We start from the raw sequence: 66,454 nt of genomic DNA on the forward strand, positions 1-66,454 counted from the left end.
ATACCCAGCAATTAAATTTTCTACTTACCCCATAGTTAACACAGCTCCAGAATCTCCGTCTCGGATTCTCTGCCACTGACGAAGTCGCAAACACTGGCCTCTCCCCACAGTAACAAGTTGTTCTCCGTCGACGACCTTGGCTGCTGTTTCGACTTGAAGCAAAGCTACTGCTCGCCGCCTGGGAGCCCTGCGAAGCCATGGACTTAGCAATCAACTACAACAGAGACGGCGATGGTGAGAAGGAGAAGCTACACGAGACGCATGATGAAATTAGGATTTCATCATCCTTTTAAATTAAATTTTCTTTTTTTTTTTCAAATTCTCAGTAACGGTCACCAAGGGCAAAGTTTGCCAGAGTGGACAAAGGCATCCACGTAGGCATCTCTGTTAGTGTTTCGTGAGTGAAATTAACGGTGGGGTAACATTGAATCAATTTTGGAACGTTGGAGATAAAAATAGGACGAATGAAACGTTAGGGACAATTTTAGGATTTACCCCAAACGTTGGGGACAAAAACAATACTTTACTCATTGTGTTTCTATTCCAACGTCAAGGAGAGAAATTGTTTTTTTAGTATATAAGGTCATCATTATTCTTTTTTCATTCTACAGCATTTAGTCTGTGTAGACATAAAGAACAGGGACACAAAATTTTGTGTTCTTGTATTGTGTTTAATGATAAACTAGAATAAATTATGAAAATTCAATTTATTCCCATTTTTTTTCATCCAAAAAATTTGAGAAGAAACATATAATAATAAAAAATATAACTATGAAAAATTAATAAGAATAATAAAAGAAAAAATAAAAAATAAGTTATGTCTCTTGTTAGTATCTCTGAACACAATGTCTCTATCTATGTCTCATCTGTCAAATACAATTTTGTGTCTCTGTGTCCCTGTCTTAATGTTCCATCCTTGTAAACAAACCCAGTCTTAGTTACTAGTTGACCTGTTTTATAGTAAGATGCTCACATACATTTCAGATTAAATTGCACAATTGAAAACAACATGATAAAATTGGAATAATTTATTGTATATAGGTTGAATAAGGATGGTGTAACAGTGATTAAGATTTCCTTTTGGAGTATTGCTTGGTTTAGTCTATGCATTTTTTATTCAAGCTAAGGTAGTGATTATATTCTGGCACTTTTCACACGCAGAAATATATACCATCAAATGTCTTCCTGACCAAGTCTTTTGGTAAATTACTTAGCATGCATGCATATATTTATTTAAAATATAAGACTTTGACAATAACAGAAGAGTTGTCTAGTCTAGCTAGCAATTCATATTTTTTTTTTGGTGACTACTAGCAATTCATATCTGATTCTAAGTAACATATTTTAAATTTTGTTATAATATCCACTACTTCTTTTGGCTGTTATTTGAGTCTATAAATAGAGAGATCAGAAGGCGTAGCTATATGCAGTAATAATTTAATTTGGCGATGACAATGAAGGCTACTACTATTATTGTTATTACATTCATTGTTTTGGTTTCTGTTATTTTTCTTCCCATCTCAACTTTTGGTCGAATAGGCACTGGTAAGCACACTACTGCCACCGAGTTAAATTTGTGGTTACAATATAATTGACATTAAATTTCTTAAGCTTTAAAAGAGGTATATAAATGGTGTATTTCTAACATGTCTTCTAGAACAAATTCTAAATCTTTTATCGATAAAAACTCATTCCATGTCATAAAACTACTTATGTTAAAGATTAAATTACATAAATAATTATATCTCTAACTATAATATTATACCTCATAATATTGTGCAGGAGGCACACCACCATCTCCGAAGCCTTCATGCGGCCTTTTAGGTGGTTGCGATAAACCCGGCCGTGGTCCCGGTGGTCCTGGCGTGTCCAAAACAAAAACATAATTGCCTATGAGTCTATGACCATATATAAAATCCATAAATATAATAGATATACTTTCTTATTGGCTTGAATGTTTGTGCCTGTATGTGTATGTCTATAAGTTTTTAATTTTTGTGAATTTCTTTTTGGAGTTTAAGGTTTAATATTATTATTTAGGAGTCATTCAGATAAAAACGTCTAAAACGTCTTTTTTTTTAAAAATGTCTTTTAGTAATTAAAATTTAACACATATAATTGATTAAATCGTGTTATTTTTTTTTAAAATTATGCCAGACAACTTAATTTGATCAAAAAAATGATGAATCAAATCTTGAGTTATTAGTTAAATTAATATTATTTTTTATAGAAAATAACTGCAATACATTTATTATAGAAATATTCTTATTATATATATATATATATAATTAATTAATTAATTTTAAAAATCATAAATTTTAGTCTTTTACTTCTCTTCTATCGTAGAGTTAGAATTTAGAGTTTTTAATATATATAATAGAGATATTTTAATTATTTTTTATAATAGAGATATTATAGTTATTTTTTATAAAAAAAATATTAATTTAAACTAATTTAAAATTTAATTTATTAATTTTTTAATTATACTGATTTATCCGGTCTAATTTCAATAAAAAAACACAGTTTAATCAATTATATATGTTAAATTTTAATTATTAAAAAATATCTTTAAAAAAAATATTTTTAACATCTTTATTTGAGTGGCTTGTTATTATTTTTCCCACATTAGGTGCATTGGTGTATGTATATATTGCGATCTCTTTTTGTAGCTGGTATGTTATTATATCAGTGTATTGTATAGGCTACTACTATAAATAAGTGAGTCTCTCTCTCTTTGTAATATACACAATTATATAATACTTGTAATATCGCACCACACTGAACTTTACACTTAAGTCATAAAATATAGGTAGTGTGGTATTACGATTTTTAAAACAAAATGTGTATATATAATAGCAGAAGAATTATAATATGCTAGGAGTCTTGAAGAATAAAGGAAACAAAAATCGCGAAAATAAAAGCGTAACGCTCAAAAAAATGAGTTAACTTGTGTGCTAAGAAAGCTACAGCTGTTAATTATAAAGTAACCCAAAACAGGAACAGATAATCAAAGGTACAAAGTAACGAGCTCCTGACTCAACCTGCAAATTTAAGACTGGCCGGAGAATATACACACATATATACATATATACATATCCAAAACCCAAATGTACATAAACAAAATCTTGTCTCTCCATAAACCTCTAAGAGGATCAAAAGAATGAGTTATGCGGAGAGAAAGCTAAGTACATATATATACATCCCTGTACAACAAAATAACCCAGTAACCACTTCGCTTCAGGTGTTCGGACGCCTAATGAGATGCCTCTCGACCTGTATCTGAAAAACAACAATATAGTATGGAATGAGAACCGGAGGTTCTCAGTATGGTAAAGGTGCCACACACATAAGATATAAGATCCTGAGAATGCCAGAGGCAATCCTAGAACGCCGACACTCAGATTATAGAGCTTAAAGTATTAAACAGAAGCCATAAAATGTGGTTTTCTAAGAGTATTTAAGCTTAACTTAACTTAACTTTAAATCTAAGTCCCATACTACCGTTCCTCCTTACCTCCAACTCCATCAGTATTTCATAGAAAAATAAACAGATAAAGGCAAACACAAGAAGGTTACAAGTACTGCAGGTAACATATACATTTAGCATGGCAATAACACTTAGGCACACCCAATTAATGCATAAACAAGTAATTCAAGTAGTATGCAAATGATGCATGCCTATCCTATGGCTGATGAGGCTCATCTGTCGGTTATCCAGCCAACCCGACAAGTCTGAAAATCTTAGACTGTCCCTCGACGTGCATCCCCAAAAGTCTATGCATAGATTTTTCTCAAATAATCAATATTGCTCAATGGGAGTTAACATTCCCGGAAATTTATACGTGCTCGGTCACCCTTACGTCGTAAGGTCAACAGAGTATCGAGTTTTCAACTTGGTACACGTGGTGGCAAGCCACGATACTTTATCCAGGGAATCTCGTATCTCAGATCATTTAATCATTCAAGCCATGTATCTTACATAGTCATTCACTTAATTATCAAGCCAAGCATCATACATGATCATCCATAATATTTCATAATCAATTCATCACTTTCCAACTTTACTTCACCTCCAAGTTATCCCTTTTTCCTAGCTTCATCTGATTATCCGATGTATTACTATTGTTCATGGCTAAAGGAATGAAAATAGAGGTTTAGAAATTTGAAATAGAGTTTAAAAACTCAAAAAAATCATGTTTGCTGGAACAGGGGCCACGCGTACGTGTGGCTCACGTGTGCGCGTGGGAGTGTGAAAATGCAGCTCGCGCGTGCGTCCCTTGTCATGCGTACGCGTAGGTGAAAACTTCATGTCATGCGTGCGCATGGAAGTCGCGTGCGCGTTGCCAAAAACCCTTTCCACATGTACGCATGGGCGTACGTTTCTTAAAAAAAAAAAACAAAACAGGTGCAGTAGCAGAGTTGGAGAAGCAAAGCTGCAAAAATCTGTTATAAGTACAGTTTATAGATTCAATCTTCCAACAACCATAACTTTTTCGATTTAAAATATTTTTCACCCGTTCTTCGAATGGAATAAACTTCACGAACCCGACTTTTACTTTAAAACAAATTGGAAACAGATTGAGGATCCAGAATCCAAGTTATGTCTCGCCGAAGTTCGGCCAAAAACCAACCTTTGCAAAAGTACCCAAACCTCAATTTTCAATCAAAAACTCCATTCCATTCCTTGTTAAATTTGCCAAACCCAACACCATATACCAATAATAAAACTCAACACAACTTTACACCATTTATCAACTACCATTCAATAACACTAAACAATCTCATTCAATGTTCTTGTAAACATATAATCAACCAATCAACCACATTTCTTACCAACATCAACATAAATAATAATCTCCACCACATATTCAATCACCAATTATCAAACAAGTACTAACCAAATATATTCATCAACAAATTCCTAAACATTCAATATACACTTACATTTCAACTTATTTTATGGTTATCTAGTCTAAGTTTTCACAGAACATTATATATTAAATGCAAGAAACATAAACCATACCTTGCCCGATTTCCACGTAGCGACCAAAATAATTTATTTAAAACCAAGGCAGCCCCTCAAAACTCAATAAACTCTAGGCCCAACTTCCTCCAAGTTCCAATATTCACAATTTCAAGCTCTAATTATTTATTTTCAATCTAATACACATTTATAACACATATATATCCAATTTAATACTCAAAGCTCAAATTCAATGAAGTTAAAATAGAACTACGGTATCCTCACCTTATCCAAGCTTCACATAAGTAAGAGTGAACGTTTTCCTCAAACTAATTGGATCCTAAAACATCAAAAAGCAAAAAAATTCAATACCATACCATACTTTCAAGAATTGTGAGAAAAGAGTGGCTGGGAGTAATTAATGGCTTACCTATGAAACTGTTCTGGTAGAAACGTAAAATTCGACACAGTAAACGCATGGCCGCAAACAGTGCGGCGATCGGAACTCAGACGGAGGAGTTACGGCAGTTGGAATTTCACCGTAGGGTTACGGGATTCCTTTCTCTCCTTTCCCCTGTGGCTTCAACGTTACTGGAATGGGGAAGAAGAGGACATGGGTCCTTTTAAAAAGCTGGTCCGGTTGGGTTCACGGCCCAGTTTAACCGATTCAGCCTGCTCGATCCAATCTTAGACCGTTTTCTTTGAAATTAGTGTCAAAATTCTCGTGCGTTTCGATAAATTTTATCTTAATTTGATGTAATATTCATATTTCTAATTTTCTTTATTAAAAATTAATTTATTGACTAATTATCTACTAATTTAACGGAATTTACAATACTGATAAAAAAACCATAATACAAAATTATTTTATTTAATTTAATATTTATAATTTTATATACGTAAATATCTATAATTACATGTTTATTACATTACAATTGAAATTATCTATTTATTTCAGTTAATCCAATAAAATTATATTGATTTCAAGTAAGATTATATAAGTCTTTTAGTGCAGAAAACTTTTTGTTCCTATCTTAGAATATAGTATCTCTTACTAATTACTATTAACAAGTAATCATGTTACTAACTAATAAAAGTCTTCTTGTTTATTTATTAAGTCTATTTATTAGCCATTAACATCTATATTCATCTATAACTGAAAAAAATTATTCAAATAAAAACGCTTAAAACGTCTTTTTTTAAAGATATTTTTTAGTAATTAAAATTTAATATAAATAACCAATAAAATTATATTATATTTATCAAAATTAGATTTAATAAATTAATTTGACCAAAAAATTAGTGTGAACTAAATCTTAAACCAATCTAAATTAATATCTTTTTATAAAAGACTAAAATACTCTTATTTTATTTTATATATATATATATATATATATATATATATATATATTGAAAATCCTATATTTTAATATTTTTCTTCTCAATGTGTCATCATAGAGTTATGATTTAAGATTTTTCAAATATATATATCGGTGTTTTATTCATTTTCTACAATAGAATTATTGTAGTTATTTTTTATAAAAAAAATATTAATTTAGATTGGTTTAAGATTTGATTTATTGATTTTTCGGTTAAATTAATTTGTCTAATCTAATTTTAACAAAAATAGTACGATTTAATTGATTATATATATAAATTTTTAATAAATAAAAAATATCTTTAAAAAAAAATTTTAAATATCTTTATCTAAATGACTCTCATGTCTAAAATATCTTGCCTCCTCTTCGTACACGGTTTTCAGGCAATATAAGTACACAACAGCTTGATAATAATAATCTGATACTTAGCTTGGACAAGAAATTTCAATGGAATGATGAAAAAAATTTGAAATATATATTACTTGTTGGATCAGGTTATACCACCCTGCAGTTATCTGTGTTTACCATCGGGATATTTTTATGTAACAGAAATGAAAATGAAGGAGAAATGCAATAATTTATTGTATATGGGTTGAATAAGGATGTGTAACAGTGATTAAGAATTCCTTTTGGAGAGTTCTTGCCTTCTTGGTTTAGTCTATGCATTTTTTATTCACGATAGTGATTGTATCACGCGCAGAAATATCATAATATATATAATCAAATGTCTTCCTGACCAATTCTTTTGGTAAATTACTTAGCATGCATATGTTTATTTCAAATAAGACTATGACAATAACAGAAGAGTTGTCTAGTCTAGCTAGCAAGCAATTCATATTTGCCTAAGTAACATATTTTAAATTTTGTTATAAATGTTGATTAAAGAGCCGGTGTTACTTCTTTTCGATGTTGTTTATTTTAGTCTATAAATACAGAGATAAAAAGGCGTAGTTAACTAGTTATATGTAGTAATAATTTAACAGAAATGTTTAATAATAAAAAAAATTAGCTATAACATTTTGAATTTATCTTATTTAATATTTATTAATTATTATAATAATTAATAAATAAATAAAATAAATTTCGACTATTTTTTTATCTTTTTTTAGCAATTAATATATATGGAGGGCACTATTATTATTATTACATATTCTTTTAAGTTAAATCTTAAAGTGATTCTTAAATTTATAATCAAGTCTTAAATTTGTCCCTCAAATTAAAATTGTTCCAAAATTATTCTCTTCAGTGTTGTTTACTTAAAATGAGGAGTGTTAGAGGGCCAGCAGAATTTGTGATGTTTAGCCATCAGTTAACCATCATCAATATTTTTAATGGTGTGAGATGATATCTAATAGTGTATAATTAATCATTTTTTTTTATGGTTAAATGCTGGCCAAATTTTAACAAAAATGCTGTCTTCTAGACTTTTTCACTTAAAATTGTTCTAAAATTATTCTCTTCAGCGTTGCTTCTTCACCACCACCACCACCAACTCTCTCACTCAATTCAATGAACTTCCTCTTCCTACACCCAACCGACGTCTCATTGGTATCACTAACTCTCCTCCTTCCTCAACCCATCAATCTCACTCTCAACATCTCATTTCCTTTTTTTTTTTTTTTAATAACTCACACTTCTCAGCTTCCAATTACAATCAACTAACCACTTAATAAATTAAGGTAATGAAATTCAAGAGTTCACCTAAACTCTACAAATTTCGATAAAACTTAAATTAACTGTAAAATTCATAAATTCATTTATCAATTTCAAGTATACTTAACTAATTAATCAAAAAATTGTTAGGAAGACATAGAGATAATGATAAAAAGGAAGCAACGACACTACAAAAAAAAAAGACAAAAATTAAGAGATGGAACAACGATGAAAAACTACATGAAACAAGAGAAGAAAACGATGATATCAATGAAAATGAAGCCTAAAAAGATGACGACGCAGACGGACTATAGCAATGAGAAAGAACGACGATGAAAAAGAGGCCAAACAAGGAGATAAGAAAAAGGGGATTGAAGAGCCTCGAATGATGCTAGTGGTTGGTTGGAGACGAAAGAAAATGGCTTCTAATGGTGCAACACAATGCTGTTGCTGTAGTAATAGCGGCGCCGGTAGTTGCAGCAATTAAAAGAAGAAGAGACTTTGTAAGAAATAGAAACACAGTAACACTCAAAAAGATGTCATTTCAATTGTATTTGGCGCCAGGAAGAAAATGACGATAAGTTCAGGGTAGTTTTTATCCAATTATGTTATCAATCCGTCATCGAAAAATACCTCAGGAACGACTGTTATTAAGTTCAGAGACAAATTTAAAATAATTTTAAATTCAAGCACAAATTCAAAGCTCAATTACAAGTTTAGGACCACTTTAAAATTTAATTCTATTCTTTCTTTTGGTTTTTGTTATGTTCCTTCTTCTCATCTCAACTTTTTGGTCGAACACCACTGATAAACACACTACTGCTACCGCATTTTAATCTGTTGTGGTTATAATGTAATTGTCATAAAATTATTTATTTTAAAAATTAAAATTTTAAAGAAGATATATAAATTGTTATATTTTTTATATGTCCTTGATATCATTAAAAACATTCTAATTTATAATTTAAAAAAAAACATTTATATTCTTAACAAATATTTTTAGAAAATTTGTTAACAAAATTCTAAAAATTTGATTCCTACTATTGATATAAAGAGCTATTTTGGTAAATGGCTGCATTTATAAGTATATTTTTTAGCAATAAAAACTTTTAGAGATATTCTAATATTTTATTTTACATAAAATGAACAATGGGTATCAAAGTTCTACATGTTATAGGAATTGGATTAATCTAATTTGTCTTATATAATAATTCTATAAAGAATTCTCATAATTAATAATTTTTTCTATTTGTAATATTTTATACATTACTTAAAAAAATCTAAACATACGAATTTAACTGTATACCATTATTTATATTATTAATACATTAAAATTATTTTTTTTATATTTATGTTCATAAAATATTATATTAAGATTTAAGTTCAAAATCTGCTATTCTGATAAAGTCTATTTTTTGGTTTTTTGAGATAAAAAAATAAAAATATAAAAAAAAAAAAGAAACTTGGTATGTACTGTTACTGATATAAATTATTGTCTAAATTAGTTAGAGTTCAATTTTTAAATTAGTAAAAATTTAATTTCCATTAGTTAAACTGTTAAAGGAACTAACATGTGAAGAAGTTAGTTTAAAAATTTTCATGAAAAGCTGGCTTACATAAGCTGATTCCTTCATTCTAAGGGAGTTGAATTCTCTAATTCTTGTATCCTAAGCAATAATAATTCTCTTTTTCTTTTTCTTTCTATATCTCTGTTTTCTCAATTTTCGATTCACATTTTTAACATGTACTACTGTGCAGCTGTGGCGGGAGAACCATTGTTACAAAACGCATCGAATTGATTACTAAATAAACTCATCATGGTTTCTTTCTCAATGTTTTTACCATTATATAGTATGTTGCTAATTATACTAGTGTAAAATTCGTGTTATGTATCGACTAAATATTAATCTAATGTCAAAATTAGTTAGTACATATTGATTAATAGTAATAGTTATTATTTTTATTTTGAAAAATTTTTTGTGCATAAAAACTTATTTTATAGAATAAAATACTATATCATCCTCTACTTTTGATAGCATAGATAATTTTTTTTTTTTTAATTTACTACTATTTCATATTAGTGTATTCCACTTATTATATGTAAAAAGGCTATTATGTATGTGTATAACAATAAAATTTGTAACATTATGTTATTAAGTAATCAAGTAATAAATATAAAAATTATATTGATAAGTACTAAGTAGTGTGCTATTGAGTAATCAAACATCCAATTGATTTTTCCTTAAAAAACTCATTTTTATTATTCAAATTTAAGATTGGCTAATAAATGTATAATTCTATTTTTAAAGTACATCATAATATTATCTATTTTCAACGTTCAAAATTAGTATGATGAGAGATACCGAAAAAAAAGTAAATCAAGTGTCACGGTTTTTTTTCTAATTAATTTCGGTAAGCATTAATCTTTTTGTTTAGATTAAATTTTAATTCTTGTTTACAAATTTTTTACTTTCATCATTACAACAATCCAAAGAATCAATTGATGTTACTTTCAGTAAAATTTTTTACAACTTCATTATTGATGTGATTACAGTAAATCAATCTACGAATCGAATCGAATTTATTCCTTTCTTAAAGTTCTGACTTTAAAAAAAAAATAGTAAAAATATTCGACCGACTTTTTAAATTTTCTTCCATCTAAAAGAAAATGACACAACAATACGAAGAACATCAACAAAATTATAATTCAAACCAATGATTGATTATGCATGATAAACGAATAATAATAAGAATATTTAATTATTTATGATATATAGCATAACATACATATATGTAGTACAAACTATTACAATGTACAAACTATTACAATGGTGTTAGGAATAGGGCCGATAGTGACTTTTGTTTTTGATGTTTTATATTTTATCTTTTTGCCTACAAAAATCTATTTGTTGGCTACTTTCCATTCTTAAATATTCAGTAAGATTTTTTATTAATTTTAATTAACCTATTTGTTATTTGAATTTTGTCCATTCCATTCCTTTTTATACAATATTGCTCCTTATTTTGTTTTAAAAATAATGAATGTTCTCCAGTACATTAATTGACCATATAATCTATATTATAACATTTAGGAATTTAAATCGAAAAAGTTTTTGAAATGACAAAAAAAATGTTTGTTCTTTTGCGTCTCATATATTGCAGGTAACAAAAGATATCTTCTAGAGAATACACTAAATGTCAACATAGAAATAGTTTGTTCACTTTGATATAACTTAGGCACCTTTAATTGATATTACTACTAAATAGAGAAAAAGGATTGACATTTAAATTTATGCAAGCTCTTAAAGATGCCAAGGTTTGCGATAATAGAGTTCTAAGCAACATCAAATGCTGATAATAATTAAAAAAAAATATTTTTTTTTAATTTACTAGAGCAAATTCTAAATCCTAATCTATAATAGTGATTTTTATAAATATTTTTTAAATTTGTCATAATAAAAACTTTTACATAAAAATTTTAAATTCTAATTTCTAAATTTACAAATTCTAATCCAAACACATAATTAAACTCGTTAAAAATTAGAAAGATAATCCAATTATTCTAATAAAAATATTAAAAAAAAGAAAAGAATGAAAAAGAACTTTAATTGGTTACCTTTCATAGAGTAATAGAAGTTGAAGCTGTTACTCACCAAAAATAAATAAATAAATAAATAAATAATCCAGCTCTAAAGTAAAAATTTTATGTGTCCAAATCCTGGGTAAAAAAAAAAACTGATAATAAGAACCATACTATAACATCACTTCGGAATATATATGCAGCACAATTTTTAAGAAGAGAAATTTAATAAGATTTCTATAAACTAATTAGCCAGCAGAATTTTAATAGATAAAATAAATAAAAAAAAAAACAATTGAAGATTCATTGATAAAAGATATTTATTAGAATGAATAAAGTTAGTTACCATGTTTTTATCTATGCTCCTAGCTAAATATAGAAGTTTAAATAAATTAAATGGACCTCTTGTGTAATGACCAAAATTAAAATCCAATTAACTTCCTCGTGACTTAAAAGACCTCTTGTAATGAAAAATGGCAATTTGGATCCCATCACGCAACCGCAGCAGCATCATATCACCACAAACAGTGAATTCATAAAGTCAAGAAGATCAGAACATACACAATATCAGTTACAATAAAGAATTCAAAATCATAGAATTTAAATAAATAGACAAAAGAATTAGATACTACATGTTAGTATGTATTGGTAACTATATTTAAAAATAGAGTAAAATATTGTTTTTGTCCCCAATGTTTGGGATAAGTCCCAAAGTTATCTCTAATGTTTCAATCCGTTTTAAAATTGACTCAATGTTGTTTAGGGAAAGGTTAACAGAATTGACCGCAGGACAAAATTGAGACGATTTTGAAATGTTAGAAACTTAAATAGGACGAAAATGTTGGAGACAAAAACGATACATAGAAATAAATTTTAATTTTATCCTTCAATAATATCATTTTTTTACTATACATAATATTCAATTATTTTTTAATCATATCTAAGTAAATTACACTTAATCATATTACTTTCATTTTAAATAAATTAATTTTTTTTATAATTTTACTCTTAAAGATTTTTAGTTATCATAAAATATTTGTAGAATGACTAGTATATAAATTTGCAGAAAAGAAAAAAATAATATATATACAATAAAATATAAATTATATCTTTTGTCTCTAATGTATCAAAATTTTTTAAAATTATAAAAAAATAAATTTATTTAAAATGAAAGTAATGTAATTAAGTATAATTTATTTAGATGTAATTAAAAAATAATTGAATATTATGCACAGTAAAAAATTGATATTATTGAAAGATAAATTAAGTTAAAATTTATTTTTATGTATTGTTTTTATCCCCAATGTTTTCGTCCTATTTAAGTCCCTAATGTTTCAAAATCATCTCAATCTTGTCCCGTCGTCAATTCTGTTAACAGATCCCTAGCGCCAGGACAATATTGAGTCAATTTTGAAACGTTAGGGATTTAAATAGAACGATTAAAATGTTAGGGACAATTTTAAAACTTACCACAAACATTAAGGACAAAAACGATACTTTACTCTTAAAAATACAAATACAAAGTTTTAGTAAAAAATAAGGGTTTTGGAATTCACTTAAGTTGTACCTATTTTGCTATACAAAATTAATATAATTAATGTGTGTTAGACCTCTCTATTTAGAAATCAACATTGACAAATATATTTAAAGTGAAAACCAAATAATTTATTGGCTACATTTGTTTATTGAATGCATGTAAATTACATAAAAATTATAATAATTAATTACAAAAATACTTCCTAAACTAATATTAGATACTGGATATTGATAAATCTCAAAGTAGAAACATATTTTTTAGTGAGGAAAAAAGATCAAAGACCCCAAACTAGAACAGTCAAAGCAAAATAAAACAACTGACTATTCACCAAGCTCAAGAATCTAGTAGCTATCAATAGACCAATCAGTACAGTATCGTTATTTGCCACATGCACTAAAGAGAGACATAAATAAAACCTAAAAGTTTATTTTGGCATTTTATCAAACACAAAACTGGCAGCCCATAAATCAATACATACTTAGTAAACTTACTAATTTTCAGATTAATGATTGTACAAAATTTAGGCGAGCTACTATATCAAAACATAGACAATAGATACTATATAATTACTCTATAACTGGATAAGTTTTAAACCTAAATCTGGCTTCAGAGTTAATCCAGCTTGAATTCATGGTAACCAAACCAAATTAGAATAACATATTACAAGTTACAGCACTTCTAAAAAAAAAGCAACAATAAAAATTACCTGTCTGTAAACCTCTCTCAGATGAGATACAAGGCTATCTCTAGATGATTCTATAGCTATTAGTTGCTCAATGCAGTCTCTAAGTATGACATTATGTCCCTGGAGTTCATACACTACTGCAGATCCATAGAATTACTTTATTCATTGAAAATTAAATAAATAAAGGATATCCAAATAAGATGAAATCAACAAGACTCCCATTAAACACATTACCTAATACTCTACTTACATTACAACTAATACACAAGCTGTTTGGATGAAAATGTAATATCAAATAAATGCAGGAGTGTATTAAATAAAATAAAATAAATTAAAAAAGATGAAAATAATAATAATAATAAACATTTTCTAGTTGTTTAGACTTCAGATCCCCTATTTCTATGAGGCAGTCACTTGATCAAAACTCATTTGATCCCAAATGATTGTCTAATTTTAGTTACGCACATAAATTGAAAAAATAATAACAAATCTTATGGTTTTATATATAGATTAAAACACTCAAACTAAGCTCGTAAGCTAAAAACACACATCAAAGGAACATTAATCAGGTATCATCCAAATTGCAGATTTCTTTATCATCTCACATCTTAAATTAAAAATAAAAATAAACCAAATAACAGTTCAATTGAGGACACATAGCTTCAGTTGCACGAACAAAAATTAGCATTAATAGCAAAAAACTAAATTCGAAACTTAAGAACTGAAACCGCAAGATCTAAAACAGTGAAAATAATGAGTAACGCAAACGCGAAGATCTAACTTGTAAGAGAATGAAATGAAGGAGTTGTAAAAGAGAGTACAGTAAATCGAAGTTGCGAACGAGTCGACTCGGCGATACCTAAAGGAGCAGATTGGAGCTGCAAGAAGGATCTGAATCAAAGAGCGAGTTCGTGAGCCCTAAATCGAAAATGAGAGAGAAGGATAGAAACAGATAGATATGAGCCTTTCTCTTCTCTGAACAACATAGAAAATGATAGAAGGATCTAAGTCAAAGAGCACAGTTGCTTGATCTGAACTACGGCGGCGAGGGCGGCAGCGACTGCTACGGCGAGCTTCGACGGTGAGGTTAGGCTCTCTCTTCTCTAAGATCACTTTCTTTGATTTCTCTGAATCTCTTATTTCTTTAATTTAGATACAAAATTATTTTAATAAAAATAACACTAGCCATAATTTTATGACCATTAAAAATATTTTATTAAAAAGATAGTGATAATAATAATAATATTTTTTTATTACAATATAATTTTAATAAGAATAATACTGATCATAATTTTATAGCCACTAAAATTTTTTATTAAAAAATATTTTAATAATAATAATATTAGCCATATTCTATGGCCACTAAAAATTTTTTACAGACAAATTTTTTTTTTGTATTTATTAGTGGCAATAAAGACAATTACCATTATAAAATATAGTAATAACGGCAAATATATAATTGTTGTAAAAATATAACTTAAATTAAAGAATTAATGGTCATTATATTATTACCACTAAAAAATTGTCACTAAAACATATTTTTTTTTGTAGTGATTCTTATTTTTTATATATAATGAGAAGTACTAGAAGTCCAACAAATTTTGTAATTTGTAGTCATTAATTAGTCATTATTAGTGTTTTTAATGGTATGAGATTTTTTTTTTTTTTGCTGATTAAGTGTTAGCCAAATTTTAATAAAAAGGAAAGTATGAGGAGCCAATGGAATATTTATACAATGTGTACAATGGAGGTTTAGGAAGTATTAGAGATATAATCATTAGTGTTACCTTTTCTCATTAGCTGAAGTTTTTGGGATGAGTGGTATCATGACATAGTATTAGAGCGCTAGATCCGAAAGGTCAAGAGTTCGATTCTTGGTGAACCCCAAAATTAGTTTAAGCTTTTGGGAAGATGTTTATTATCGCTAGTACTCGTATGGTTATTCTAAATAGTATGGGGATGTTCATTTTGTAACTCAATAATCCATTGTACACATTGTACAAATAGTCCATTGTCTCCCTAGCGAGATCCTTAATAAAAATGTTAATTCCTAAACTTTCTCATATATAAAATATAATATAATATATATTAATATATATTAATAGAGTAATAGATGTAATATGTATCGTCTACGTGTGTGCTGTAATTTCAAATTCAAATTTACCTACACGTACGTGTATGTGCGTAACAAAACTGTAAGGCCGTAAGGCTTTAATAATTGTTTGTCAAATAAAAAGCATTTTTTAGGCTTTGAGACCAAAAGAACAAATATTATTTTGGCCCAAACTAATCATGGTAAATTCAACCCATCACTAATGGTTTTTGGAAATATATGTCTTGTTTGAATAAGGAGTGTACATGGTTCGATCATATTATTTAAGATTGGGTCCGGATTAAATTGAACCCAGCTTCACTTAGCCCTATGTGTCCTTTAAAGGGACTAAAAAAGGTATATATATTTTAAATTAATTCTAATATTCTGTTATATTATTATAAGCTTATTGTTTTATTTTTAAGGTTTAATTACTTTGTAAGTCCTTATAGTTTTGCGAAATTTTCAATTAGATCCCTATACTTTTTTTTTCTTTTAATTGAGTCCTTGCACCAATTTTTTTTTAATTGAGTCCCTACACTTTTTTTTTCCTTTTATTTAGGTCCCTATACCAATTCTTTTTTTTTTTTAGTTGTGTCCCTATAAAATTAAGCCAATTACTACTAAGAGGGACTTAATTGAAAAAAAAAATTAGTGCAAGAACCCAATTAAAAAGGAAAAAAGTATAGGGATCTAATTGAAAATTTTACGAAACTATAGGAACCAACAGAGTAATTAAACCTATTTTTAATCACACTTAGTTAAATTAGAAAATAAAAAAAAAAAACACGAAATTAGAATTTATTGACAAATTCAAGTTCAAATATGGATATTAATTTCTCAGTAACAAGTATATTTTTTTCTTCTTTATAAATAAGTGCATCATTGTTTTTTGACGCAAAATTTATCAAAATTCAAACTTCACCGATTTAGACATGATTTTAGCGTAATCTAAAAGTAGTATAATTTTACTAGATTTAGAGCTAAATAAGAGTATCAAAAATAAATCCGATCATTATTTAAAATAAGATTCGAATCAAGACGAATCCCACCTCATCCAATTTATGTACATCTCTAGTTTGAATAGTCAAGCGGGGAACGAGTTACTGGCTAAATTTGGAAATATATGTCTTGTTTGATCGGAATGTATGGGCAAAAATTGGAATGACCAATTTCATTTTGCATTAGTGCTTTGTTTAATTCATGCAGTTATTTCATGGTATATGGTGATTACATTATTTTAATTCTGTTTTTCATGAGGATAGGAAGAACATGATTTGAATAGTTACCAATCTTCGTCCATCCATTTTTTTCACTTAGAAATTTGAATAGTTCGTTCATATGTATTCTTAGGGTTTTTTTTTTTTTTTTTTTGGTAATGGCATGATCTGCTTACGTTCGATATGTTTTTTATTTTATTAAGCTTGACGCAGAAAATTTATAGAAAAAGTTTAGGGGTCAGCAGTTTTTTAATAATCTGATCAGTACTTAGTCATAAAAAAAAATGAATGGTCTCTCACTATTGGATGTAATTTCATACCATTAAAAATATTATTAATAGCTAAATAATAATTACAAAATACAAAATTTACTGACCCTATCACTCCTAAAAATTATATGTATACATTGGTCATGAACGGTTTCATACGCATAATACAATCTTAGGTTTAGTCAAGTGAAGGTAATAAGGGACAAGAAAATAAACCTTTGAATTCGTCTATGAAATAATTATAAATGGTGAACAAAGCAATCACTAGATTTTATAAAGGGAAAATTTTGACTACTTGTAGTCCCTCTAGATTACCTGAATAATAGTAATAAATTTTGTTAATTGATATATGTTTATATATAGAGTTGATAGATGCTAATGTTAAAGTATAGTCTTCGGCTTTGTCATTTTTCTAGTCAACGGCAAGTGTGACGATCAATTAATATTAATTTTGTACACTAAATTTCTATTAACATTACATTACCCAAACTATATATACTCTTTTCTGCCGCAACATCAACAAATTAAATTTTTTAAAAATTATATTGTCTTAAATTTTAGATTATAAATGTTTAATTTTAAACTATAAATTTAAATCTTAAAGTTGGCTAACTAAAAACTAATTTATTATACTTTCTCATATATAAATATAATAACTAAAAGTTAGATTTTATACTTTCCCTCTCTCTATATTATCAGAAATTCAATTTTATTTATATTTGAATCAAATAAGATTTTAGGTCTTTTTACCAGCAAATATTTTATTCCTATGACATAGAATAATATGGTAGCTCGGTAGCTCCTATTACTCAACGATTCTACATCGATAAATATTTAAATTATCATATTAATTAACCCATCATAATCCACTGACCAAGTCTTCCCATTAATTTATGATTTTTTTTGTAATAATTACTCTAATTAGAATATTAATTAAAATTGCTATTAGTAGAATTTTTTATTTATGGGTAAAGTATATTTTTTATTTCTTAAGTTTGACAAAAATTTTAAGAATATTCATAAGTTTTATTTTGTTTTAATTTGTATCAAATATGTTGCCATCGACAATTAAATTTTTAAAAAATTTAAGACCAATCCAACAATAATGCATGAAAATTATACTTAATTTGTTTGTATTGAAGGTTGTTCTTATAAAATTATTATTAAATTGATCCTAATTTTTTGAAAAATTAGTTGCGAGAGATATATTTAATATAAATCGAAAATTTTTGGGACAAAATTAAAACAAAATAAAACTTAAAGATATTTTTAAAATTTTTGCCAAACTTAAGAGACAAAAAATAATCTTTATCTTTTATTTATTAATAAACATATTAAAATTAAGTTCAAAACGTAACTATTAGTTTTTTTTTATAAAAACATTTTTTGTTAATTAACATTTTAACTAATCAGTAATTTTCGGACATTTGTTAACATGACTCTTATTAATATATTTATTAAGTCTATTTTAGACTTTAACATCTATATGCGTAATTGAAAATTTGAAATCCCTTCCCTCCCCTCCATACACGGTATTGGGGCAATATAAATACACAACAGCTTGGGACATATAGCCATGAAAAAAAGAAAAAAAGAAAAAAAGAAAAAACATATATAACAACATATACACTATAGTATAGTAGTTTCATTATAATCACAGCATGAAGGCCATTTATATTGCATTCTTACTTTTGGCTTCCATGCCCTTCCTACTCTCTTCAACTACTCTAGCAGCTCGAGAAGTTCAACCAATCAAAGGTAAGATAGAGTATTCCTTAAATTAGTATACTAAGTATGACATTATATATGTGGCTATTAATAATTAGTTAGTAAGACATATAATTTACTTGCATAACCCTTACTACTACATACACCTTATTGTAAGACTATAAACTAAACCCATGCATGCAAATAAATTAAAAGGAAAATTGAATTCTAATCTTTAATATTTCCTAATAGTCATAAGATGAAGGCTAATTTTTATATTGAGAAGGGAAGGAAGATTACAGAAGCCAAAAGCAAGGATACAACAACAATGATGATAAACTTGATATATGTTATATTTGCTATTTGAGTGAAATATCAAATGGGTGCTGATCAATTTTTTCTGTGGCTAAATTAATTCTTAAAAAAATATTGATAAAAAATATATTAAATTATTTAAACTTTTAAAAGATAAAAAATAATTATTTTGGCTAATACAATATTGATATAAAATATAGAAGAATATTAGGGACAATAGGTTTTGTAATTTATAGTCATTAATTAGTATTTTTAATGGTACGAGATTATATCTAATGATGTGAAATTACTCACTTTTTTGTTGGTTAAATACTGATCGGCTTTCTCTAAAATATAAATAAGAAAACGATTTGTCAATTTTGTTTCCTTAAAAATAAATTTGTCAAAATAAAGAAATTGTGAATGACAAACTCAATGCAGGTGATCCATATAATCGAGGAGCAAGACCTGGAAAAGAACCTTCACCTCCACCTCCACCTCCTCGTCCCAATACTCCTATTGGATCTAGTCGAGGAGCACCTGCTTTTGGAAATAATCCATATGGAAGAGGAGGAGCATATCATCCACCACCTCCTAATCCTGTTGCCTCTGTTGCTAATCGCAATGTTTACGGAACAACACCTCCTAATCCTACGGCCAATACTCCATATAGAGGATGCATTAATAATCCATACACGCGTCGTTGCTCGCCACCTAATAATTAAGCCTTCATTAATAATTGAGGTCGTCTAAGAACAAACAATAATTCATATTAAATTAACTCTGTTTCCGTTTAATATATATATATATCCAAAGTGAAAATTCAGGTACAGTTATTTTTATATAATATTAAAAGTTGATAATTATTAGATAATAATTTAATCAAATTTTTAAAATTATATATCTCTAAGTTTTTTACTATTAATTTTATATAAAAATAATTGTACGCGAGTTTTGACTATGTCCAAATGCATAATCTGAACTCCTTGTTCTATATTGTATGCACGTATCTACCAGTGTGTATGTTTTTATTTTACTAGCCAGTAGAATAAATAAGCGATCTCAATGTATTGGTTTCAATTTCTATGTACTTTTTTAGTTTGTGTGAAAGAGAGGTGTACGCATGTTAATTAGTTTTGAGCTTGTAATGTGGTGTATGTTTGTGAAATTAAATTATATGGTTTGAGCTTTAATTTTCATCAGGGAAAAAGGAATATTGGCTTTTTTATGTTTAATTAATCTACAATAATATTAGCTCAAGGTTAAGATTTGTTCCAAAATTTTATTTTTAAATTGGTAAATCAGGTAGAGCACTACTTCATGTTGATTATGCACCAATAATTTAATTTGGCGGTGATGAAGGATATCATTATGAATCTTAATTTCTAGAAATTTAATTACTTTTCAATGAACGTAAAAAATAAAAAGATAAGTAAAAAAACATATTTTTAAAACGAAGATAATAGATATAAGTGGTTTAGAGAATGAAAGTTGAATTTAGAATTTTTTTAATTTTATTTGTTTTTTTTTCAAACTGAATGTATCATTTTAGATTCTGTTGAGTCACTTCTTATAGAAAAGTAGGAGATACTTTTATTATATCTCTTATTAAAGAAGGAGTCAAAATAGAACTACGTAAAAAGAGTATTACTGTGAAGTATAGTTGGATAGAATAATTAGGATACAATTTTGTTTTGGAGAAAATTATTTTAAAGGACCGTTAAGAAGATTTAATTATTAAAAAAATGTTTAATATTAAAATTATTAAGAAGGACCAAATTTTTTTATAATATTTAAGAAGAAGAACCAAATCTTTTTATAAGGAGATAAATATATCTTTAATTATTTTTTTATTTATTTTTTATAATATTTATATTGATAAATTTTATTTCTCTTAAAATTTTAGTAATTTTTATTTATTTATTTATTTATTTTTGTGATCTTTACCTAACAAAAAAAGGACAAAAGATTATAAAAGAAATAAATAAATAAATAATAAAAATCACTAAAATTTTAGAAAAAAAATTGTTAATATAAAAATTATAAAAAAAATAAATAAATAGTTAAGAATCGATATTTTAATAATTAAATCTCCCTAACGATCTTTTAAAGTAATTTTTTTAAAATTAATTAACTAATTAATCCCAAGTGAATATTCATACATATCTATATAGCGTTGAGAATCAAACAGCATATATTAAAGATTATAAAAAATAAATAAAAAAATAGTTATCGATATATTTATCTCCTTATAAAAAAGATTTGGTTCTTCTTCTTAAATATTATAAAAAGATTTGGTCCTTCTTAATAATTTTGGTATTAAAGGTCTTTTTTAATAATTAAATATTCCTAATAGTCTTTTAGAATAATTTTTTCTTTATTTTGTCTCCTAAAGTGCAAAACCAGAATCAGAGAAGACAAAGAGAAGTTATACAGTCATATATTCTGATTCAGCTACTCAGTATAATGTAGCCTACATTCGGTCTCCATCACAACAATGACAAAATTTTACTATCTTTGAACAAAATTACAAATACCAATTTTCCTAAGATTCTACGCAATCCTATTTGGGACAAATTCAGTTTCTAACCCAAACCAGATTTGACTAGGAAGTCACCTTAGCTTTCATCAGCAAAATGCTCACCCAACTTGCAATGAAATCTCCTCAGGATCATGACAACAAAACAGGAAAATGTACAAAAAATTTATGGAATAAACATTGGCTTTTTTCCAAGTCTAACTGTTTCTGCATTTTTTCACTCAATGACTTTTTCTTACAATCTTCACTGTGTTGCCTTTTTTCCATTGAAACAAAGAAAGACTAAACTGAAAAAATAAAATATTCAATGAGAACCATAAAAGAGAAGAAGGCAATAGCTCTGTAAACTATGCGAACCCAAACTTTGTGCTTTCATTCCTTACTTCAATCCTTAGCTGTTCACCTTTTAGTAGAGGAGTGAAGCTTCCAAAACTTAAACTTTGGCTTACACATGTTTGAATTTTTCTTCTCCAAAATCAATAGAAACAACAGTGTCACAGAGAAGAGAGATAGAGTAGAAGTAGTGATTTAATCTTATATGTCTTTATATCTTCTATCTTCTCTTTCAACCTTTTTCATCTTACTTCTAGAATCTGAGCCCTTTATTCTTGCTTTAACTCCAAGTCTGATTCTTGAACTTTTTACTTCAGTGCATTCAAGGAGAAGATTTTTTCATCGAATTTCAATGAAACATAAATGTAGAAATATTTTTTGCGATTTACCCTTCAAATATGACTTCTTGCCTTTAGCCTTAACTTCTTTAACTTTTTTTTTCTTTGATTGAATTGGTAACCTACTTTTTATACTTTGTTTTTGCCCTAATTAGAACTTCTCTTTTTTCTTGTTTTACTTCTGAGTTTTCATGTGGGTGATGAAAAAGAGTCAAGAGAAAGTTTGGTTCGATGCTATGATTTGGTTTTGATGGAAATGAATTACTTTTCTTCAATTTGGTTAGTGATAACTAGCAACCATATAAGTGAATGGGCTTGGATCTCTTAAGATGGGCTTAGGCTTATTCTTGGTCCAGATGCTTTCTCTTTTTTCTTTTGGCTAAATGCTTGCTTTTGTTTTTATGGAAATGATTTGTGACGGTAACAAATATTTCATGGTCCATGATTGTGTGTGTATAGGCCTGTTTTCATGCTTCTTAGGCCAGTGTTGATTAGTTTAATTTTTTACATACTAAACAAAGGGGTGTAAATAGTTCGGGTGAAGTCGGGTTTGATGTGACTCAGACTCGACCCGAACTATACACCAGGTCTATTTATTAGACCCGAATCCGATCCTAGACCCGATGAAATCAATACACTTTCGGGCCACAATTATACCGGGTGAAAATCAGGTCATTAACATTACATTACGTTGATACCTTCTTGTAAGCTAGCATATAAAAATATCCAAATTTCCAAGACTCCAACCATTATTTAACATGGTAAAATTCACTTAGAAAAATATAACAAGAACCAACCATTCTTTAAAATTAAAGCATAACCACAATCAATACTAAAGCAAAACCACAATCAATACTAATATTGTCTAATAATACCAAATATTTAAATCAATACAAATAACACAATATTATGCATTAGTCTAAAGTCTTATGTATTCTAAACATAAAACATTAATTTATAGTCTTATAATGACTAATAACACAAAATATTAAGGTTTACAATGCTTAAATTCCACATAAGAATAGTCATGATCCATCACTAATAACACAAAATATTAATTGTGTATGATGACCGGGCCGACTTCGGGTGACCCAAGCTATGGTTCGGACCTGACCCGAAATAATAACCGGGTCTATTTTTGAGACTCTTATCCGGCCCTAAACCCGATGAAATCACACCAAATTAGCTCCTAAAGTGTTCGGGATCGGGCCAGACCTTCGAACTGGACCGGATCTATGCACCCCTACTAAACAAACTAATCACACTTATAATTGACTTTTAATTCAATAATAATATTTAGCATCATCTATAATATGTTGTTAGTTCTTTAAATTCAACAATTTTTTTCTTGACGACAAATATTATAAAATGAATTGAAAAAAGATGGAAAGAGTTTTAGGAACTTTTCTTTGATGTTTACTTTGATGTGAAACTCCCTATTTCTTTTAATCACTAGACTTGCCTAAATATTTATATTTTTCAACTTGATAATAACAAATTCACATAGAAGCAATGCCAAACATCCTAACTTTTCAAAAAAATTTATATATGAGCCAACCAGATTGATCATTAGCAATTATTTATAAGAATGTTAATCTGATCAAAAAGCATTATCAAACAACCTTAAAACCAACATTAATCAGAGTTACTTAATAAAAAAATCAGATACTAATAAGAGTTATGATAAAAAAAAACAAGTGTAATTAATATTCACAATCAAAGCTGAAAATAATAATTTCAAAATAGAAACTGCAGCCTACCTCAAGCATCATAAATATTTCAATTCATTTTCACTCTTACTCCCCTTTTTTGTTATCAAGAAAGGTAAGTGAGTAAACCTGCACAAAAATGATGATAATAGCAATAAAAGTTCAATAATCAACCTATCAGAGCAAAACAGGCATCAGAATTAGTGTTAAAGCATTATCAAGGAGTCAATATTACAGTTATCCAAAGAAAATAAATAATTTCAAAAGTATCCAAAGACTTAGAAATAACAAAAACAGTATTTTAGAAACAAGTTTTTCAGCCACAGCAGCAAAAATAGAAACTAGACATCAGATCTCTTATCCTTGATTTTTTAAAAGATCTTCTCCTTGTTCAGACATCGCTTGATTGTCTTCTAAAAAATCTATGTATTTTAATAGCACTTCAACTCGACTTTGAGACTTTTTTAAGAAATTCTCATTTTGGATAGCTAGTTTCCTAACTTGATTACTCGAGTTGATCATTTGTTTTGTGAGATTCACAAATTCTTGTAAGACGTCTTTAACAATGTCATTCATCATTAAGTACTTGTGAGAGGATAATGTCGCCGTAGTTGATGGTGGAAGAATGCTTTCATCATCGTCTTCTTCCATAACCGTGTTATTTGCTGTGCATTTTTCTTTTGATTGCTTTATTGCACCATCATTTTTGAGATATGAAATTTTGTTCTTTTGTGTCTTGTTTAGATCAAATATCAAGATATTTAAAGATATAAGTAAAAAATATGTCATATGAAAGAGAAATATTTTTGTTACTTTTATGCAATCATATATATATCCTATCATTAAATAGGCAAAAAAAAATTTAGTTTTGTTAAGTATAACATAAAGAACCAGAGTGTCACACAAAATTACTAGTTGATAAAAATCACTTTGAGGCATGAATATGTAAATGATGATGCAGTGGAATTGGGTTTTAGGAAGACCTAGGGCTCAACTCTAAAACTTTATAGTTTGATTCTTGGTGACTCAACTCTAAAGGAAAGAATTTCTTCATAAGATAAATAAAAAGTTAGAATATAGTAATTGATTCATGATACCTGATTCATGATTTATTCACGGCCTCCATATGTGTAAACTAGCTTTTTAAAAGCGGGGCCGTAGTAATGATTTTCACTCTTTCACTAGAAATTAGAAAAGACATTTAAAAAATTATGATTTATTTTAAAAATAATTTATAAATAAGTTATTTTATATTTAATTTTTTTATAAAAATACTTATTTTAAAAGAAAAATAATAAAAGAAACTTTTTATTATAAATCTTTTTTAATTTTTTATAAATACTTTAAATAATTTTTTAAAAAGTTGTAAATTAATTTTAAAAATTATACTAAATATTAATATTATAATTTTTGATGAGTTAAAAAGTTAAAAAAAAAAAATCACTTGTGGACAATTCAAACACTAATGCTATAACTTCTCCATGCATGTGTGTTGTAATTTACTAATTTCAAATTCAAATATACCTATGCGTAGGTATGTATGTGTGTATACTATCTAAGACTTTAATTTGAATCTTTTTTTTTTTTAATGAATTTGGAGTTTTAATTAGTGTTTGTCAAATTAAAGGCCTTTGTCAATGAGTCTTGGCTCTAATGGTATTTTTTTCTCTTTTCTACCTCAAAGTCTAGGGTTCAAACCTTAGAGAATGCAATTGAGGAAAAATATGATAAAAATAAAATATATGAAGAGTGTGTGGGTGTGTTGTGGCGTACTTAGGATTAGGGTTGTCCAATTCATTGGGGTACTTAGGATTAGAGGTTGTCCAATTCACCGACCCAAAAAAAAAATTAAAGGCCTTTTATTTGTTTTAATATGAGCCGAAAAGAAATTATAATCTTGGCCCAAACTAATATATATCGGTAAATCCAACCCGTCACTAATGATTTTATTTATTTATTTGGAGGGGGTGGTGTTGAGGGAAATGATAATTGTCTAATAATTTTGCATGTGCTTTCTAGTTATTTGGTGTTTGAGCTTTGTGAGTGGTTTGTAATTTGTATGATGTTTCGTTGAGTTATATGGATGATTCTAATGAAATATTATCGATATAACTTATTTTTCTTAATTATGCCGTTATGGGAAGTTAGTTAGTTAGTTAGTGATTACAACGAGTCGTTGGAGCAGGTTTTCAAGGAGCATTCGAAGATCGAGCGCGCAGATTCCACCAGTAGGCCCCACGGCGAGAATCAGGGGCAGAATGGGAAAGAGGATGAGAAGGCAGCTGCGTCGCCGTTTGCAGCGCAGGTGATGAGGATGATGGACTTGCTGGACTCCTACCTCGACTCCAAGGCCAAGTTTTACAAGGATACTTCTCTAACTTTTTCATGATGAACAATGGAAGGTATCTTCTCTCTCTCCATTCCTTTCTTTTCTTGCAGGAAACATCAAATAAATCTCAATTTTTATTTTAGTTACATAAGGCACATGATTCAATCAATAAATCTAAATTTTTATTTTTGCCTCATGAATTTTGTAACAAGGGATGTTAGAGAACCAGCAAATTTTGTGATTTATAATCATTAATTAACTATTATTAGTATTTTTAATGGTGTGAAATTACATAGTGTAAAATTATTTATTTTTTTTTTATGGTTAAGTCTGCCAAATTTTAATAAAACTGTTGTCCACTGCTGTCCTAGACTTCCTCTTTTTTTTTTTTTTAATGTGTAGTTTCAGGAAATGATTCTTTTTCATGATTGTTTATATTGCAATATGGTAATGTTTTTAATTTATGAAACCCAAAAGAATGGTTAATTGATTAGACAGATGTAATTTTTGCAAGCTAGTAATATACTTCTCCAACTTTTGCTAGCAAGTATTCCGTAGAACCCAGCCTGCAACACAATCAAATGAAAAAAAAGTAATGGCTTTTATTTTGCTGTCTTGCTTCCTGTAGCTTTTGAAGCTCATGTGTCAAGCTCCTGTTACCTCTGCTTATCATCGGAATGTATGGGCTACAATTGGGAGGACGTTTATCCCGTTTATCCACCGCTATGCACCATTCCTGGATGGTCCAATCTCTGCAGTCCAAAGATGGTGGTTCAGGTAGATCCTCGGGAAACTGGAAGATTCAAAGACAATAATATTATTTGGAAATTTCGTAGAAACACCTTATACAAGTGACTTCATATGAAGGCCCAAGTAGCCATTTTGACATCTATAAATCTTGAAAGAGAAAGTGATTTCATATGAACGCTCAAAGTAGCCATTTTATGTGAGATATAATCACCTCATCAGCTTAGTTTTTGTATCGTGAAAACTTTTCCCTCCAACAGAAAGACTTATGGCCTACTAGAAAATGAGTATAGATCAACACTTGTATATTATTTGGACTTTAGAGAATAGAGATCAATATCTTAAAATAGGATTATTCATCGCCCTTCCTACCTATGTCTATTAATTGATAAGTTGTAATCTTTATCAATTAAATCCCCAAAATATTTTCTGAAGCCAAATTAATCACAAGAAGGGTGAAACAATTATTATTGTTTATTTCACAATAGTTACCAATCCTCCTCCATACTTTATTTTTTCAATCCATTTTATCACTCTTGAAATTTGAATGATTCAAATCCTTAGTTCTTACGTTCCTTTGTTTTATTTTATTTTTCGGCAAGAGATTTGCCTGCTTCTACTGACATCTGGATAGTGTAGACAATTTCAACCATTAACAAAAAATAAAATAAGATAAGATGTTATTATTATATCCAAATTTCTAGTATGACAAAATTAACAATTAATTGTGTTTTTAGTCCAACGTCAAGAAGCCAAATTGTCTACCAATGAGTTATACTTCAAATGGCATAGTCTCTCCATACTCAATTAAGAAGTTGCGGGTTTGACTCTTTTATCTTTGGTAAAAAAAAAAAAAAAAAGCCAAATTGTCTGTTAGTATATAAGGTCATCATTATTCTTTTCCCATTCAACATCATAGTTACGAATTGACCTGTTTTATAGTAAGATGCTCCCATACATTTCAAATGAAATTGCACAATTGAATACAACACGAGAAAAATTGAAATAATTTGTACATGGGTTGACTAAGGATGGTGTAACAGTGATTAAGATTTCGTTTTGGAGTACTGCTTGGTTTAATCTGCATTTTCTTTATTCATGGTAGTGAACTGATCACGCGCATAAATATGTATATAGTCAAATATCCTCCTGACCAAGTCCTTTTGTAAATTACTTAGCATGTGTTTATTTAAAAGATAAGACTTTGACAATACATATTTGGCAGTAAGATATTATAAATTTTGTTATAATGTTAATTAAAAAAGCTGTTGTTTGTGTCTATAAATACAGAGATCGGAAGGCATAGATGTATGCAGTAATAATTTAATTTGGCGATGACCATGAAGAAGGGTACTATTGTTGTTATTACATTCTTTCTTTTGGTTTGTGTTATGTTTCTTCCCACCTCAACTTTTGGTCGATCTGGACCACCCAGTGGTAAGTAAGCACACTACTGCTACCGAGTTCGAATATCAAATTACTTATTTCAAAAGTTTAAATTTTAGAAGATCGATAAGAACAAATTATAGACTGATAAGAGAAACTATACCAACTCTAAGAATAGAAGATTATTATTATGTTGTGCAGGAGGAAGCACACCACCTCCGATTGCTAGATGCGGCCCTTATACAGGTATGTGTGTTCGTCCTGGTCACACACCACTGAAACCCGGTGGTCCCGGAGGTCCCGGTGTGTCCAAAACAAAAACATAATTTGCCAATGACCACAAAATTCCATGAATAAATATATTCTCTTATTGGTGTGGATTACTGTTTACGGTTTACGGTTTATTGTTATCATTTTCCAGAATGTATTTCTTTAAAATCCTAAAGTGTACTTTCGCTGAGATCCTATACATATTTTCTAGCTAGTTTAGGAGGTGAAAAATAGTTAAACGTGTGCCTTTGTAAACTCATCCTAATAAATAAAAACATACAGCTTCATTATTATTATTATTATTATCGTCGTCGTCCATTATTAATTTGATTTTCGGTTTTTTTACCAACAACATATCTGCCAACTTCTGCCAACTTTTATTTATAATTGTGTTTCATGGAAGTGTGTTCGTGGATGTGTCTAATAAAAATATCTTTTTTATAGTTGTGTTTAATAGAAGTGTCTTTATAGATATATTTTCTGGATGTGTTTCTTTATATATGTATTTAAAATATATTAATTATTAGACACATCCACGAACACATTTCCATGAAACACAATTATAAATAAAAGTTGACAGAAGTTGACTAATAATATGTTGGTACCCTATACTTTTCCTTTGATTTTATCATGAGATAATATCAGAACTTCAATGATAACCTAAAAATTTATAGTTTGATTCTTGGTGACTCAACTCTAGAAGAAAGAATTTCATAAGACAAATAAAAAGCTAAGACATAGCAATTGATTTATGATTTATTCACGGCCTCTATCTTAAAAGTCAGTGTAAACCAGCCTTTTACAAGTGGGGTCATAGTAATGATTTTCACTCCTTCACTAAAAATTAGAAAAGGAATTTAAAAAAAAATTGGGACTTATTTTAAAAATAATTTATAAATTATTTTGTATTTAATTTTTTATTCACAAAAATACTTATTTTAAAAGAAAAATAATAAAAGAAACTTTTTATTATAACTTTTTTTAAATGCTTTAAATAATTTTTTGAAAAGTTGTAAATTAATTTTAAAAATTATATTACATATTAATATTATAACTTTTAATGAAGTAAAAGTTAAAAAAAATCACTTATGGAGGATTCAAACACTAATGCTATCACTTTTCCATGCATATGTGTTGTAATTTACTAATTTCAAATTCAAATATACCTATGCGTAGGTATATACAAAACTAAGACTGTAAGCTTTAATTTGAATTTTTTTTGTTGTCATGAATTTGGAGTTTTAATTAGTGTTTGTCAAATTAAAGGCCTTTTATTGGTTTTAATCTTGGCCCAAACTAATCACGGTAAATCCAACCCGTCACTAATGATTTTATTTATTTATTTATTATTTGGAGGGGATGGTGTTGAGGGAATGATAATTGTCTAATAATTTTGCATGTGCTTTCTAGCTATTTGGTGTTTGAGCTTTGTGAGGGGTTTGTAATTTGTATGATGTTTCGTTGAGTTATTTACTTATATGGATGATTCTAATGAAATATTACCGATATAACTTATTTTTTTTAATTATGCCATTATGGGAAGTTAGTTAGTTATTGATCCGTTTACATAAGAGTTTGGAGGAAAGCCATGCAGTTCTTTTATCATATATGGTTATCACATTATTTTAATTCTATTTCTGATCATGATAGGAAGGATAACTAGTTCAACTTAGGTTTGGTTTCGTAAAATTTTATTTTTTAAAAGTAATTTATCAAAATTAATTCTTAAAAGATAATTTTTTTTAAATTATAGTATTTATATTTAATAAATTAATTTAAAAATAACTTTTAATAAGTATAAGTAATAACAATTATTTTTTATAAAATAATTTTAAAAATTTTAAAAATTATAATAGACAAAAATATAAAAAAATTAAATATTTATTAATATATAAATTTATATTAAATTTTTTAATTTTAATAAACACAAACCAATTTTAAAAACTTCAAATACAAGCTTAAGCACAAGTCTTAATTACAATAGTTGCTAAACTAAAAATATTTATCAAACCAAGCTCTAGTTCAATAGTTACCAATCTACGTCCATCCATTTTTTCACTAAGCAATTTGAGTAGTTCATATCTATTTTTACGTTTTTTCTTTTTCCTTGTGGTAATTACATGATTTGCTTACGTTCGATCGATCGATATCTTGTTTTATTAAGCTTGACGCGGAAAAGTGATGCGTATAATATAATCTTAGGGAGAAAATAAACCTTTGAATTCGTCTATGAAATAATTATAAATGTTGATCAAAGCAATCACTAGATTTTAAAAGGGGGAAATTTTGACTACATGTAGTCCCTCTAAATTTTGAGTGCTAGGAATCAATAGATTTTGTGATTTATATTCATCAATTAGTTATTATTAGTGTTTTAATTTTAATAGTGTGAAATTATATCTAATGATATGAGATTATTCACTTTTTTTTTTGTTAAATGTTGGCCAAATTTTAATAAAAGTGATAGCCCTCAAAATTTTTTTCATTACCTGAATAATAATAATAATAATAATAATAATAATAATAATAATAATAATAATAATAATAATAATAATAATAATAATAATAACTAATTTAGTTAATTGATGTGTACGTATATGTTGATTGGGCAAGACATGTTTATATATAGAGAGTTGATAGATGTTGAGTTAAAGTATAGTCTTTGACTTTGTCATTTTTGTCGGTGACAGTACACTAAAGTATCATAATTGCTTAACAGACAAACAAAAAAATAAAGATTGATTAATAATTAAATCAAGATTGATTGGTAATTAGTTGTGGTTAGTTTCAGCTAGTGTGCCTTTGGTATTAATAATATATACTTATGTGAGTGAGCTATGTATATTTATAATAATAGGTAGAACACTTTATTTTTGTACTGTATACTTTATTCTTTCGAAAATTTATTGTTCACTTCAATACTAGTTTTCTGTATTTTCAATTATTCTTATTTTCTTTTCTTGCCATTAGTTCTTTTTTGTTCTGTATATTTTTAGTGTTTATATCAGAATCTTCATAATTTTTTCAGTCAATGGCAGAATAACGAATAGATAATAATATGTTGTCATATTCATAAAGACGAGATAGCGTGGCGCTATCAATTAATATTAATTTTATTGTCTACTAAATTTCTAATAACATTATATTATTATAAATCCAATTTAATTTGTATTTGAATCAAATAAAATTTTAGGTCTTTTTATGTGATGAACCTACTTCTATAAAAAATTTATTAAATTGATAAAAAAAATATATTAATAATGATATTTTTAACACGTCAGACCTCTTTTGAGTTTTGCTTGAACTTTTTGCAAAATCTTTCTCTCTATTTTTATCGGCATTGCACTATTTTTTTTGTGGTCAATAAAAAACAAATTCTAAAACTTAAATAATAAAAATTTTAATATATTGTTATAAAATTATTTTATCATAAATTCAAATTAATAAAAAAATAAATACATATAAAAAATTATATCTTTAATATTTTATCAGCAAATATTATATTCCCATGTCTTAGGATAAGATGGTAGCTTTTGACCATCTACTTAAATCCACATGAATAAATATCTAAAGTATCATATTAATTAATTAATCTGTCATATTACGTTGACCAAGTCTTTCCATTAGTTTATGTGTTTTTGCTAACAAGTACTCTTATTAGAATATTAATTAAAATTACTATTAGTAAATTTAAAAAAAAAACATTTTTATTAAACACTTTAATTAATTAGTAATTTTAGGACATTTGTTAACATGACTCTTGTTAATTTATTAAGTCTATTATTTAGACTTTAACATCTATATGCATAATTGAATCCCTTCCTTCCACTTCATACGCGGTTTACGGGCAATATAAATACCCAACAGCTTGGAATATATAGTCATGCAAAAAGAAAGAAAATATAAGTGACAACATATACACAATAAATCACAGCATGAAGGCTATTTTTATTGCATTCTTACTTTTGCCATTCATGGCCTTCCTACTCTCTTCAACTACTCTAGCAGCTAGAGAAGTTCAACCAATCAAAGGTAAGATAGAGTACTCCTTAAATTAGTTATACTAATAGGTGAAAACTCAGGTGCAGTCGACTTCACGTGAAGTTGATAGTTAAAAACGATTAAATGATTTGACTGATTTGGCTAAATTTTTATCTAACGACTCTCAACTATCAACTTCATGTATGTGAAGTTGACTGCACCTGACTTTTCACCATACTAAGTATAGCATTATGTGGCTACTAATTAGCTAGTAAGACATAATTTACTTGCAGGTGATGAGGGAGGGTATAGAAGAGGAGTAAGACCTGGAGAAGCACCTCCACCTCCTCGTTCCAATCATCTTATTGGTGTTCGTCCTAATCCATATTACCGAGCACCTGCTTTTGGAAATAATCCATATGGAAGAGGAGGAGCACACCATCCACCACCTCCTAATCATGCTGCCTCTATTGCTAATCGCTATGTTTATGGAACAACACCTCCTAATCCTATGGCCAATACTCCATATAGAGGATGCATTAATAATCCATACACGCGTCGTTGTTCGCCACCTAATAATTAAACCTTAATTAATTATTGAGGTCGTCTAAGAACAAACAATAATTCATATTAACTACTGTTTTCTTTTAATTTGTGTGCCTTATATGTATATCAAAGGCAAAAACTCATTTGCAGTTATATTTATGTAAAATTAAAAGTTGATAATTATTAGATAATAATTTAGTTAAATTTTTTAAATTATTTAAAAAAAAATTATTATTAATTTCATATAAAAATAATTGTATAGTCAATTTTAATAATGTCTGAATGCATAGTATCAGGGACGGATCCAGAAATGATATTATGGGAGACCAATAACACATATAATATTAAAAATTATGTAAAAAAATTATATAATATAAGATGTATTATAAAAATATACGGATAGAGAATATATTTTAAAGTAAAAAAATATGTGTATACTTTTTACTAACGAAGTGGTCGATTCTTCGTATCATAAAATTCACCGATAATAGAATTTATGTCAAAATTTTCAACAATTTTTTTTAATATAATTAAAAGACAATTAGCAAGAAATTCATCTTTTATTTTGTTTCTAAGTTATTTTTCACAATATTCATAGTTGAAAAAGATCTCTTAATTGTAGCAGTTGAAACAGAGAGAATTAATACCAAACGAATAAAAAAAAACGGCCACAAGAAGAAAAAGAATTCACTTTATGAGATTTAAAAATTTTTATTTAATTAAAAATATTAATAATAATATATTTTTCAGATTTTTTTTAATATTGTTACTTATTTTTTAGATATTAAAAATTATTAATATTTAAATTAGACTGAACTTTTATTTATATTAGATTAAATATTAAATAACTTTTTAAAAAAATTAAATTATACATAATAACTTATTAATATTAAAAAAAGTTGGGGCCGAGGCCGCCACTCGCCCCTTATGTCCGTCCTGCATAGTATGAACTCCTTGTTTTATATTGTATGCAGGTACCTACGAGTGTGTATATTTTTATTTTACTAGCCAATAGAATAAGCGATCTCAATGTATTCGTTTCAATTTCTATGTACGTTTTTAGTTTGTAGGTGTGTGCGTGTTAGTTTTGAGTTTGTAATGGTGCTTATTGTGAAATTAAATTATATGGTTTGAGCTTTATTTTCATCGGCAGGGAAAGGAGTATTGGCTTTTTATGTTTAATTAATCTACAATAATATTAGCTCAAGATTAAGATTTGTTCGAAAATTTTATTTTTAAATTGGTAAATCAGGTAGAGCACTACTTTATGTAGATTATGCACCAATAATTTAATTTGGCGGTGATGAAGGGTATTATTATGAATCTTAATTAGTACTAGAAATTTAACTACTTTTCAATGAACGTAAAAAATAAAAAGATAAATAAAAAAGCATATTTTTGAAATGGAGGAATTATCAATTTAAAAATCTAGTTAACCTTAACCAACGTGCTTACGGCTGTATTTGGTTATAAGAACAAAATAAAATAAAATATTAATAATAAGACACAAATGATAGAGATATAAAAATTAGTATTTTTATTTTTTTAAAAAATTTAAAAAATATATAATTATAAAAAATTAATAAAAATAATAAAAAATAAAAAATAAATTATATCTTTTATTAATATTTTTTTATTTTTTCTGTTAAACATAAAATACATTAATTTAATATATTTGAACATAATATTTTTAAGAAGAGTGCTAGGGGGCAGCATTTTTGTTAAATTCTGGCCAACACTTAATCATCAAAAGGAAATTGAATGATTCTACACCATTAGATGCAATCTCACACCATTAAAAAAATTATTGATGGCTAATTGATGGCTAAAAACCACAAAATCTGCTGGCCCCTAAATTTTTTCTATTTTTAATTATATTTTATCTGTTAAACACGATTTTATATCTTTATGTCCAGTGTTAATAAATAAATGCAACTAACCTAAAGGTATAAGCTATAAGGGAAATGCTAGTTGTACAATATTAATCAGCATTTAATCAGCCTTTAATTAGATTTAAATAATATTTAATTATTTTTTTAGTGTAACATGTTCCTATTTTGTAGATACATATCTATAATTAGATTTTAATTTTAATTTAAATTTTAAAACCCACCCACTTCATTGGTGGTTACGGTGACTTTGCTTTACTTTCGTAACTTCACGTAACAGATACAGTTTTTTAAATTCCTTATTCTACGGGACACGCATTAGTGAATCGGGATATTCACGCGCATTAGTGAATCCCAAACCAAAAAGGACGCTGCCAGGTGAATTCTCCATCTCGTCTTCATTGGTGAAGACCATCACCACCTTCCAGCTGAAGCACTCTCTCATTTTACATTGGTGAAAGGTATCATTATTTTTCACACATGTGTTTATGTAATTTGTTAAGAAATATCATGTTCAACATTTTTAATTATATTTTAATTTAAACAAAAAAATACTCTGCTGATTTAATTGGAACAAGGTTGATCTTATTTAATTTTATTAATAAAGTTGTTGCAAATAAAGTATATAATCAACAATTAATTTAAAATTGTGTTGTTATTTTTCGATTATAATACATCTGATAGTATGATATTTTATACAAAATATTTTTAAAACACATCTAAAATCAGTCAACTTTAATAATACAATATAAATGTTAATAATACAATTATGAATGGTCGAATATAATTATATACATAAACTAAAATATTTTCAATTGTAGTTTCTTTTTCAATTGTAACACATCTAAAATATTAAGTTATACAAAAAATATTTTTAAAACACATCCAAAATCATAAATCTAAAATTTAAATTTAAACATTAAAAAATAATTGTAACACATCTAAAATTATAAAGTTATACAAAAAATATTTTTGAAACACATCCAAAATCATAAATCTAAAATCTAAATTTAAACATTAAAAAATAATTGTAGCACATCTAAAATTATGATGTTATACAGAAAATATTTTTAAAACACATCCAAAATCATAAATTTAAAATTTAAACTTAAACATTAAAAAGACAGCTTTGTAAATGAGCGCCGAAAAGGAGGAAGGCAGCGTTGAAGATGAGCGCGGAAGAGGATGAACGACAGCGGAGGATGACTTTTCGATGTGCACCTCTGAGCGCGGAAGAGGATGAACGACAGCGGAGGATGACTTTTCGATGTGCACCTCTGAGTTTTCCATGTGCGCCTCTGAATTTTCGACATGGCGCAAACGTGACTTTTCTGCTTCTTTGAGTGTTTTGTACGAGTTTAATTAATAATCTGATAGTTTAAGGTTTATTTTATATTTTTAAAATCAAAATTTTGAATTTTGAATAATTTGATTTTTAGATATGTATTTAAATTATAATATATTAATAATTAAATATATTAAATCTGAAACAAAAATTTAAAATTTAAATTTTAAATTTCAGTTTTTTTAGATTGTATTTTGAATGTGTATTTAATTTTAAAAAGATAATAAATCTATTCATAATTTTTAGTTGTGTTTGTTTTAATTTTTTTTAATTATTGTAATAAAAGGCTGAATGTTGTACGATTTTTAAAGGATACCTAGTTGAACCGAAGCTATAAACCCGCAACAAAATGAAAGATCGCGGTAGAAGTTATCAAAATTTTTACGTTGAATATAATGCTTGTTAAAATCATATAATAAATTAATTCAATTGATTGAGTATGACATGTTGATTTGTCTATTTAAAGATTTTTCTTTTCGTATTGAAGAGGAAATTGATTAATCAATGTCGATGTTAAACTTCATCCGTTTATGAGTCTTCTTTGCAAGTCTTGCTTTGCATTTTATTAGTCAATGGAAAAATATTGACTACATACACAATATATATATGAGTTATATCATACCCAAACAATATGACTAACAAGTGATTAAATTGAACTTGAAATTTAATTTTACATAATACATATTTAAAATTTCTTTATTATAAATTTAAATTGAATTTTAAAATCAAAATTTTATCTTGTAAATACTTTAAATACATGTATTTGATAATTAAATTTATCAAGTATAGTTAATAATACACATTATTCTTGTCATCTCCTCCCTCTTTCTCTCTGTATATATGTATAGTGATGGATCTAAAAAAATTTATTAATAAGGACAAATCATATATAATAAGATAATTTTTAGGATAAAGTGTACTTTTTGTTCTTAATATTTGTATTTTTTAAAAAATATACCTAATATTTAGTTGCATTTAATTTTGTCCCTAACGTTTTCGATTTATGTTAAAATTACCTCTAGATGTCAACTTATATAAAATGTTAGGAATAAATTGGAAATTTTTAGGAATAGTTTTGATACAAATTGAACGTTAAGAATAAAATTGAATAAATAAAAAATATTAGGGAGAACGAAAATTGAATGAAATTAAACATTAGAAATATTTAAAAAAATATAAATATTAGGATAAAAAATATACTTTATCCTAATTTTTATAATTATATTTTATTATTATAAAATAAAATTTAAAATTTTTGGTCATTGTCTATAATCTGCTATAAGACTTTTTATTTTAAATTTTAAAAATATCTTTTTACTAGAAGAGGTTGATAAATTATTTTGAAATTCAAATTCTAATGAGAATGATTTTTTTTGAAATATTTCTTTGTTGCTAAATTAAAAAAGAAATTTATAAAGTTAAATTAATTTATTAATAAATATCAATATTAAAGAAATATAATTTATAATTTCACAAAAAAATTAAAAGTATAATATGAATATAAAATACTCAGCAAACTAATCATAGAAAAATAAAATTTTATTATACAATAATCATTAACCAAAAAATAAAAATATTACACAATAGTATAATTATAAAACAAATGCAGTATAATTTAATAAAATAAAAATTACAAAAAGATAAGAATAAATTTTTAATTAAATCAAAATAAATTAAAAAATTAATAGAGAAAATAGAAAAATCGAAAACTGGAAAAAAGTAAAAATATATATATATATATATATTTTTATATATATAGCAGCTAGAAAGTTGGATTCGGAAATTATTAGAATTAGGGTGGCTTATTTTGACTTTTTATTCTTTTATTATTATTTATTTAATTTTTTATTAAATAGTTAAAATCAAATTTTATATATTTATAAAATAAAATTTAATTAAATATTTTTTAATAATATTATAATTGTGAAAAATGTGGTCAAAATTATTTATATAATAAGATAACTAAAATTTAATACTATATATTACTTGAGAATTTTATAAAACTCAATAAGACTAGGACACTTGCCCCACATGCCACTAAGTAAATCCATCTTTATAAAGTATAAACATAATGGTGCTATCAATACGCATCATGCTGATGCTACTATAATATCTAATCTTTCTTGGCACTATAAAAAATGCATGATGCATGATGTCGCAGTTATATTTCCATGCATGCAAATCAAAACGGAAAATGAGGTAGACAACGTAGTACGTGGCTACTAAATAAGAAACTAAAGTATTAATTTAATAAAAATTATTAATTTATTCGAATAAAACATTGTGAATGACCAATTCAACTAACTAATTACGTACCAAACAATTTGAGTTGATGAGTGGCTAACATTAACATAACGTTACTTGGGACGACTTGACCATGAAATTAAAGTAACTTGGTGATACGATCCACCACAGATTGATCTATAGAGTGTATGCTGGTTTATCAAAATTTTGATCAGTTTACATAGTCTAAATGAATAGGACGCATGTGGCTACTAATATGCAAGATAACATTGCAAGGCATATATATTTGAATACATACCCTTCAATATTGTGATACTATAAATACTGAAGTGTAGTCTCATCTTCACTACTCACCAATAAAATATTTTCTAATTAATAATCATATCATATCATAAGATGAGGCCAATTTTTTTTGCAATAATATTCTTGCTTTTGGTTTACGTAGTGTTCCCTCCCTCTTCAACATTCGCATATTCAGTAGTAGAGAAGCGTAAGAACTCTCATCTTATCTCCTTCCTAATCATTTATAGAGTGTTATTATTTATTAGAGATATGAGCATTTAATTTTAGAAGAAAGAATCTTAATAAAAGTTTAAATTTAAAAAATTAAAAGAAAAGATTTATGTAAAATTCACGTTTCAAATTTAAAATAAGCGCAGCTCCTATATATTTATAAAAAAAAAAGAATATATTAAAACTATAATTATTTAAGTAGAGAGACAATAGATGTATATAAACAGTTATAATTAATAGATACTATGTACATTAGGCCAAAATTATCTCTATATGCTTGGTCTTTGAATTTTATTATTTAAACATAATTTTAAATTTATCTTTCATAATTTTGGTTCGAATAAATTAGTTTCCGATTATTTAGAATAATAGATAAATTCATTTCCAATATTGTTTAAAAAGTAACAAATTAGCCTTCTCACCAATGAGTAATAGTTCAAATGACATAGTCTCTTCGATTCATACTCAATTAAGAGGTTGCGGGTTCGAGTCTCCTATCTTTGGTAAAAAAAAAAAAAACAAATTAGTCTTATCTTTTTATAAAAAATAATATGATTGAGAAATTAAATTATTTAAAATTTTAATAGATATTTAATTTATCTAATGTTTAAAAAAAAATAAAAATTCAATTTATTAATAGTTAAAAACTTAAGAATGCATTTGGTTTGTATTTTTATTTTCTGTTTTTATTTTTAATGATTTTTTATTTTTTTAATTTTGCGAAGAAAAATGTGAAAATAGAAAGTAAAACAAAAAACACAAAAAATAAAAACACAAACCAAAATACCCTAATATATCCGAAACAAAAATTATTAAAAATTAATTATGAACCTTATTAAAAAAATATTAGAGAGTCAACATTCATGTTTAGTTAAAAGAAGAAAAAGTTAATTAATATAAAAAAAAAGTGTCAGCTAATTTTAAATTTGTGTTATTTATATATATAGGAGGTGATGAGAGAGGAGTATACAGAAGAACATATAGATATGGAAGAAGAGGAGAAGCATTACATCCACCTCCTCCTCCTCTTCTTGATTTTCCTGTTGGTCCATCAGGAAGTGATCCATATAAAGGAGTATATCATCCAAAAAGACCATATGATCCACGTGGAAGAAATCCTCCTCCTAATCCTATTGCCAATACTCCGTATAGAAGATGCATTAATAATCCATACACGCGTGGTCCTTATTGCTCACCACCTAATAATTAAGTATTTAAGCCTTAATTAATTAGTTAATACTTGAGGTCGTCTTAGGAGAAATAATAATATAATTCATATTAACTAGTGTTTTGTTTTGTATGTTTTTGTTTTATTGACCACTACGTAGAATAATTAACCGACCTCATCATGTATTGATTTCAATTTCTATTACATACGTTTTTATGTGTACTCTTTTGAGTTTGCAATAGTGCTTCAGAAATAAAAACCATATATTGGGCTTCAGTTATCAGAGGTTGGCTTTTTCTTTTTTGTTTGATTAATTAATTAATCTAAAATATTAGCTCAAGGTCATTAAGATTTGTTCCAAAATTTCATTTTTATATTGGTGAACCAAGAGCACTACTTTCAGCTGCTACTTAGATTTCCTTTTCTCTTTGGAGCATATATAAAATAACTAGAGTAGTAGAAAAATAATTCTTCTATATATGACCCATCATGAATCACTAAAATTAGAAGATAGTTTACTCAATTTTGTTATTTTGTTTTACAAAAGAAAAAGCAAAAATCAATTACATGCTGACCATCAAAATAAATATAGTTTCTTGGTTTGAATGTTTGAGTGTTACAACTATTTATGTTTATGTGTGAATAACCCTTTCTTGGACTACTACCTATGTGTAAACAAAAATCTTTTCGCCCGGTACTTGAGCTTTAATTTGTGAGTGATTTGTATGAAGTTTCGTCGTGTCATATGGAAATATATATTACCAATGAGTATACTCCCATAAAAAGCATAAAACGTTTTTTTGCAAAAATATATATGTGACGTATTAATGAATTGGTTATTTTTGAATTTTTTAACAAATTAGAATAAAATCAATTTTTTTATAACAATAACAATAAATCCAAATTTTTTAAAAAAATTTAATTGTATTTTTAAATTTTTAAAGATTTAAATGTCCGTAAAACAAAAAGTTAGGGATATATTTATTTTTTTATCAAAAAATTTAAAGATATTTGATTTAGATCGTATAATTCGATCGAATCAAATCGGGTCTAATAATTATAATGCAGACAATTGAATTTATTATTGTTGCTATAATAAACCGATTTTATTCTGGTTTATTAAAAAATAAATTATTAACCGATTTAATAAAAAGTTCAATAATAACATGACATGTGTGAACGTCTTTTTTTTTAAAAAAAAAAGATATTTTTAGTGTTTTTATTAAAGTGATCTCTATTACAAATATAACTAATTTTTCTTATGCCATTATACAGTGAGAAGCTAGTTACTTGTTGATCGAAAAGGTGCATACGGTTCGATTTGGCTCGAAGATTCGTTCCAAACTTAAAGTATTTTTATATATTTTGGTCTGATCTTGAAGTAGTTCGCAACTAATTCGAGAAAAAAAAAATCATCTGAAAAAACAATTCAACCAAAATCGAACAAAATCAAAATATATAAAACAAAAAATTAATGCAAATAAAACAAATTAAAAAAATATCTTCAAGAATATGTTAGATCAACTATGCTATTAATTGAAGAAATCTGATTTTAATAATAGATAATATATAAATCTTAATGAATATTTGATAATAATTTTCTATTCTCTCTATCACTCCCTTCTAACTAACGAATTTACATCAATAAATATCTAAAATATCATATTAATTAACCTATTATAATACACTGATCATATATCAAATCTTTCCATTAATTTATGTTTTTTCTATAAGTCCTCTTATTAATTAGAATATTAATTAAAATTACTATTAAAAAAAATTTCTATAATTCTACAAGCATAATTGAAATCCCTTCCCCCACTTCATAGTTCATACACGGTTATTGGCAATATAAATACACAGCAACTTGGGATATAATGATATATAGCCACGCAAAAAAAGAAAAAAGAAAATATAAGTGACAAGGTATACCCACCATAATCACAACATGAAGGCCATTTTTATTGCATTCTTACTTCTGGCTTCCATGGCCTTCTTGCTCTCTTCAGCTACCCTAGCAACTCGAGAGATTCAACCAATCAAAGGTAAATTAGTTAGTATGAGAATTAATTTGAATTGGTCTAATAATTAGCACACTAATCTATTTATTCAGATCTAGCGTTCTAACACCATATCATGATACCACTCATCACAAAAATTTCAGTTGATAGGAAAAGGTAACATTAATGATTATATCTCTAATACTCCATAAACCTCCATTGTATACATTGTACAAGTATTCCATTGGCTCCTCATACTTTCCCATAAATAAGTGTCAATAATTCGAATTCTGACAAGGTGAATGTATGAGTATTATATGCAGGTGATGAGAAAGGATACATAAAAGCAAGTGATCCATATAGATTTAGAAGAAGAATTAGAGGAGGAGGACGACGACCTCCACCTCCTCCTAGTGCTGTTGGAAGTGATTTATATAGAAGAAGAAGATGAGGAGGAGGAGGAGGAGGAGGAGGAGTTCCACCTCCACCTCCACCTCCACGTTCTAGTGCTGTTAATTAATAATTAAATTAATCAAAGGTTGCATAACCTCCTTCTTCTACTTTATTATGTGTTACTACAGCTAGTAGTAATAAAAATGTATCATCACATGTTAGTTTTCACTTTGTAATGGTGTTTGTCAAATAAATTAAAGCATATATATGAGCTTTCATTTTCAGGGGAATAAAACTACTGCTTTTTTATGTTTAATTAATCTACGGTAATATTAACTCAAGGTTACCTAAGATTTATTCTAAAATTTTATTTTTAAATTGATGGTGAACTAAGAGCACTATTACTTTTTGTAGATTTATGCACCAATAATTTAATTCTGCGGTGATCAAGGGTATTATTATTATTATTATTATGAGTCTAACTACTAAAAAAGCAATCATTTTTCAATAAACTTAAAAAATAAAAGAGACAGCTTTAATTTTCAGGGGAATAAAATGACAAAATATATAATATGAATTATTTAGTCATATTTTTAAACTAAAAAACGAAAATAAATAAATGAGTGACTTGATGTTACCTTCATCCCTTTTCATGTCAAAATGAGTATATTCTTTAATATACTTCATAACTCTTTAAATTAACTAATAAAAAAAATTAGAGTACCATTTTTTTTTTATTTTTAATGTTTTATCTTAAATTTAATCATGAACTTTGATTAAATATTTTAAAACAACAAAATATAAAAATATACAATTAAGCAAATAATTTCTTCTTAAATTTTTAAAATGATATATTAATTCTAACATATTGTGTTAATGAGATCTCTAGTTATCAAAATAATAAAAAATATTTATTTTTCAAAGAAAAATGGCCAATAAAAATTGCGGCATAGCTAATATTGAATAAACCGTTTGACATTTTAAAAATAAAGGATAAATTTAGCTAATATATTAATTTAATTTTATTAAAAGTTAATTTATTCGAATATAAATTGTCAATGACCAATTCAACTTACCATACAATTTAGGGTTGATGAGTGGCCAACATAAGTACATAACATGTATTGTTTGTGACGACTTGACCAATGACCATGTAAGTAAGGTGGTAGGTACAATTCTTTGTTATAAATTTAAATTTAAATTCAATTTCAGTTTTAGTGTTTGAAATAAAAATAATTAAATTAGTTTAGATAAAATTTAATTTAATTTTATTATTTCTCAAAATCAATTACAAATAAAATATATTAAATTTAAAATGTTCTAAAATATTTTTTAATTTAATTATTTTTTTAATTTTTTCGCTAAATTTTTCTCAATACTTTTCACCTTTTATTAACACATACACTCTTTTTTTTTCACCACCTTTGTTCCCTTTTTTCTTTCTCTTTTTTCATCACCTTTATTCCTTTTTCTCTTTTATTTTTCAACTTATTTAATATATATATATATATAATACATACTTTTTTCTAGAAGATCTATTATATAAATAAAAAAATATTCACACATATAAATTTTACGTGTTTAATTAGTTGCTATAATTTATTATTAATAATTAATTTTTTTAACATATTATGTCATTAGACCACTCAACAAATTGGTTCTTAATCCTATTAAAATACTAAAATTCAATTTAATTTTATAATTTTATTAATTTATTCAAAATACTAAAATTCAATTCAATTCTAACTGAAATTTAATTTCATACTATTAAAAATTTTTAGATTGCCTAAATTATCTTCATTAATTAAAAAAAAAAAAAAGTTTGGTAGGTACGAGCCGCTATAGATCGATCTTTAAATTGTATGTGGGGCTATCAAAATTCTCACTAGTGTTGTTAGTCAAAAAGAGAATAGGACGCATGTCTCCCACTAATAATAACCCTTCAATCTTGTAATACTATAAATACATGATATCGCTATGCATAACTAAGGAAAATTGAAGTGTAGTCTCTCTCATCTTCACTCACAAAAAATAAGTATTTTCTAATAATCAAATCATATCATAATAAGATGAAGCCAATTTTCTTTGCAATAATATTCTCGCTTTTGTTTTCCGTAACGTTCCTTCCCTCGTCAACACTTGCAGCTCCAGTAGTAGCGAAGCGTAAGAATTCTCATCTTATTTCATTCCTAGTCATTCATATAGTAACATGCCCCTAGCTAAATTGAGAGATAATTAACTAAATTAGTTAAAATTTTAACAGATAACAAATTAGTTTATCTAATATTATCATAAAAAATAAAAATCAATTTATTAAATTTGTTTTTATCAAAACCTATGCCCAAACAAAACATGTTAAAAATCAAATTAGAATATCAAGATTATTATTATTATTATTATTATTATTATTATTATTATTATTATATACAGGAGGTGATGAATACAGAGAAGCAGCAGCTTATATTGGAAAAAATTCAATTGAAAGACCAGCACATCCAGTCATCCAGCTCCTCCTAGTCCTCTTCATATTACTCCTAATCGTCCACGTAAAAAAAGAAAACCTCCTCCTAAACCTGTTGACAGATAGAGGATGCAATGATTACACGCGTATTTGCTCTGATCCCCACCTAATAAAGCCTTAATTAATTTATTAATTAATTAAAGGTCGCATAATAAACTCCTTCCATTTTCTATATATAGAACAGTATGTAACACTTACTTTATGTGTTAGTTTTCAGTTTGTGGTGCTTTGTGTTAGTTTTCAGTTTTTCCATTTTGATGAGTTTTACGTATTTAAATGATTATTTATTATGTTAATGTAAAAAATAATTATTTTTATTAATTTAGTGTTATATATAATTAGATGCGGTGTAAAATATAATTTTATATAGATAATACATCAAAATCAATTTTATATATATGTTTTGAGCTTTTATTTTTAAGGAAAATAAAAGTTTTGTTTTTTTTTTTAATGCTTAATTAATCTACAATAATAAATTAATATTTGTTCCAAAATTTTATTTTTAAATTGGTAAACTAAGAGCACTACTTTATGTAAATTTGTGCAAAGCTAGAAATCTGCAGCAAAATTAAAGAGAACCAATTATTCTTATTATTCACGGTTGAAGTTATCAAAATGTTAACTTGAATGCTTGTGAAAATCATATAATTAATTAATTTAATTGATTGATATTGATTGAGCAATGAGCATGACATGATTTGTCTATTAAAAGATTTTTTTTTATAGAAGAAAATTGGTTAATTGACGTCGATGTTAAAGTTCACTGGTTTATGAGATTTCTTTGCAAGTCTTCGGCTTTGTAACTTTGTTATTTTAGTCAATGGAAAAATATCTACCAGACAATATATATATAGGAGTAATATATATCATACCCCAATGATATGACTAACAATTTATTAAATTGAACTTTAAATTTAATTTAATTTTATATAATATATTTATGAAAAATGTTATTGGTTAATATTTTCTATCAATATTAACTAACACTTTAAATATTTTATTTTTATTATTTAAAATATTAATTTAACAAAAAATAATAAATTTTATTAACCATATAATATTTTTATATATTTAAAGTTTGCTTGTTAAAAACTTAAATCTCTTCTATGACATTTAAATTTTACTCATAGAATTCAAAAAAAAAAAATGAACTTTATCTTATTTTATCTTTACTTTTATATAAATTAAACAAAAATTTCATAAACACCAAATAATTTCTCTAAACTTAAATTAAATTTTAAGTTTATACTTTTATCTTATAAATACTTTAAATACTTGTATTTAATAATTTATCAAGTATAATAAATAATACACATTAATTTTTTCATCTCCTCTCCACTCCCCCCTTCTCTTCTCCACTCCCCCCCCCCTCTCTGTGTATATATATCAATTAATAACTTTTTTTACTATATAATATCAATCATTAAAAAAAATATTTTATTATTTTTCTCAATACATATGTTCTTTAGTTTTGGAAAACTATTTTAAAACGAAAAGAGTATATCAATCACTATCGTTATATTCCCTTTAATGTATTTTCTTTCCTTCCTACTCCCATTTTTTAAATTTATGGCGTCTCCAATAAATTATAAGTTTTGTCTCAATTTGTGTACTGTTTAAATTTAAAGGAGAATAATTTGTCTAAACGAGTTTTCATCCATATAATCAAGTCAACTTGAAAATCACTGCACCATAATTAAACAAAATAATCCTTTAAACTAACACCACCGGTTGTTGATTATTTTATCAGCTCAATTACAAATTGAAACATTTTTATATTTAAATTTAATTAAGTTGGTCTAAACTTAATAAAAAATTATTTTTATCACACCAACGTGTAGCACAGGCGCGTTTCAATAACGCAACTTTTTCGTCTTCATCTTCTCCTTCTATTTTTCCGTTTCTCCTCCTTCTTCTCCTCTTCTTTCTTTTAAATTCGTGCACGCGCGTTCTTTTTCCTCCTTCGTTATTGTAATCACCAACAACAACCAATATTTTGTTAACAAAAACCAACATTTTGAATTGAATTTGAATTTATATAATGGATAATGTTTGGTTCATTTGATATTATACAGTGATTTCATTTTGATAATATTTTCGGTTCATTTTAGACGCAAGTGTTTTTGAATTCGAGTTTATATAATGAATAAATATTCGGTTCATTTAGTATTATACTGTGGTTTCGCTTTAATAATATTTTCGGTTTATTCTAGATACAGATGTTTCTGAATTTATATAAAAAATAACATAACTATCCAATAAAAATAAAGAAAAGAACAATGTTTATAAAACAATAATTAATTTTATATTATGATGACGGCAAAGTAAGATTACTTACTTATTCTCTCATTTTATACTGCAATTAAAACCATGTATCACTTGAAGAATAAGAAGCAAGCAGTTCGGAGACAAAATCTTGATTATTGATATTAATTATAGTTATAGTTATTATTAGTGTATAACTTCTTGTGCAGAAACTAATATTATTGACAAGTCATTTAATTTAGTAGCAGTTTTCTATATATTTATTCCCAATTTTTATTTCAAGCAAGCTTGAAATTTGTGAAATTTAGAGTATGGTTGGGTGAGATTCATATATGGTATTCGGTTCATCTGGTATTATACCATGGTTTTGTTTTAATAATATTTTCGATTTATTTGCAGTTCAGATGTGTTGTCGATGAATAATTTGTCCCAATAGTTGGAATGATTTTCAAGACAAATTGAATGGAATTGAATGAAATCTAATACAATTGAATAAAGTGATAATAAATAATTTTATTCTTTTTTGCTAAAAAAGACTCAATCATTAACAAAAACACATCGAATTCATTTTTAAATCCAAATGAATCTCATCAATTAAACTAAGAAATAAAAAATTTGGTCAATACTTATCAACAGCATCAAGTGAATCTTAATTAACACACAAATGATCGAAATAAATTAAGAAATGAACCGAAATTATTTAATGATGGTAGCAAAAAAAATCAAAACTAATAAAGATGCTCGCAAAATGTTGGTATTATTGGTGATGAAGATAACAAAAAAGAAAAAGTAGAAGATGCAACATTGAAGAAAAAAAGAATCTGCGTGTGCGAATTTGGAAGAAGAAGAAGAAGAAAGAGGAAGAGAAGAAGAAGGATGAGAAGAAGAAGAAGGGAAGAAGAAGAACTTGCGCGAATTTGGAAGAATAAGAAGAAAAAAGACGAAGAGAAGGAGGAGGAGAAGGAGAAGGAGCGCGTGATTTAAAAAGTTGTTATAACAACTTAGATAGACTTAGATAAACATTTTGTTTGAATGTAAAGCTTTATTCTTATTTTATTATTCCTTCAGGTAGTACTCAGTCAAGAAGATACTACTATACAAGATTCTAAAAATCGGACCGATAATCAAACTGTTCTAATTATTGATTCATTAATTTATTGATTCAATCGATTCAACTGTAATTCAATTGAAATAATTGTTTTATAATAAAATAATAAATAAAATATAAATAAACACACTAAAAACAAATTAAAGTCTAATATAAACTTTAAATTATGATCCCAATTTAAAATATTACATCAACTAAAATCTTAAATTTTGTCAAAGTATAAATTTAAAGTTAAATAATTTTTGATCTCATTAATTAATAATAATATAATACTCATTATATTATTAAGACAGCCACTATTTATGCATAATTTTAACAAAATTATTAGCACAAAAAGATTGATTATAATGGACAAGTAATAATTTTACAATTTTAATATGACCTGAAATGATCTTGGTGATGAACATAAACAAAATCTGTTTAAAGAACAAAAAAAACAGAAAAATTTGAAATACTAGAATATTATGTAATTGCTATTTAGAAAATGAACATATTAAATTATTAACAATGCTGTTGAGTTTGCACAAATAGAGATTATGTGCATATATATTTAAGACTCTGCCCAAGACTCTTTTTTAACAAAATTAATCTCAAGTGATATGTTAGATATATATTTTCTATAACTAATCATAACATAACTTAATTTTATTAAATGATTTCATTATCTTTTGTACTCTTTACAAAAATAATAAATTAATCAATTTAATTAATACAACTTTAAATACAGTAAATAATCTGTCTCATACACTTCTCAAAAGTGATCCTAAATTATTTGCAATAATAATGAACGATATTTCATAAACAACTCAATTGTCAAAATTAAAAACATGAATAACATTATTTAAAATCTACAGAAATACACCAATTTCAAAAAATGTATAATTGGCAAAATTGATCAAATCATGGCAAAACTAAGTTCTTAAAAAAATTTTTGGTATATCACAATCAAAACGGAGCCGGAGCTGTTTTGTCCTTTTTGGTATATCACAATCTGTTAACCAAAAAAAAAAAAAGAAAACCCTTCAATCTTCTAAGACTATAAATACATGATAATAAATAATATATATCGCCATGCATAAGGAAAAGTGAAGTGTAAGTCTCTTCACTTAGAAATAAGTATTTCATAATAATCATATCATATCATAAGATGAAGCCAATTTTCTTTGCAATATTCTTGATTTTGGTTTCCGTAATGTTCTTTCCCTCATCAACACTTGCAGCTCCAGTAGCAAAGCGTAAGAACTCTTATCTCATTCTAATCATTTATAGAATGTTATTAGGGATATAATTATTTAATTTTAGAAAAAGGATTTTTAGTATATATATATATATATATATATATAGTAATTTTAACTATGGACCTAACCAAATTTGCGATCGATTCACGGTTCGACCTAGGGGTGCACAGACCCGGTCCGGCCCGAAGGTCCGGCCCGGTCCCGAACACTTTTGGGGCTAATTTGGTGTGATTTCATCGGGTTTAGGGCGGGTAAGGGTCTCAAAAATAGACCCGGTCATTATTTCGGGTTGGGTCCGGGCCATAGCTCGGGTCACCCGAAGTCGGCCCGGTGACCCGGTCATCATACACAATTAATATTTTGTGTTATTAGTGATGGATCATGACTATTCTTATGTGGAATTTAAGTATTATAAATCTTAATATTTTGTGTTATTAGTCATTATAAAACTATAAGTTAATGTTTTATGTTTAGAATGCATAAGACTTTAGACTAATGCATAATATTGTGTTATTTGTATTGATTTAAATATTTGGTATTATTAGACAATATTAGTATTGATTGTGGTTATACTTTAGTATTGATTGTGGTTATGCTTTAATTTTGAAGAATGGTTGGTTCTTGTTATATTTTTCTAAGTGAATTTTACCATGTTAAATAATGGTTGGAGTCTTGGAAATTTGAATATTTTTACATGCTAGCTTACAAGAAGGTATCAACATAATGTAATGTTAACGGCCCGGTTTTCACCCGATTTTTACCCGGTATAATTGTGGCCCGAAAGTGTATTGGTTTCATCGGGTCTAGGACTGGGTTCGGGTCTAATAAATAGACCCGGTGTATATTTCGGGTCGGGTCTGGGTCACATCAAATCCGGCTTCACCCGGCCATGTGCACCCCTAGTTCGACCAACTGATTCAAATTGGTTTTCAAAATCATGCTTAAAAATTTCATGTCGATTAGTTCCAAAATGATGCTTAAAGATAGTCTCGCTAATGTTTTTTTTTTTTTTTTTTGGTCACACAAATACACTCACCCATCCACTCACACTCACACACTAAATTAGCCACTACTAGAACACCTGGTTTGGCTTCTCTAAAATGCTTAGTAAAGCAAAAACATGAAGGGTAAACTATTATTGGAATCATTTAGTAAGTCTCTTACACACAAGAAAAATTATTGATGCAAGAAAAAGTGCTCAACAGTCAACACTTATTTAAGCGCATCATCCTCTAAACAATACCAGGCTCAAGGCTTGTTCAAACTTTGAATCTGAACACACATATCAACAATCTATACTCCGATCTTGAGGCCAACCAAACTCTTCCAAGAATGCCAACACAACCCCGTTAGACCAACCAAATCCAGTCTGCATTTGCAACACAGTTACCAACCAATACATAGTCAGATTCACATGGAACAGATCATGAAAAAGTGTTTGTGAAAAGCAACTTCAATTTGTGATTTTATAAGCCAGCTATATTAATTAGGACATACCTGGGGTGCATATTCACCCCCGCCTCCATATTCTCCACACTTCTCCACGTCAAGCTTTTCATGCATTACCCCCGTTTTCTTGTAACTAACATAATTGCTTCTAATCCATTTGATAGCAATTTCCTCAGCCAACAACCTTGCTTCTTTTGACCCTGATTTTACCAGGCCTTCTGCTAGCATGTGTTGAAGTGGAGCCCAACCATTTGGAAAGTCCCTATTACGTTTCAAATGAGTCACTAAAAACACTTAGCTGATAGACACTATTGTATTATTGGATGGTAAATGCATGTCAATTTGATGTACAAGAATATATCTCAAATCCAAATTGTTTATTACTTACCACTGTTGTCCTGAATCAGTCAAAGAAGTTGCAATTCCGGCAGCACGAATCAGGCCAGAAGTTTTGAGAGCATGAACAACGTTACCCACAAGCGAACCATCTAATGAAATATAAAATATACCAAATTTTCAACTTACAAGACAGGAAATTCTACCGAAATAAATTGAACAAAAAATGTAAAGCTTTGAAATATGGTATCCTGATTGTGCCTCTGAGAGTTCCAGTATCATACACTCTCATGCACTACTTCCTCCCCCAAAATACTCCCCTAATACATAACACGCTTTTGGAGGGATAACTATAAGAAGTTACAGATGGGTTTACTGTAAGGCTTACTCTTGTATTAGTTAATCCTAAGTTACTAACTGTCCGCGTGCATGTTTGATTCTAAAAAGTTCAAGCTTGCTAGTTCAAAATTAACAAGGGATTGATACCACAATGATTAGGATAACCAATCATGCAATTATATTTACTTGTTATTTGATGAAGATATCATATCAAGAATACCTGAGTAAAATGGCTCCATCCACAAAGGAACAAAATTGGAAGCAAATACATTTTTATTCTGATGCTTATCTTCCCAAACATGAGCCACCTAAGAGTGTCGAAGAGATTAGCAATGCAGCAGCAGAAGGCTATGATATCCCTCTTTATGGCGGATTTCTACAAGGAGCAATAGGAAATACCTCACATGTGCCACTGTTGAGCCAGTAATCGAGCCATTGCTTCTTGCTTGGACTCCAGAAAACAGAATTTATTGCCTTCTTTCTAGCATCAGAAAGTTCCATGAAGTGTTTCACAGTGGTTTCGTCTCCAATAGCTTTTGCAAAGAAGGCAATATTAATTTCCATCTGGATCAATATTCATCAGAATTAAATGAGGTTTCGAACTCTGATTTCAGGTTTTTCTAGTCAATTGGTCTAAGACATACCCCAAGCAGATATGCATTCAAATCAACAGGTATTACAGATGTTGTAGCTAGTGTACTGTAGTCAGGTGGAACTCTGTATTAACACAACATGGTTTCATCAAAAACATAAATACGTCGGTAAGAACTTAAAGTTGTGTTTTTCCCCTTTTTTGCAAAAAATCTTAATTTTATGTAATATAGTACCTCATCCATCTTGTGCTGAAATCCCATCCTGATTCAGCAGCCGAGGCAATATCACGGTAAAAATGCTGCTTTTCTGAAATATTTAAGAACTTGGAAGCAGATTTCTTGTCCTGTGCCATGGAATTTGTTACCCAAAATTACAAGTTTGAATGAAATACCACTGCATCAATACCACAGTAGTTAACAAAGCACACACACCATTGTGGACGACTCTGGCCTGGGTTTGTTCCACATTGCCTGATAGCGATTCAAGTTATGGGAGTGTCCTTGAGCATCCACAATGGTCACTCTATGTATATCTTAAAGATAAAATATAAGGTAAAGCCATTACACTTGGGTAAGACTAAGAGGCAAACACATAAAAGTATTCTACAAGCATAGTCGATAAATATAAGGTGAAATTTTGTGGTTTAATACCTGAATTCCAAAAGGCATGCTCCTTAAGCAGTGCAGGTAAACATCTTTTAACTAACTCAATGTCACCAGTGATGCGGTATATCTCATAAATCATAGAGCTTAAAAGAGGAGGCTGACTGTAAAATCATATTCAAGGTTATAGTTTCTATTCTCGTTTGTAAGAGCAAGAATTATAATAACAAATTCTTTTATTACATACGGTGTAGTGATGAGAATGACATTATATGCAGGAAAAAATATCATAACAGAACTCATAGTACACTATCCTTTTGCAACTTATTAGTGAAGTTAATGCAAGATCGCAAAAAATGATAGCATATAATATAATTCAGTGAACCGAAGCTTTGGGAGTCAATAACATAAAGTTGCCTTATTTAACTTAACATCCATAATTTCATGCACGTAATATATCCAAACATTTTTATTCAGCAAAAGCAAAAGGCAGAGTCCAAGTTTAGACTTAGACCAGTCAACAAAAATGATGACAAATTTAGAAAGTCCAATCATATGGGTGCTTCTTTTAGGAAGCTATTTGTTTAAAAGAAATTAATGTGTCTTTACCTATCCTTTTTCCTAGATCTAGATTTTTGTAGGAATGGAAAATGTGGTTACCTCCTGTTAGTGTAGTACTGTCTAGCCCCATTGAGCACAAATCCATATTTTTCTATTAAAGAAACAAGATTCATCACAATAGCAGTAGCAGTCTTATGCATTTTACTCACCAGCAAGCCCCTGCACCACTCAAAAATGAATGCATCATTATTCCTTATAATGCTCTGAAAAGAGAAAGAGAAAGAGAAAGAGAAATAGTAGAAGAACGAACCGAATGACCCAATAGGAGTCCCAATAATAGACCTCGCGAAAGCGTGAACCAGGAATAACAACAGGGTTCGGCAGGGGAAGCAGAGTGTGCAGCTGCGGGTTCTTTTCGACTTCATGGGATACCTTGCGACTCAAGTTTCTCCAAAGCGAATGAACCTTCAAAGCCCACGCCCTCACCTCCGGGTGCTTCACCTTCGTCAAGAACCCTTCTGGCTCTGCAACGAAATCATGTGGCTGCCAGCACACCAGATCATCCCCTGCGCCCTTAAAGTACCTATTGATGAAGCCTTTCAGCACCTCCGCAGAAACGGTCCCGTTGGAACTCAGTCTTGGAAGGTTCTGGAATGCTTGGTGTGTCTCGGAGAGGGTGAACTTGAGGGGCAAGTCAACGTAGGTTTTGGGATCGAAGTTGGAGTCCCCGAAGGTTTGGAGCGCCGTTTCTTGGAGCTGTTCGAGGAAGGAAACAAGAGGAGTGGATGGCGTGACAACGGAACAAGAGGAAGAAGAAGAAGAAGAAGCCATGTGGGACGAAGCTACAGCAAAGGAGAGTGAGAGTGAGAACGTGCACAGTAGTAGGGTGAGGGCGTGCAGCGCCATCTTGTTGGAGTCAACGCGAGATTGTTGACTCGTGAAACATGGTGAATGGTGATTATGTCAATATATATTGATATGTTGGTGGAGAGAGAGAGAGAGAGAGAGAGAGGAAAACAAACCTAGGAAGTAGTGAGAGTGATGCGAAGAAAGGTGACCGGCAGCTACGACAAAAAATGGTAGCTTTTAAACTTTTGCGTCATTCGTAAGCAAACAAGTGTCAGCGTTCTTAGGACGACGGCATAAATGGTATGGAAGCCGAAGATGACAAGGACAGGAAGAAGATGGCAAGGACGGAAAGGAGAGGCTGATAACGATGGGGACTTGCAGCTAGATGGGGGGAATGGAAGATGGAACTTTGGCTGAGAGTGGAACAGAATGGATGGCTTAGTGATTTCAAGTTTTCTTGTCACTATTTTTTTTGAATCCAAAACGACGTTATTTTGGTTCTAGCTTCAAAACCGATCGGGGTCCCGATTCAATTGACTCACTAGTTCTCGATTGATATTCCAATTCTCAAATTGATTTTTAAACTTGATGGTTTTTTACTATGGACCTAACCAAATTTGCGATCGGCTCACGGTTTGATCAACCGATTCAAATTGGTTTTCAGAACCATGCTTATATTTTTTTTTGGTGACTTCAGAACCATGCTTATATATTTCATGTCAATTAGTTCCAAAATGATTTTTAAAGATCAAGGTTTAGAAAACCAAACCGATCATCGAACTGCTCTGATTATTAATTAATTGGTTCAACTGAAAAAACCATGTTATAGTAATAAATAAAATATAAATAAACACATTAAAACATAACTATAATCTAATATAAACTTTAAAATATCATTCAAATTAAAAGTACTATATCAACCACAATATCTCATTAAAAATAACAATTATACAAATTAACAATCACAAGATCAAAAATAGCACCACAACAACAATAATTTATCAAATTAACAAATTCAAGAACATGAACTCAAATTAGAATAATTATTCAAATTAATAATTGGCAAAAATACAGCCACCTAGCAATCACAGGATCAAAGAACAACACCTCAGAAACAATTTATCAAATTACTAGACAAGATCAAGAACATGAACTAAGATAGAATAATTGTTCAAATTAACAATTAGATAAAAATACAACAACCTAACAATCACAGAGCACTTCAACAACAATTTATCAAATTACTAAATTAACAAGATCAATAACATGAATTTAGATCAGAATAATTATTCAAATCAACAATTGGACAAACATACAACAACCTAACAAGAGATTAGAAGCCAAATTGTTCTCAGTAGGTGCATTATTATCCCTAGATGCTTTTTGATTGATACTCTCATTCATACTTAAAAATTACCAGCAACCCAATAACAATTAACAATATTACAGCAACCCAATAATCTCAAGGATAACAGTTCGTACACAACCAAAAAAATTAACAGATCAGAACCATGTAAGAATCAAAGAAAATCAGTAAACCAATAAATCAATCCACAACAATCTAATGAGTAATGACAACATCATTGACAGAATATCAGAAAAAATGAAAATTCAGTAAACCACAATAATGACAATAAGTCAACAACAATTGATTTAATGTCGTATAATAGAAAATAAAAGAGAATAAATGCCTTTGAATCCAAGCAATCGAGAAAACATATAAGACCATGTGAATCAGGCCAGTTTTTGTATTTTGGACCAAAACAACACTGTTTTCAACTTTTCATTCCTTCAAAAAAAAAAAAAAGAGAACCCAGCCAAAACGGTAACCCAGCAGGCAGCAGCATCTCTGAGGTTCGAGCTCCTTCGTCACTGCCACACTTGCTCCGTTCAGCCACCGCCGTGTCACCGCTGCCATCGCAGCTGTCGAAGCCGCCTTCCCCACCACGGTCGTCTCCGCCACTGCTCGAAGGCACCATTCCCACTACAACTCGTCTCACTTCCTTCCTCCGTCCCGCAGCTGCTGTTCTGCCGCACCGGCTCTATTCCACCGTGCTCCAACCCTTCTCTACTCCAGTTCCACAACTCCTTGGCAGTAATTCGGCAACGCTCCACCTCTTCTCGAGTTCTGCTTCCCAGTAACCCTCTAGTCCCTCACCTCTCTGATTTTTCATTTTTCTTCTAATCTTCTTCAATTGTTATTGACTTATTGTCATTATTGTGGATTGGTATTATCGAGTTCTGCTGCCCAGTAACCCTCCAGTCCCTCACCTCTGATTTTTCAATTGTTGTTTACTTATTATCATTATTGTGGTTTGGTATTATCATTGATTGGTTTAGGATTGTTGATGATGTTCTTGAATCTTGATTCTGATTTGTGGTTTACTGATTTTTCATTTTTTCTAATATTCTGTCAGTGATGTTGTCATTACTCATTACTGATTGTTGTGGATTGGTTTTATGATTGGTTTACTGATTTTCTTTGATTCTTATATGGTTCTGAAATTTTTTTTTGTGTGTACTTACTGTTATCAATTTTAAAGGACCTGCATTAAAAAAAATGAAAAAAGTAAGCAAACCATATATGAAGCACCTATTGAAAAATCTGAGTATACCATTGCAACATCAACATATATAAATTGCAACATGCCAACATCTGCGATTAGAACCAAAGTGGATAACGATTTAAAATGAACATGAACAAATTCACAAAAGAAATAATCCCACATAAGAAGATAACAGTATAATTAGTAGTCAAAATAATAAAAACTCTACCAAAGAACTATCTTTGTTGACCAGTTGAACTATGTTATATACAATTCTGCAAATAAGCAGAGACATTTTTCCTGAGATAAAAAAATCTTTAAATAAAGTAAATTAATTATAAAGATAAACATATCAAAAATCTTTTAAATTTTCTTTTCATAAAAAATTTATATTCTTATATCCAAAATCAACACAATAAAAGGGGTGATGTAAAAGGAATGAGTGGAATAGCACATCATTGCAGAAAACGCACCTTCAAAACCACTTGAGAAACTCATTAAACAGTTTCATAGTGACAAATTACTCCATTTAATTGACATGGAGAATGAAGTCATGATACTCATGAACTAACCTGGACTTCCCTTGTACGGAATCATTAGCATAATTCCCAGTAGAACAAAAATTGAAGGAAAATTTTAAATTGACAGAATTACAGCACAAATTCACAAATTATTTTCACAAATTCACTAATTATTTCACAAAGTACACATATATAAACAAAATTACAGCAGAAATTCACAAATTATTTCACAAATTCACCAAGATTCAAACATCCAGGGAAGTACAGATTCAAATTCACAATGTGAGAGAGGGGGGGGGGAAGGGGGGGGACTTACTGCGGACAGAGAAAGACAGAGGAGGAAGACAGCAACAGAGGACGCAGCTACGGCGAGAGGCTCGGGAGCAGCGACGGCAAGATGCTTGGGACACAGCGAAGGGCTCGGGAGAGGAAGAAGACTTCTCAGTTCTCTGGGTATGGACTGGAGTTCTCTGGGTATCAACCTGACTCAGAAATCACTAACAAAGTAGCAGCAGCACAACAAATTAAAATCATTAACAATTTTGCAAAAACAGAACAATAATCAACCTGACTCGGGAAAATTAAGAAGCAAAAAGAAAAGCAAGAAGAGACTGAATCGGAAATAGAACCAAACGGAATCAGAAATACAACCAAACTAATTCCAAAAATTTTCATGTGGTGCACCAATTCCACAAAGTTCAGAATAAACAAAAAGTTCAGAATCAACCCTAAACCAGAATTACCCTCAATCAAAACAGAACAAAAAAGTTCAGAATTAAAAAACAAAATCAGAATCAACAATCTCAACCATAGAATCAAGAACAAGCCAACGAAGTGTTCATTACAAATTACAATCAATATGAAGACTAAACCAGAATTAAAAAAAAATAGAATCAGAACAAAAAAAACAAACCTGAGGCTTAGGCTCCATTACAGAGGACGACCGAGGTGCAGGATGGTGAGACGACGGCGGCGACGAACCAAAAACCAGAAATGGAAGGACAACACTGCTTCAATGACGGAGAAAAAGAGACTGGACAGACGACATGGCTTCAACGACGAACGGGCGACGGGCGACGAACGGCGGTGGCTTCGACTGCATCTAGTGCGTGCTGCTGCGGTTCGTCGAGGACGACGGCGGCTGTTAGTTCGTGGAGGAGACGGCGGCTGCTGGAGAGGTGGTGTGTGGAGCCGTCGACGATGAGGGAGAGAGCGAAGCGCTACGAGCCTACGAGGAAGGGAGAGGAAGAGGAAAGGGCCGCGATGGTGCTGTCCGGCGGCGTCGATGGCGGAAAAGAAGGGGTTCGGCGCTGCTGGGAGGGAGGGTTGCTAGGTTAGGGCTTTAGGTTATCTGATTTGGGTCACTTGGTCTAATGGTTTTGTTAGGGGTTATAGGTGAACCAGTTTGGTTCGGTTTGATTAGAAATTTTAATATCAGAACCAAATATTGAACTAAAAAGTTTTTGATTTATTTGGTTTTCGATTTTTTCGGTTCGATTTTTAATCTCCTATACTTCTTTTATGAATTTTAATAGGGAGTCAATAAAATATTTATACAATGTATACAATTGAAATTTAAAAATGTCCAATTCAGTATTAAAATAAACCCGTCTTTACTATTTCATTAGACGCCTACCCTAAACAAAACTCGCCTTGAACCAGATTATTATCTGCCCGACCGAGTAAGAGCAAGTCGGATATCCGTGAGTTCAAATACTTTTGCCAATTCTATCTCAATGTACTTTTTAATTTCTTTGAAATAGCTTTGTTGTAATAGGAAGACTGCTTGTAAAATAAAACCATATATTTCATTTCAATAATTGTGGTAGAAAGTTAACGCTAGCTAATCCAGTCCCCATTTACATTTCAGTTATTCTTTCTTTTGTATATGAAATTACTAAAAATAATAGGAATGTTTATGGATCAAATTCGATCCGCACATCCACAGTATTTATCGAAATTCGATTTTAAAATTATGGATATATATTCGATTTGCAAGATTATCGGATCTGATCCGATTCGCACACTAATAGAATTGGATTGTAGATTTTGTGTAGATATCTGTATATTCGTGTATCTACAAAAATAAAAAAATAAATAAGTAAATACTCTTTTTATGTTTTATTTCAACTAATAATTATTATATATGTTGTATTATTTTAATTTATTATTTAAAAAAAATATGTTTAATATTATTTTAAAAATAAACATATTTAAAATAATAAAAAAATAAATTCTATTGATATTTTTTAATAAAAATAAGTTTTTAAAAATATTTTTATGATTTGTAAATATATCTAATATCCAATATATGATTTGATTGACAAATGTGTGGATCAGATCAGATTCAATATATATAGTTTTTAACTTTAAATTTGATCCAATAATTTTAGTGCAAATCGAATTGAAATTTTGACTATATCTAATCTCATCTGATCTGCCTTCATCCTTTAAAATAGCATATATTTCATTGTCAATATGCTTTTTAATATAAATATTAGTCGCTGTACTTTGTCAAGTCTACTCTACATACATACAAGTCTACGCTTTGATAGTCCTTCTAGATTTTATTACCATCAAATTTGACCAGTTTGTCGTAAAATATGTTGTACCATACCTTCAAATTCCACAAGGTATAAGTATAAAATAATATAAGATTAAAAAAATCTTTCATTGAGTTTCTATTTATAGTGTCGTTTTGTATTACCTGTCGCACCCTAACATAATAAAATTCTGTGAGTAGTGTGACTTAGTTACTATAAGTGTGTTCTGATCTGATTTGAAGATCTAGTTTGAATATTTTAAAGATTAATTTGATGTGATTTTATCGGATTTAGAATTAAATAAGAGTCTTAAAAATAGACTTGATCATTATTTTGAATTGGATCTGAGTCAAGGTGAACTTGATTTTATTCGATCCATGTGCACCATAAGAGAACTAAAAAAGATATATATGTTTTAAATTAATTTTAATATTATGTTATATTAATTATAAGTTTATTGTTTTATTTTTAACCACACTTATTAAATTAGAAAATAGATAAAAAATATCAAATTAAAATTTATGAACAAATTCAAGTTCAAATATGAATATCAACTTTTCGGTAACAAATTTTTTCTTTATAAATTATTATTAAAATTTTAAAGACCCAAATTTGGATCCGTTATAGTCACCAAAAAAAATTTGGATCCGTTATAATTGTGGTCTAAAAATATTTAGATTTCATTGAGTTTAAAACTGAGTTAGAGTCTAAAAAATAGACCTAATGTATATTTAAGACCAAATTTAAATCAAAATAAACTCGATTTTACTCGACTTATCAACATCCATAATTAGTATTATGAAAATTAAATCACCCAGATCTGGTGGAAATTAAATTAAATCGTGGAATGATGCTAAGTTTATATAAAAATGACTCGTCATTTCGTTTCATATATGGTGGTTCATGAAAATAAGAAATCATCACTGTTGTACAGTATAAAAGTATGGAGAAGAATCACAACCATTCAATCGTCACTAGGAAAAGAAACTTCAATTATTGAGTGGAAAAAATGTTTGAATAGTATATAAGAATGACGCTATTTAAGATGAGAAGACACCACATCCAACTCAAAATCTTAAGGTGTCAAGTTAATGGATCTCTCATCTTATAAATTCCTCACTCTTCCTTGTTTTTTTTTATGTGGGACTAACTTCAACACTCCTCACATTTGCAACACTAACAGCTGTAACACTGACATATAGGTGATGAAAGAATATAAAGTGCATTCATCTTGGACTCTCTATCAGATTCCTTGCAAATTCTTTCAGCCATTGTGCCTATCCAGGAATGGTGATATTATTGGAAGAGCTAATGATTTTTCCGAAATGGAGTTCTACATGTATAATCTCAGAGAAGAGAGACTCCAAGGTTTTAAAAATCCTTATTTTTCGGTCAACTTCTTTGAATCCCAACCTGTGTATACAGAGTCTCTTGCCACTCCCCTGGTGACATTAAGGATAAGGATAAGGATAATAACAATAATAAAAGAAGGAAAACCGTATGTAACTATTCTCCTATGCTTTGCACCAAGCCATTCATGTTGGTTTTCTTGCATTGTAATTAATGAAAAAGTAATGAGTAATATGCATTATGCATCAAGTTCCAATCAAATGTCACCTTTGTCTATGGATGGTGAAGTCGAATTTATCCATGCCTAGGGAATCATTAATCACGGTCTTACTTCCTATAGTCCGGTCTTGTGGTCAGATTCAAAGTTTAGATCTTTTTCATGTCTAAAGTTTTGACTTTTATCTGTTAAGCTTTTTTTTTTTTGTTTATAGTATTTTGCAGTCCATCAAGTTCACCGTGAATGTTTTGAACAACTTGATGTTGCTAAAGGTTAGCATCATGAAGGATTCAAACAAAGGAAGAGAATTAGGAGCCAAATACAAGTGAACAGCTTGACACACCGGGAAGAACATTTGGAAAGTGCAAATGAAAGTTTGGTCTCTTTTTGGTTAAATCTAATATATCTTTTGAATCAAATTTAATAGTAATATTTTTTAGTTGGTTATGCAAAACTTAGATGTTTTATTTTGCAGATTACATGATGTACTTTTTTTTTTTATCATGTCAAAACCTTATGAACATAATCTTAGAAGTTTTAATTGTAGATTATTTTGGGAATAATAAGTTTCTTCTGCAGACTTCAAATGCAAGGTGTGAAATCCAGTGAATTTGTCAAATGAGTCTTGTAAAATTTCTGTTTCTGTGTTATCCAGCATCGTGTGCTTATTTTATTAATGATGGTTTCAGTGGCTAAGAGAAGGGGGGTTGAATCTTAGCCCCCTTTTTTGTTTGATAACACTTGCTGAGCTTTGAGGAGACTTTTCTGTTTTTATCTCGTCCCTATCCATGAGACTTTTTACTTTTGTCTCGTCACTTGGGACGAGCTATTTTGGTTTTAGCTCATGTGCAGTAGAAAACAGAAATAGCAAAGTAGAGAGAGAAGATTACACCCAGATATATCCTGGTTCAGCTGCTAAGTGCCATGCAGTCTACATCCAGTCTCCATCACAACAATGATGGAATTTCACTATAATCAATCTGATTACAAACTGTAAAGTGCTAACCCAACTTACAAGGGAATTCTCACAGAATCATGAAACACAACATAGATGAACAAAGGAACTCTAAGACATCTATGGCTTTTTTCTTTTAATTTTGCACTCTCTGCCTTTTTCTGCTCTATGGCTTTTTCATACAAACCTCACTGTTTGCCTTTTTCCATGAGACTCAAGACATGACAAAATTAAACAGAAAAATACTAAACAGAATACATTGAAGGAGAAGAAAAACTGCTAGCTTAGGTAGCTCTGAGACTTCTGTGCCTTGCACTCTCAAATCTTACTCCTTGCTCCAAACAGTGGTTGTTCACTCTTTTTATAGAAGAGGGAAGCCTCCACACTTGAAGCCAAAACCTAAGCTTAACTTCTTTTCCTTCACACATAACCGGTTCGGCCACACAGAGAGAGAAGAGATAACCATGCAAAAACCAACATGCAATTACCTCTAGTCCTTCCTTGATCATCATTCTTCATCAATCCGAGCTCTCCATCCTTGGCTTGCTCTCCAAGATGGATTTCTGGCCCTTGATGCTTCATGATGATGATGGCTTCATCTGCTTTAATCTCTGCCTCTTCCATCACTTCGCCACTCTAGCTACTTCCTGTGATGGTTGAGCAGAATCAAAGACAAGCCATGCCTCCAAGAATCTCACCTTGCTGGCCGAATCTTCTTCTTCCTTTTTGAGCATGAAGAGCTCGAGATTACCTCACCAAATCTAACCATATTTGGTGAATATCTTAGCCACAGCATACTTTTATTTTGGTATGTTTTCTTGCCATTATTGTGATGGTCTTGTAGAGTGTTCTTCCTCCACCTTGGTAGCTCCATTTTGCTTTCATGGTTTCCTGGTTAATGACCGAAGAGGAGAAAGAGAGTTGAGAGAGAAGAAAGAGAAATTGAACATTAACTATTGTAATTTGATAAAGCAAAAAAATAAATGTCCATTTCCCTTTACTGAGCAATGTGTAGCTTAATGATACCCATAAAATCAAAGTCACTCATATTCTCTCTCATAGTTCCCATGCAATAAATGGCAATTGAATGAATTTTGGAATCCATCACATGTTTAAATTCTTGGATCCGTTGAAAGCAATTTTGCTTTCTTTCTTCTTTGGTTTCGGATCATGCATGAGAAACTTTCATCAAATATTAAATTGGGCTTGGTTGCAACAATATTTAATCTGGCCCAATAATAACATTTGTTTTCCTGATAGATTTTAAATCAAGCATTGGATCTTAAGCATATAACACAATTGGGTTTGAAGCAACCAAAATCATTCTGGCCCAAGAAAATTATTCAGCCACAAGAAACTAACTCATATTAATGCTGAATATTTTAACCATTGGGCTAGCAATATTTCTTTTTATTTCGGCCCAATTTAAAACCTGCAACAAAATTATTAATAATCATATGTTAAATGAGAATCAAATTAATAATTTTGTTAATCAAATATTTTAATAATGTTTGTTCATCATCAAAATTAAATTTGAGTTTTCCAAACTCATCAATCTCCCCTTTAATGACAAACATTATTAAAATTGAAATGGAAAGAAATTAAGAATTTGAGTATAGAGTACTCCCTTTGAATTTGAATTTCTCCCCTTTCAACTTGTCACATGGCTCCCCCTTAATATATGCCATTTTTACCAAGGGAAGCACTAATCTGTAACAGTTTAATCAAACTTCAAGTAACAATGTTATTTAGCATTTTTATTACATGATGCTAAATGCTTGATTTATGAGCAGATTTGAATGATATACACAACTCATTTGTTATCAATAATTTGATTGTCTGCTCAAACTCACCATAATCAAACAAAATCTGTTTTTGGCAGAAGACTTGCTGTTCAAAAATATTTTTCAATAAATCAGAGCACACTTGGTAGGAAAAGTATTTTAATTTTTTAAAACACAGCAATTTTTAACATTAAAAACTAAAGTAACTGCCAAAAATAAATTCAACATAAATCAATTTATCAAGGTAAATAAAATGTATTATAAGCACAGTAATCATATTTTACCAAGATAATTCAGAATCTTCAAAATGACATGCATATTCATCAACAACAACCAGACATTCATACAATCAAATGCATTGCCAAACATATATCATAACCAAATGCCAAATACATTTCATGCAGCAGTAAACTCAGTGAAACAAATGCAATATTAATCATGCATCTATTTAACAAGGGTGATCATGAATTTTCAACTGAAAATTTCTTCCCCTATTTCGGTTTCAACAATCTTTTTTAACAATCTTTTTTTAATTATTAGTTGAATTTTTTCATTACTTATTTGAACATTAACATTTTTTAAATTATTAAAATGTATAAAAATTCGTTTATGTTTTCAGTTGTAACACATCTAAAATTGTTAAGTTATTCAACAAATATTTTTGAAACACATTCAAAATCATAAATCTAAAATTTAAATTTAAACATTAAAAATAAAATTAATTTTTTATATCTTAGTCCATAAAAGCTCATCTAATATTTTTTTTAATAGTTAGATTTTTTCGTTACTTATTTGAATATTAGCCCTTTAAAAATTATTAAAATGTATGTTCGTAAAAATTCGTTTTTGTTTTCAATTGTAATACATCTAAAATTATTAAGTGATACACAAAATATTTCTGAAATACATCCAAAATCATAAATAAAAATTTTAAATTTAAATATTAAATATAAAATTAATTTTTTTATATCTTATTCGATAAAAACTTATCTAATAATATTTCTTATTTTTTATTAGTAGTTAGATTTTATCGTTACTTAATTGAATATTAACGCTTTTAAAATTATTAAAATGTATGCTTGTAAAAATTGATTATTTTTTTTAATTATTACACATCTAAAATTATTGACTTATATACAAAATATGTTTGAAACACATCCAAAATCATAAATTTAAAATTTAAATTTAAACGTTAAAAATAAAATTAATTTTTTTATGAGGAATGCTAGGGACCAGCAATTTTGGTGTTTTGTAATCATCAATTGACCATCAATAGTATTTTTAATAGTGTGAGATTACATCTAATGATGAGAGATAACTCAGTTTTATTTTAATGGTTAAGTGCTGGGCAGAAAATACCAAAATTACTGGCCTTCTAGACTTTTTCTTTTTTTATATCTTATTCGACGTATCTACTATTTCTTATTTTTTATTAACATTTTAAAATTATTAAAATAAATAATTAAGCTAAATTTTTTAGATCTTATTCAATAAAAATATATCTAACATATTAATTTAAAACATATTAATATATTATCTTCTAGGAATTTTAGATATGTGGGTTAAT

The 66,454-nt window shown here is 28.4% G+C and overlaps 2 protein-coding genes and 4 long non-coding RNA genes across 11 annotated transcripts; 5 read left to right on the top strand and 1 right to left on the bottom strand.

Moving 5' to 3' along the window:
* The first annotated feature begins 18,950 nt into the window (after positions 1-18,950).
* On the top strand, positions 18,951-20,645 carry LOC112740713 (uncharacterized). The gene is made up of 2 exons (XM_025789307.3): positions 18,951-19,136; positions 19,821-20,645. The coding sequence occupies exons 1-2, from the start codon at positions 19,040-19,042 to the stop codon at positions 20,102-20,104; spliced, it is 381 nt and encodes a 126-aa protein (XP_025645092.1). The 5' UTR covers positions 18,951-19,039; the 3' UTR covers positions 20,105-20,645.
* A 7,998-nt stretch (positions 20,646-28,643) lies between these two features.
* Positions 28,644-29,329, top strand: LOC112740714 (uncharacterized). Its single transcript, XR_003171285.2, has 2 exons — positions 28,644-28,811; positions 28,962-29,329. It is a non-coding gene; the product is annotated as an uncharacterized lncRNA (long non-coding RNA).
* A 3,502-nt stretch (positions 29,330-32,831) lies between these two features.
* LOC112740715 (uncharacterized) lies at positions 32,832-33,761 on the top strand. The gene is made up of 2 exons (XR_011871530.1): positions 32,832-33,062; positions 33,305-33,761. It is a non-coding gene; the product is annotated as an uncharacterized lncRNA (long non-coding RNA).
* A 5,600-nt stretch (positions 33,762-39,361) lies between these two features.
* On the top strand, positions 39,362-43,425 carry LOC140178384 (uncharacterized). Of its 3 annotated transcripts, XR_011871533.1 has the most exons (4): positions 39,362-39,525; positions 40,496-42,761; positions 42,830-42,893; positions 43,040-43,425. It is a non-coding gene; the product is annotated as an uncharacterized lncRNA (long non-coding RNA). The 3 variants fall into 3 exon arrangements; XR_011871532.1 differs by having other exon boundaries at positions 40,496-42,893; XR_011871531.1 differs by lacking the exon at positions 42,830-42,893.
* A 1,692-nt stretch (positions 43,426-45,117) lies between these two features.
* On the top strand, positions 45,118-46,044 carry LOC140178910 (uncharacterized). Its single transcript, XR_011871902.1, has 2 exons — positions 45,118-45,272; positions 45,540-46,044. It is a non-coding gene; the product is annotated as an uncharacterized lncRNA (long non-coding RNA).
* Positions 46,045-51,349: 5,305 nt separating this feature from the next.
* Positions 51,350-59,459, bottom strand: LOC112744717 (probable trehalase). Of its 4 annotated transcripts, XM_025794418.3 has the most exons (14): positions 58,952-59,459; positions 58,355-58,535; positions 55,145-55,186; positions 54,433-54,964; positions 54,222-54,341; positions 53,610-53,725; positions 53,391-53,491; positions 53,193-53,302; positions 53,010-53,082; positions 52,765-52,929; positions 52,586-52,673; positions 52,079-52,178; positions 51,739-51,952; positions 51,350-51,610 (listed from the first exon to the last, which is right to left on the bottom strand). In XM_025794418.3, exons 4-14 carry the CDS (start codon positions 54,951-54,953, stop codon positions 51,527-51,529), a joined length of 1,692 nt encoding a protein of 563 aa, XP_025650203.1. In that variant the 5' UTR covers positions 54,954-54,964; positions 55,145-55,186; positions 58,355-58,535; positions 58,952-59,459; the 3' UTR covers positions 51,350-51,526. The 4 variants fall into 4 exon arrangements, with proteins under 4 accessions (XP_025650203.1, XP_025650204.1, XP_072071366.1 ...); XM_025794419.3 differs by lacking the exon at positions 55,145-55,186 and having other exon boundaries at positions 58,952-59,455; XM_072215265.1 differs by lacking the exons at positions 58,355-58,535; positions 58,952-59,459 and having other exon boundaries at positions 55,145-55,291.
* Between the last annotated feature and the right edge of the window lie 6,995 nt (positions 59,460-66,454).

Source organism: Arachis hypogaea, chromosome 14 (genome assembly GCF_003086295.3).
Source record: "Arachis hypogaea cultivar Tifrunner chromosome 14, arahy.Tifrunner.gnm2.J5K5, whole genome shotgun sequence".
In the NCBI taxonomy this organism is placed as follows: domain Eukaryota; kingdom Viridiplantae; phylum Streptophyta; class Magnoliopsida; order Fabales; family Fabaceae; genus Arachis; species Arachis hypogaea.

What these genes read in the sequence shown, in the direction of transcription:
- LOC112740713 (XM_025789307.3), top strand. Translation starts at nt 19,040, where the DNA reads ATGAAGGCCATTTATATTGCATTCTTACTTTTGGCTTCCATGCCCTTC. An exon ending in AGAAGTTCAACCAATCAAAG is followed by an intron (nt 19,137 to 19,820) that starts GTAAGATAGAGT and finishes AACTCAATGCAG; the next exon opens with GTGATCCATATAATCGAGGA.
- LOC112744717 (XM_072215264.1), bottom strand. Translation starts at nt 55,028, where the DNA reads ATGGCGCTGCACGCCCTCACCCTACTACTGTGCACGTTCTCACTCTCA. An exon ending in CAGTACTACACTAACAGGAG is followed by an intron (nt 53,726 to 54,221) that starts GTAACCACATTT and finishes ATGATTTTACAG; the next exon opens with TCAGCCTCCTCTTTTAAGCT. An exon ending in TTCAGCACAAGATGGATGAG is followed by an intron (nt 53,083 to 53,192) that starts GTACTATATTAC and finishes GTGTTAATACAG; the next exon opens with AGTTCCACCTGACTACAGTA.